Source organism: Notamacropus eugenii, chromosome X (genome assembly GCF_028372415.1).
Source record: "Notamacropus eugenii isolate mMacEug1 chromosome X, mMacEug1.pri_v2, whole genome shotgun sequence".
Lineage (NCBI taxonomy): Eukaryota > Metazoa > Chordata > Mammalia > Diprotodontia > Macropodidae > Notamacropus > Notamacropus eugenii.
Window position 1 is genome coordinate 32,970,499 of NC_092879.1, and position 72,089 is coordinate 33,042,587.

General features: G+C 38.1%; 2 pseudogenes; one reads left to right on the forward strand and one right to left on the reverse strand.

The window, feature by feature from the left end:
- Positions 1–15,288: 15,288 nt before the first annotated feature.
- Positions 15,289–16,471, reverse strand: LOC140515229 (signal recognition particle 19 kDa protein pseudogene; annotated as a pseudogene).
- Positions 16,472–40,069: 23,598 nt separating this feature from the next.
- Positions 40,070–40,933, forward strand: LOC140515595 (14-3-3 protein zeta/delta pseudogene; annotated as a pseudogene).
- The last annotated feature ends 31,156 nt before the right edge of the window (positions 40,934–72,089 follow it).

Genomic DNA, 72,089 nt, shown 5'->3' on the forward strand with positions numbered 1-72,089 from the left:
TTGAATGTACAGACCCTTGTCAGTAAGGTGATGCCTCTGCTTTTTAGTCTGCCATCCAGATTTGTATAGCTTTCCTTCCAAGGAGCAAATGTGTTTTAATTCCATGGCTGTAGTCACTGTCTGCAGGGATCTTTGGAGCTCAAGAATATAAAATCTGACACTGCTTCTACCACTTCTCCATTAGACAGGAAGTGATAGGACCAGTTGACAAGGACTTTTGTTTTTATTTTAACTTTCCAGCCAGCTTTTACACTCTCTTCTTTTACCCTCATTAAGAGGTTTCTTAATTCCTCTTCACTTTCTGCCATTAGCATGGTATCATCTACGTATCTGAGATTGCTGATATTTCTGCTTAATTTCAGCTTTTGATTCATTCAGCTTTGAGGTGGAGAGGGCTTAGGGGCAAAGTTAATGAATTTAGTTTTGGACATACTGAGTTTAAAATATCTACTAAATATTCAGGTCAAGGACACAGTTGGAAATGTCATTCTGGAGGTCAGCAGACAAGTTAGGGCGAGAATGGTAGATCTGAGAATCATCAACATCGAGATAATTAAATCCAATGTAACCCGAGAAATTAAATCTATTCTAAGTTCTTTGTGAGTAAAGACTGTTTTCATTTGTTTTATTTGTCTTCCCCACAACTAGAATAGTTCAAGGTGCATAGAGTTTAATAAATACTTGCTTATTAGTTGAACTACGCACATACATCAGTTTTATGGAAAAAGAAAAGATAATAAAAAGATAGTTTATTGAACTAAAACGTCACATAAAAAGCTTTCTACCTTGAAAAAAAGGTTAATCCTCCAAATGATAAATAACTGCTTGTTATAATTAATATTGAATTTTTTTGGATGAAGTTTGCTATAATACTTAAGTGAAGGATTCTACTTAGAGTCACAGAGCTCCAAAAATTGTAAAGAGAAATGAGGTGACTTTTCCCAGGTCACATAAATCATTGAATTACCAGGCATTCAGGTTTCATAACCAGGTAATATTGTGTTTAGTGTATAATGAAATCATAATTAAAAGCTTGATAAGTTATCTCACTAAGTAAAGTCATCCAAAAGACATTCAGGGATGAAAATGGAAATAGTGCTACAAACAGAATGCAAGAAAAAAATAAAGAGACAGTATGTTATAAAGCATAGATAGATGAACTTTGAGCCCAGAGAAGCCTAAGTTGGCATTCTGACTCAGATGCTTACCAGGTATGTGACCTTGCACATGTCACTTAAATTTTCTCTGCCTCAGTTTCCTTATACATAAAATCAGAGAGCTGGACTTGATTATCGTTATGGTCTCTTTCTGCTATAGGTGTCTGCTGCTATGATTTGGCAAAAGCAATTCAATATTTTTTTCATAAAAGATATTGTAACTACAACACATGAACCATAATATCACAGTACCTGAGAAGCTCATAGAGGGCATAGAAATGGCAGTAACAGGAACAAAGACTAGATACTAGCTTGGACCAAAAGGTGGCCAAGAGAAATCAATAACTGCTGACCTATATATCTACTCATCCATCTATACAAAATTTTACAATTCAACTATACACTAACTGAAGGCATCCTCACTGAGGTTATGAGTAGGAAACAAATAAATGATTTTTAGCAGTGGGCCACATTTTTAACCATCTCACAACTGACCAAAAGGTATAGAGAATATAAAATCCCATCATACTTATTGTTTGTTGAATACAAAAACACACAGACACATTTGGTTTGGCAAGACAAAACACCACCCTACAGGCTCAGTTACTGCAAGATTTCTCCCAATATCATTAAGTATTCCTTGGAAAATATAGCCACAGAAAAAACTCTATTCAATATTTTATTATAATGAACAATATTACATAACAATATTATATACTACATTAACTTATCAATAACACATAAGTATATTATATAAACAATTATTTTTATTATAAATATAAACAATTTATTTATTTTTTTTGGGGGGGTATAATCGGACCTTTCTTTTTTTTTTTAACTTTTAACATTTATTTTCACAAAATTTTGGGTTACAAATTTTCTCCCCTTTTCTCCCCTCTCCCCCCCAAACCCAAGCATTCTAATTGCCCCTGTGACCAATCTGCTCTCTCCTCTATCCTCCCTCCCTACCCTTGTCTCCGTCTTCTCGTTTGTCCTGTAGGGCCAGATAGCTTTCTTGACCCCTTAACCTGTATTTCTTATTTCCCAGTGGTAAGAACATTACATTTGATCCTAACACTTTGAGTTCCAACTTCTTTAGCTCCCTCCCTCTCCACCCCTTCCCCTTGGAAGACAAGCAATTCAATATAGGCCAAATCTGTGTAGTTTTGCAAATGATTTCCATACTAGTTGTGTCATATGGGACTAACTATATTTCCCTCCATCCTATCCTGTCCCCCATTACTTCTATTCTCTTATGATCCTTTCCCTCCCCATGAGTGTCGACCTCGGATTGCATTCTCCTCCCCATGCCCTCCCCTCCATCCTCCCCCCCACCCCGCTTGTGCCCCTGTCCCCCACTCTCCTGTATTATGAGATAGGTTTTCCTATCAAAATGAGTGTGCATTTTATTCTTTCCTTTAGTGGAATGTGATGAGATAGACCTCATGTTTTTCTCTTGCCTCCCCTCTTTATCCCTCCACTAATAAGTCTTTTGCTTGCCTCTTTTATGAGAGATAATTTGCCCCATTCAACTTCTCCCTTTCTCCTCCCAATATTTCTCTCTCACTGCTTGATTTCATTTTTTTTTAAGATATGATCCCATCCTCTTCAATTCACTCTGTGCACTCTGTCTCTATGTATGTGTGTGTGTGTGCATGTGTGTGTGTGTGTGTACTCCCACCCAGTACTCAGATACTGAAATGTTTCAAGAGTTACAAATATTGTCTTTCCATGTAGGAATGTAAACAGTTCAACTTTAGTAAGTCCCTTATGACTTCTCTTTGCTGTTCACCTTTTCATGGTTCTCTTCATTCTTGTGTTAGAAAGTCAAATTTTCTTTTCAGCTCTGGTCTTTTCATCAAGAAAATTTGAAAATCCTCTGTTTCATTGAAAGACCATTTTTTCTCCTGAAGTATTATACTCAGTTTTGCTGGGTAGGTGATTCTTGGTTTTAGTCCTAGTTCCTTTGACTTCTGGAATATCCTATTCCATGCCCTTCGATCCCTTAATGTAGAGGCTGCTAGATCTTGTGTTATCCTGATTGTATTTCCACAATACTTGAATTGTTTCTTTCTAGCTGCTTGCAATATTTTGTCTTTCACCTGGGAATTCTGGAATTTGGCCACAATGTTCCTAGGAGTTTCTCTTTTTGGATCTCTTTCATGAGGTGTTCTGCGGATTCCTTGAATATTTATTTTGCCCTCTGGTTCTAGAATCTCAGGGCAGTTTTCCTTGATAATTTCATGGAAGATGATGTCTAAGCTCTTCTTTTGATCATGGTTTTCAGGTAGTCCCAGAATTTTTACATTGTCTCTCCTGATTCTATTTTCCAGGTCAGTTGTTTTTCCAATAACATATTTCACATTATCTTCCATTTTTCGAATCTTCTCGCTATGTTCTGTGATATCTGTCTTTCTCATAAAGTCCTTAGCATCCATCTGTGCCATTCCAGTTTTGAAAGATCTATTTTCTTCAGTGAGCTTTTGAATCTCCTTTTCCATTTGGCTAATTCTGTTTTTGAAAACATTCTTCTCCTCATTGGCCTTTTGAACCTCTTTTGCCAATTGAGTTAGGCTAGTTTTCAAGGTGTTAATTTCTTCAACATTTTTTTGGTTCTCCTTTAGCAGGGAGCTGATCTGCTTTTCATGCTTCTCTTTCATCCCTCTCATTTCTCTTCCCAGTTTTTCCTCCACCTCTCTAACTTGATTTTCAAAATTCTTTTTGAGCTCTTCCATGGCCTGAGCCCATTGGGTGGGCTGGGACACAGAATCCTTGATTTCTGTGTCTTTGCCTGATGGTAAGCATTGTTCTTCCTCCTCAGAAAAGAAGGGAGGAAGTGTCTTTTCTCTGAGAAAGTAGCCATCAATAGTTTTATTTCTTTTCCCTTTTCTGGGCATTCTCCCCAGCCAGTGGCTTGACCTCTGAATATTCTCCTCACACCCACCTTGCCTCCTGGTCCTCCCAGCCAGCGTTTGGGGACTGAGATTCAAATGCTGCTTCCAGCCTTAGGGCTTTTGGCGGGGGCAGGGCTGCTATTCAGTGTGAGAATTAAGTTCAGATGCTCAGGTAGGGGCAGGGCTGCCTCTCAGGCTCAGTTCCCTCAGGGGGTTTATGCACAGACCTTCCACAATGGATCCAGGCTCCCGCCCGCTTGGGGAGCCCCTGTCTGCAGCCGCCTCTCAGCTTCTATCTCCCGGGGGAGCCCAAGCCATGGGGGTACTCCACTCCCCTCTTGACCCGCCAAAGAGACTCTCTCACCGACCCTCATCACCTGTGGGTGGAGGGGCTTGTGCCGCAGCTGGAGATCCCATCTCTGAAGCCTGCTTGGATCTGTACCTCTCGGAGTCGCGGCCGCCGCAGGTCTGGGCTGGGTTCCGCGTCTGCAGCGCCATGGACCTTTTGCGAGAGGTTTGCAGGTCCCTCTGTGGGTGGAGGGACCCGTGTGGCCGCTGGAGATCCTGTCCCCGTAGCCCGCTCGGATCTTTTCCTCACGGTGTCCCGGCCACTGCAGGGCTGCCCTCTGCTCCCAGTCCTGGCGCCCAGTCCGCAGCGCGCGAAGGACCCCCCGCGAGAGGTATGCCGGTCTCTCCGGAACAGAAATCTCCCTCGTTCCAATATTCCGTGGCCTCTGGGTGCAGAATTCACCGTGAGTTGTTCCCCTCTAGCCGTTGTGTGGGTTGTGGGTTCGGAGCTATGTGTATGTGCGTCTTTCTACTCCGCCATCTTGGCTCCTGAACAATTTATTATAATAAACCATGATCAAGGTTAAAAAAAGGAGGTGTTTACCCACTAAAAAGTATTAGCTATTGAGATGCAGTACAGAGTTTTGGAATTCCTGTGTTTGGTGAGGTCCCACATATGCTCCTCCTTGTAAGGTGACATTGTGATGATTACATCAAACCCTAAAACACTGAATTAACTACTAGAAGACTTTTGGAATCACTAATAGAAGTTTGGCATTTCTATTCATACAGGAAAGTTGAGTGGATGAAGGATATCTATTACCCAGATTTCAACCTGAATCTGAATGGACACCCTATAGGGCTTGTCCAATAGTATTTCAGTCTGGGATAGATAATACAGATGGACAGTTATCTCGGCTCCAAGTTTCAAAAGAAAAGTAAAATAGGATACATTGCTTTTGGGAAACTGAAAAACACTTTCCCTGATCTCAGATGTACTATAAGAGCAATATCTTATCTTTTGAGCTAATAGATTTTATTGTTTTTATTTTTATTTTGCCTTTCTCTATACATCCCTCTCTCCTTACTTAGAGATGCAGCTCTTAAAACTTTTAAATGCTATAATGATGGCAGTGAGATCTGGAATACGAGTGTCTTCTGTGACAGAAGAAAGATAAAATGACTGAGGAAACAAAGGTTTGATCTTCCAATCATGTCCCTTTATTAAGCAATGCATGACACGTGCCTGTAAAAAGGGATCAGTCCTCCTCAGCTTAGGCCTGGACCCTGAATACATTAAAAACAATCAGATAATTAAAATGAAACAATAAGACATAAGATAATCTGATTCCTAATTGATTGAAAGATTAGGGATTTTCCAAGTTGGGAGAGGGAGAGTGAACAGTTACAATTCCCTGAATTCATAAAAAAAAAGTGTCCTACTTTCCAAGTACCTGTAAACAATCATGGGAACGTGGAAACAATAACTGGTTGATCACCATAGGCCAGTTTTCAAGTGAAGCATATAGGTTGCTTAAAATGTATAAATGTGAGAAAACTTCTTGCATCAATCTTTGAATCTAACTGGGTTTCTGGTCACCATAACATAGGCCCTTACTTAAGGGTCTCTAAACAACAGGGAGAGGTGATCCAGTTTTCCAGTCACACAGAACTAGGTTCAAACAATGTTACAACAACCTTACAAGGTTTCTTCCCAGTTCCTACTAAAGAATAAAGTTTTCTCACAAGATATAATTGAATAGAAAGGGAACTAATCTAGCTCCAGAACTGAGTCACAAGATGCAGTGTGTGGTTCATTCCAATCCCACTATTAACCACTTGCTGTCCTAGTCCCATCCATTCCCTCAATTTAAATATAATTATTTGCAGTATTAATAACATCATTATAAATTATTATATTCATTTTTAAATTATATTATGAAATAATATTTTAAAAGGACAACATAAAGACTCATAGTAAGTATGAACAAACTGCATTATAATTGATGAGGAACTCTGAGGAGCAGTAAGGCTATAGAATGTCATCAATGAATTATATGACATCAAGAGAAGGTGGCTTGATTTTGTGCCAAGAGCAAGGAATGATAGGTAACAGGTAGAGTGCCCAATGGTGTCCATGAATAGTTGGGAGAAATTGAGGAAAGTCTTCAGCATGTTAGGTGACACCCTTGTGGTAAACTTTCAGAACTTGGAGGAGAGTCCCACAGGATAAGCAGGAATGGATGGATTGTGATCTAAATCACAATGAGAATTCACAAATGAATGAGATAATATATCCATTTAAGTATTTGAATATTGAATGATAAATATAAATAATACTGACATCCTCAGTGAAAGTTATCCAGAGAAGAATGGTAAGTCATCATTTATTTCAGCTTCCTACAGGATGACACTTTTTTTATATAGACTCTCTGTTGTTTGTTGACACAGAACTATAAAAAGTGGAGAGGCGGAGGAACATGGAGAATTTAAGCAGGCCATCTGTTTGGATGAGGATGTAAATAATTGCAAACACTGGGGGTTTTAACACTCCAAGAAATGCTGGAGTTAAAATTTGTTTTCCTTTGGAAATAGTTTTCCATCCAATTCCTTTTTCCTACTTTAGTTAAGTTCATAAACTTTATATAAAAGAAATATTTCCATCAAGATTTTTAGATAAACTAACTGAAAAGAGATTTGTAGTGTGATGCTTCCCATACTTGGAATTAGAATATTTGCTCTGGACTTCAAATGATGAGTTGCCATGGAGCTAGTTAAGAAATCTAATTAAGAAAAGCTTATATGTATTTTACTTCCTCCGGATATCTCAAAAATTTTAAATTACCTGTGCTGTAGACAAAATAAATTGAAAAAGAGAGTTCACAAAATTCAAATCAGGCAAATTTGATGATTGTTAGCTTCTATACTTAAAAAAAAGTGCAAGAAGAGATTAGATTAGTGAATAAAATGAAGTTTTAGATATCTATTAATTTGCTTAGTATGATGGTAAAAGTGTTATATTTGAGGTCATAAGTGATGGGTTCAGGTCCCTTACTCTACTATTAGCTATGTAAGTATGGGCAAGTCACTTCATCTCTCTAGGCCTCAGTTTCCTTACCTGTAAAATGATGAGGATGGACAAGATGACTCCTAAGATCTTTCCAGCTCTAAGTCTATGAGCCTTTATCTTATTATCATTAAGATTTAAGTCTAAGCCAATTTTCACAAGTACCTGAGAAATGAACATTTGTTAAAGTGTTACTTGTACTTGTGTTATCAATCGTTGTATATGATTCAGTGGATTTTCCTGCTACCTTTTGTTGATGTTTCTTGAGACACCTAGGTGGTACAAGTGGTTAGAATGTTAGACCTTGAAACAGAAAGCTGTGAATTCAAACCCAACCTCAGACACTTACTAGCTACATGACCCTGGGCAAGTCACTTAACTTCTGTCTGTCTCAGTTTTCTCAGCTATAAAATAAGGATAATAACAGCACCTCCCTCTCAGCATTGTGAGATCATATGTGATAATATTTATAAAGCAGTTAATAAATATGTGTCCCTGCCCCCTCTTCTCTCACTACTGTCTCCAATAGCTCTTAAATGGATCTATTCTCAGGCTTCCCAATTGTTCCACAAGAACTGATCATTATTTTATCACTGATTAGCCAATTGATCCTAGGTGACAACCTCATCTCCCTTCTACTTTAGTGTTAGCTTCTTTTAATGCTTTCTTTGTAGGTAGCTGATGTGATTCATGGAATATATTGCACCAAATAAAGATTTTTGATGATCTGTATAAATTTTAACTATAAATGTACTTCCTCTATACAGTTTTCCTCAAATTGTACTCAAAGAAGTATAAAGTAGAGCTTCTTCTTGTCTCCTAATAACCTGTCATTATTTTAACTTGTTTATAATTTCCGTATCTATGTCCTAAAACAAATAATGGGTGTTCTAAGGTGTCATATTTTTTCTTATTTTTCCCCAAAGTATTTTCTTTAAGCTACTTATGTTTTTTTTTTAATAACAAAGAGATAAGAAACTTAACAATGACAAGACAAGTTCATTGAGCTTACCTCCATTTTGCAGATGTGAAAACCAAGACCCTGATAGGTTAAGTATGCTACTTAGTATCTAAGGCAACATTTGAATCTTTCTGACTCTAAAGTTCAACACTCTATCCACTACACTTTTCTCTGAAGGTAACATCTCAATGCTTTTGACATGCTGTATATGTATTCAATTTTTGGTTTTCCAGAAACCAGATTTCTTTCATAAGAACTAGAATTATTTAAATGCTTACAATGATTCCTCCTTATTTTTACCTTGTTCATATGCTCTAAAAATTCATAATTTTAATTTTATTCTCTAGATTTCTGCCATAAGAAATACCGTGAAAAAACCTCTAGACAAATTATCTTGTTTTTAATGAAACTTTGATAGTCACCTTTGTGAATAAAGGCAGCAATTTCTCAGTAGAAAAGGGATGTGCAGGTCAAATTTCAACAGTATGATGATCGGAATAACAAAATAGACTGCCCCTAGAACATGATTATATGCTTTAAGAGTTTTATTTTGTTTAGCATTTTGAAGTAGAGATAGTATTGACATGAAAATTAGCTATTTACAAGACTCTATTCTATTCTCCCCCAACCACCACTTCAGTACACTGAAAATATTCTGCACTAGACATTACAAACTCAAGTCCTCCAGGCAAAAGAAGTTATGATCACATATATTTGTAGGGCACTCTAGAGTTTCCAATGGACTGTACATATGTCATCACTTTTGATTCTTACAGCAAACCCATAATGTTATTCCCATTTTCCAGGCAAAGAAAATTTTATGCAGTGGGATTAAGTGATTTGCCTATGGTCACACAGTTGGTAAATATCAAAAGCAGGATTCAAATGAGTCTTATTGATACCACCTCCTGAGCACTCCATGTCATCTCATCATACAAATGCTACATAAAATGAAGGGGTTTTAGAGGAGAGAGAAATGGCATCCAGTTGTGAGGAAATGGTAAAACGTCATGACAGAAGTTGCATTGGACCAAGAATATTTAAGGAAAAACAAATGCACTATGTAGAGATGGTTGAAGAAGATTATACATTTAAAAAATAAAGATAACAATTTTCATAGTATTTTATTCAATAATAGATACATCTTTCTTTTTAGAAGAAAGCTAAGATTATTGGGATTCCTTTGCAGAGTCATAAATGGGAATATTTTATAAAGAAAATGTTTATATTAGTTTAAAGTGTCATAGTCTAAAAAAATATGTGTTTATAAAAAAAGGACAGGCTTATAGAATTGTAAAAGTAAGAGGACTTACATTTAACTGTCAGTTATTGTGAATCTGGGGTGGTTATTATGCTTGTATCTTAACAGACAGACTCTTTATGCAACTTTGTCTTTTCAAAATAGTGTAGAGCAAAGAATATTTCATTTTAAAAGTTAACAACCTGAAAGTTAGACCCAGTTTTGCAACTTATTAGCTCTATGGTCTTAAGCGAGTTACTTAATCAAAAGTGGGGAAAAAAATCTTGATTGGATGTTGCAGAGCCCTATTTAGAGGATCAATGTTGAATACATAAAAATTAATATTTGTATGACTATTTAATGTTTACAAAGCACTTTATATGTGCTGTATCATTTGATACTCCCAACAAACTGATAAATTTAAAATCTATCCTCTTAGTCAAAAATATGCCAGTATTCTGAATAATTTCAGTAAGTTGAAGTGACCAGTAGAGTAGAGGGGAGTAGAAGGAGGCCATCCCTAGTATTTATATTTATAGAACTTGCCCACCAGTGAATGGACAGATATTTTTCCACTCAACATTCCTGACTGTAAGAGTTACACTGCCTACAATCCCACCTGCACAGGTCTTTATACCATCAGTTCTACTAGTGAGTACTCTAGTACTTAGCCTTACTCAAGTAAGCATATTGAGAGAACCAAGTACTAGACCAAGCAGATAGAACAAGAAAACTATGATTGATAATATTTGTACCTGAAGACTCTGTGACTACAGTATTAGTGTCTAAGGGATGGACATTTTATGACTCAGCTATGGTAACTCAGATTTGACCTTATATCAACATATTTCCAACTCTTTTAGCAGTTTTTAGCAGTTTAGCAGTCTTCCCCATGTTTGAAGAAAATAAGAATACTAATTTAGGAAATACTGATATTAAATTACCCTGATGTCTTAAAATCCATGGTGCTAGCTCATTCTTGGATTTAGAGAATCCAGGTATTGAAAAAACCCACAAACCTTATTAATATGCCAAAATATTGGCCAAGAGAATATTTTTAATATCTTTGCTCATTTTTTTTCACACCTTTGATACCTTTTGCTCTCTTGGACACTTTATATATTGGTCTTTCAGTAGCCTCCCATTTTTTTCACCTCAAGAATGTATCACTCCTATTTGATGCCAATAAAAGCAATCTGAACTTGCTCTTTTAATCTACGTGTAAAAGACAAATAAATAATTCTGTTCATTTTTTTCTTCACAAGCAAACTCTATATACTTTTGTGTGTTCATTGTTGTTACTTTTTAACTTCTTAACTGAGTCTCCACCTATTACTCAATTACTTGGACATTATATTAAAAAGAATGCGTTATTATTTAATTGGAAAGTCTATTTCAGAATAATCTATGGAGTAATACACATGGAGTTGATATTTATTTTCATAGGGGTATTGCTAGGCAACAGTTACATAGTTGTAAGGAACATGGAAAAAAAGGAGAAAGAAATTCATACAAGAGAAGAAAATCTGTTGATACATGAACTACAATGATGGGGAAAAATGGCATCTGGGATAGTAAATGTGTTTATGAGAAGAATTTGGCAAGGGATTCAATTCTACAGTATTAGTAATGACATGAAACCTACTGTGAAACATCAATGATCTTCCCAAGGTTTAATAATAAAAACATATTTTAGTTTATATATAAATAAATTTGAGACCTTGAAAATTCAAAATAAGGTTTCTATTTTTCTCTTGAAACAAGTAACCCTATACAAAATTGCAACATTATGATAATTTCTTATTTCATGTTGAGGTTATTTAAAAAAATTTTTTTAATTGAAATAACCCAACTGTGACTTATTCAGGTTACTGAAAATGCAAAATGGGTAAAGGACAGAAGGTTATAGACTATAATTACATATAGAAGTTTAATCAACACAAATCAATTGCCATAAGAAACTGTCTTCTGCTTCTTCATATCCCCAGAATTTAACACAATGCCTGGCACAGAGTAGGTGCTTTATGCTAGTTGACTACCAAAAGAACCTAGAAAGCACTTTAGTTAGCAAACATAATTCTCCTGGTGAGAAAATTTTATCCATTGATCCAGATAGGTAATTGCTATGATGTCCTAGAGCTGTTTGGAGCACTAAAAGGTTAGAGTGTCGGTTCTACATATCATAGATCACAGATGCGGGACTTAAACCCAGGTCTTCCTGATTGGCCAGCTCTCTAACCACTTTGCCACAGTTGCCTCTATGAAAATAAAAACACACATAGAAGCGCATATATATATATATATTTGTGTGTGTGTTTGTGTGTGTGTGTGTGTGTGTATGCTTGTGAATATTTGGACTGTGCTAAAATGATATGAGTAGAATGGAAAGCCTGAGTCATTATTAGGGACACAACGGAACTTTGTAATTTTTATATAGGTTGGTCTTTATATGGTTACTTTTTTCTAGGAAGTACCACTGCATTTGAATGTTTTTGATAAAAAGAACTAACCCTGAACAATTTCAAATTTTTTGAGTCAAATACTTGATCCTTAATGATGACAGATCTAAGAGTACAAGACATAGTCATAAAGTTTTTAAAAAACATTTTTATTAGTATCTTTTGTTTTTAATATCATCTTCATTTCTAAATGTATTCTTCCTCTCAGAGTCATCCCTTGTTTAAAAAAAGTTCAGGAAAACTAATCAACACATCTACCACATTCACAGTTTCTATGTATTTTAAACTAATTGACTTGCTTTATTTAAAACTGAAAGACATTTAGCAAACTACCATAATATGGAAAGGTCATTTTTCACCAAAGAAACATCCACCCTGATCAGTTTCAATTCAGCTTAAATATATATTGGGGTCTAATATTACTGATTAGAGAAAATACAGAAAATCTCCAAGTAACCTTAATCTATCCAACTGGAATCTTTAATTAATTGGAATCAATTCACTTTATAGGTAGGAAGGGGGTGTGGAATGAAGTGTGGGATGATAAGATAAACTCTTATGAGATATTTAATTTTAAAATCTCAGTATAGAGTTGATATCTGCCACCTTCTGGATTTGACTGTACTATGGTACAATGATCACTGATATTCAGAAAAGTGAATTGTATAACATCATGTAACTATGTTCAAGTAGAAAAACATAATACAGTTTTTAAAAAGATGTTCTAAAACAATCAAAAAGATTTTTTTTCCTGGTTTATCTTGAATTAGTTGTAAAATTCAATTAATCAGATATTCGAATCTCCCCACCCTGGTTTCCTAAACACTGCAGTTAATCTTACCACTCTACCCTTTACTATTAAATAATCAAATTCTACAAAAGCATATAACCAAGAAGTTAACTCATGGTCTTTAGGATCATAATATATGGGAGAAGATAACCAAGAACTATGCATAAAGTCAATCATGAAAACTTTAGTCACTTGCATATTTACTACTGCTTATGGTTCAAGTTCTTTGAAATGAGAAAGTACTCAGTACTGAAAATTCTACTTGGCACTAGTTATGCTCAAAAACTGACCCTTACTAAATATCATTAACTTTTCTATAAGTCAAAGGATGAAATGTATTAAATATACTTGGAGCCTAATTTATAGCATTCTCAGCTTGGTGATGAATGGAAGAAGGAAACAAATACAGGTTGTCTGAAATAATTATCTAGCACAAATGTTTAACTCCAAGACAAGAATTTATACCAAAAAACTTGTTAATTCAATCAAGGATTATTTACAGTAAGAACTCTAAAGACTCTTATGTAAAGCCCTGTCTTTACAGAAAGTAACTTCAGTTAAGCCCTCTGTGCTTCAACTGTACTTTATGCATATCATAACTAATAATATTTAGAGGAAAAAAATCTAAGACCATATATTTAGAATTGGAAGGAACCTTAGAATCCATTTTTTGTAGATAACAAAACCAAGATCTTGGGAGGTGAGAAGAGCAAGGATTTGAACTCAGGCCCTCTGACTGCAATCCTGTTCCTTCTTCACTGTACCACTCTGCCTCTATTGGGTTAAGTGAAAATCAGCATATGGACACAGAAAACCCAAGAAGAATTTTAATGAGAAAAATTTCTTTGATCTACTAAGTAGGTTTTGGGAAAAGAAATGGAAAGCAAGTAAGTGAGAACCTAAGAACCATCTATTTTCTTTCTCTTTCTGCAACAGACATTTATTTTGTACCCGAAAGGACAAGAGAATGCTGAAATTTTTGATTAGGGAAGAACAAGAAGACTCAATTGTAGCTACTTCACTGCTGGGAATGGGTAAGTTTTCTGCCTCAGTTCTAGAAACTTTCACCAAAAAAAGAAAACAAACGAGTTTTGGGTTTGCGGCACTGAACACTACATTCACCAAAACAAACTGTGTTAAGTCAGAAGGAGACTCTATTAAATCAGCTCTGACATTTTAAACTACTAACTAAATGATTATATAGAGTGGTTGATTTTTAAAAATACTACATACAAAGAATAGATTATAAACATTTCTAGCAATGGTTCTCAAATTTTTTCCATTGGAGGCTCCAAGTTATCCCTCTACCGAAACAAGGCAAGAAAAAAATCCCAAGTGATGTCTCTCAGAGCATGTAGATGTAATACAGGTGGAAGTGGCTAACTTGACACGTCCATTTAACTTGTTGAAGCAATTTCTACATTATTACAAAGGGAAGCATTAAGTTATGCAATTTTGGTCTCTATGAAACCCAGAATTCTCTTCAAGTGGAATTTGTAAGAAATTCTGATTTATTGTTACTTTAGAAGCACAAGCAACATAGTATTATGAAAAGAATACTGTAGCTGCCATCAGAGGACCTGGTTTCAGAACCCATCTCTATGCTACTCCCTTAGTAGCTTGATCCATTCCTAAGTCCACAGTTAGATTCTTTGGCTCTCAGTTTCATCAGTAAAATGAAGCTGAACTTGTTAATATCTAAATACTAACCACTGAGTCACCTGAAATAGTCTAACTCAAAACGGTAAAACACAAGTGGGGTCAAATCTCGAATGAGTTGGTGCAATTTGCCTCAATTCACAGAAAACCAATCAAGACAAAGTTTACATTTTTCCTTTTTGTTATAGACCTAGAACATAATAGTATACATTATAACTCAATTCTTTTGTAGCAACAGAATAAGAGAAAGCTATCTACACAAATCCCAGCTATGTTATAAAACCATCTTTTATTTGCTTTGACTTTCACTGGCTTTTCTTTCATTGTCCATTTTCCTATACTACTCAACTAATCTCTATAGAATTTAAATAATCCCTTCATAAAAGAAAGCTTCAAAAATCAATTTCAAATCCTTTATTTCATGAACTTAAACATTAACAAAAGTTGAGCAGACTGTAAGCTAAATATTGACGAATCTGTTTAATTTGAACAGAATATACTCAGAAAGTATAACTTTTCTTCTAACCTAAGACACTTATAATGTAAGAAACAGCACAGGAGAACAAATGACTTAAAAGTTGTGTAGTTCACTGGGTAATAACTTTTAAATTTATAAAGATACATACATATTTCTTCAACAATTCAGTTCTGGTCTGCAGAGGACTTCTGCTGGCTTTGTGCTATATAAACACTAACTTTCCAATGCCATTTTTTTTTTATTTCATGAATTCAAGTTGGTTGTGCCAGGCCTAGAGGCCTGAGGGCTACCCGAGTCTTACCTTACCTATCACAGGTCTTCGGCTGGCCAAACCGGATAAACGTATGAGAGAAGAGACTTTCCAGAGTTGAACAAGGGTTAGGCTTTATTCAGGGTCCTGGTTACATGTGCAGGGGGAACTCTTCCTGGGGAGCGAGGAATCTCCCCAGGAGGCAAAGATCTTACAGTAAGAGAATGAAAGCAGAAGTGGAAGTGGGGAGAGAGGGGGGAGGGAAGAGCGAAGAGAGGAAAAGGGGCCTTCTGTCCTGTAAGGGCCCCTCAGCGCTAAGAGAGCCTTCGGGCTTTCCTGACCCTACTTAAGCTCTCCTGCCGTATCGTTTGCACCTCAATACCGTGCCTGTTAGATAACAATAAGTGTGCCCAGATCCAGGTCAGTCTCGAGGGCGGGGATGCTCTCTCCCATCACGTTCTCACGGGAAGAGGCGGAAATACATGAGATCTCACTCCTCAATTCCCTGCTGTTTCCTGGGGGGCCTCATGAGAACTCTAAGGTTTAGAAGCTCTCACTTTTACCCGCCCGAGACTGTCCACATGGAACTGAGCTTACACCCCCAACAGGTTGACTGTTCTGTTGAAAGTTGGGAGGCACAAACATACATATTCCAGTTACATGAAAGTAACAAGTCATACAACTTCTTCAGTTTCCTTTCTCATCATTCATTTCAGGAGCAAATCATCAATGTTTATTCTTATCTTTTGTAGGATTGACACACATTCAGCAATCAGGTATCACTGGATCATTTCTTTCCTTTTCCTTTTTTACCTCCCTCTCCTTGTTGAAGACTTTGGTCACCACCTCCTGTTTTTTGCATCCTTGCTTTTAGTTTGGGTATCATTTCAGCTGCATACAACATTACTGACTTACGTGACAGGAACTGTACAAGGCACAGGCTGCCATCTTCCTGTTTTAGCTGAACTCGTACTCTGCCCCTATATTGTAAATCATGATTCCATTCTCTGGAGTACATTTTATTTTTCTCAATGTGCACATTAAATCCACCTACCAGGCATGCATCTTGGATCTCTGTAGCTGTAAGATTCTCAACAGCTTTGTCAATGGGGATCCATCTTCCCTCAGCAATGGTCGTCTTATTATTCAGATATGCTGGATAAATGCAAATGAATCTGTCCTTGTCCACTGGAGACTGATCCATGCATGCCATCTTCCAAGGCACTCACAATCCTCGAGTCCAGGTGGTGAGAAAATCACAGTTACACAGAGCCGACGGTGAGTTCTCAATTCAGTTATTTTAAATTTTGATGAGATTCCCAACTATAAAGTTATAAATACAAGCAGTGACAGCCAGAAAAACAAACTTGGGAAAAATAGGAGAGTTCTTCGCCTACTTTAATTAGTTGATACAGTAGTAAACAATCACTCCGGAAAATATATTTGTGAAATGTTGAAAAATAATATTTTATCACTTCCTGTGAATGGCTTCCACTGTTTCAAATTTTAGACTGAATAAAGAGGAATCTGACACCAAGGATCTATATTTTAGCTAAGAAGAATAAATTCTTATATTAACAGTTTTTCCAATAAAAAATGTAGTTATGATGTGAGAAACTTTGGCACATAAGAAGACGACATGATTATCTGCTGATGAGAAAAGAGAGTCTTCTCATCATGTGATGAACCAAACTACTGATTCATCAAACTAATACTTTATAGACATAAACTGAGGGCAATGGTTTCCAATTGATCTACTAACCCATACGTTGTTTTCTTGTGCCTTACTCAGGAAATATTTCACTGGCATTCTTAGCTACTTCATTTCTTGTTTGCCAAATAATTGACATTAAGTTTCTTAGAACTTTGGAGGTGTTTGTAGTTGCTTATCATTGTCTCAATGAACCAAAAGTGCTTACTCACGTAGGATAGGAACCACCTCCTTCCTTTTAGGGAAATCAGGCAATCACTAATACACGACAAAGTTTCATTCATTGTACTCCACTTGCTTCACTTTTGCCTACAAGCTATGAGTCAAATTAAAATGTAACTGGATTGTTTTGGGGTATTTTATGTCATTGATCTCCCTTAGGGTGACAAATATCAAGTTCTCCAGAATTTGTATGTCATATTCCAGACACTTAAAAACTTGCCATTTCCAAATTACTCAGTTTTATATCAAAGTGCATTTTAGTGAAATATTATATAATCAATATACAATTTCTTTTGTCTAGACCCAATATGAAGAATCTCTGGAAATTTGAGTCTTTTCAGGGAATGACCAAGGACATAGGCTTTGCAAATGGGCCATTTTAAATCTTCCATGTTTCTTCTCATCCCAGCCAATTACTTGAGTTTTGAGCTTTGTTAAGTACTTTAAGTACTTGTTCTGTACTGCTTTAGCAGTAGCCTCCTTTTCAGCAGTGGCTGCAGCAGTGCTGGGGCCAAGGCTAGGGTAGGGTTTGGGGCTGGAGTTGGACCATGATCCCCTCTCAGCTAGGTGAGAGAGCCTTCCCACTGACCTTTGAAGCTTCCATTAGCATTTGTGGGTTGAGAAGTCAGGAATCCACAGGAGACACCAGTGATTCAGTCCCCTAAGGCCTGCCCCTACTTAGTCTATGCCAATATGGCCCAACCAAACTGCACTCTGCTCCCACCCTGGTGCAATAGACCATTCCTGTCAACCTTCCAGATTGTCTTGGACTGGAAATTTGTTTCAGTCTGTCAATTTGTGTCTTCTGCTGCTATAGACTTTGTTTAGAGTCATTTTTACAGGTCTTTTGAGGGGTTTGGGGGGGAGATTTGTAGCAGGTCTCTGCTTCTACTCCACCATCTTGGCTCTGCCCCACCTCTTGATTTCCAAACAACAAAGATTTACTGTGTGCATTTTAAACTGGCTTTGGTTTATCTAGGCCCCTTAGGGCTAAGGTGTACTTCAATAAAAATTAATCCATTCAGGCCAAGGTCAGGATCCTAGAAATGGCCAAAGATCTGGGAAAGGGATATGCAAATGGTACCAAAGGTACAGCACAGACCAGGATGATAATATGCAACAATGACATATAGGATTCACATAACTTAATTAACATTTTATTAGTAGTTTATGGAATAATTGTACTCTTGAATTTTTTCAACACTCACTGGACTGACATAACGTTTGGATCCCTCATACTGAAGTGGTAAGAGGGCATGTTTTAACATTGGATTTTCATAACCTACTTATAAATCAGCATGTTGAATTTATAGTAGATTAAATGTGTGGGTCTTGGCAGAAATATAGAAATCACTCAAGAAATCTATAACTAAGAAGACATTGTTTTCAGGTTCAGAGTGGAATTAAATGATTTATGGGGAACCCAGCTACAATAGCTTAGATTTGAATTCCCTAACAATGAATCTGGAGGTAATATTTCTTCCTTCTACTTTCATTTCTACATGTTATGACCATATCAATACAGCAATTCCACAGCATAAAGTACAATATTCTTTTTTTCTTCTGTTTTTTGGGAGGAATAAGATATTCTTCAGGTTGAAGTTTATATAATTTCTTTATATTTCAAAGGATTTGTAAATTTGACCCCAGAACATGTTGGGCAAATACAGTGGGTTTTTTCTTTTTGTACTACATTATGTTTTTCAGTTGCAACTCTTTGTCTTATAAATCTCATATTTATGGCTCTTTGAAATGACTCAAGAACATTTTATATTAAAAAATAACAATTGTATGTATTTATTTCATTTGAGAATCCACATTCTTCATGTCAGGACAGAGAGAGAGAGAGAGAGAGAGAGAGAGAGAGAGAGAGAGAGAGAGAGAGAGAGAGAGAGAGAGAGAGAGAGAGAGAAAGAGAACCAACTGTGGGGTATGAACAAGAAGCTCCTAGAGAATTTCATTGTTTATTAATTTTATCTCCTTGTGGAGTGACTTTATCTTCTTGTCTGCTTTTACCATCTTTGACCCAAGTTACTGAATATGCTTTTATTAGTTTTCGTCACATACATTAACCTTCAAGGTTTAAGTGGTTCATTGCACTAAATATAATAACAGTTACAGTAGCACAAAGTCCTGTGCAGAGAAGTATGAACTTTATTTGGTAAATAGTAGAGAAATGTCATTGAAAAGCTTTTATTAGTTGCATGAAACCAAAATGTACATACATAGAATCTAAAATAAATCTGACAATTTAAATTGTCTAAAGCAGGAATGTCAAATTGGACTTTGGTGCTGGGTGTGACTAGAACCAGATCAAAACGTAAGGGAAATATTTAACAAAATACAAGAAAATGTAATGCAACATACTATTTACATACAGCACAACACAATGCAATGTTAATTTTGAATTTTCTAAGCCAAAATAAAGATCTCCTTCAATTTGAGTTTGACATCACTAGAAGTATGGGACTGGAGAAGGAAGAAAGATGATGAGAAAACTAGTTAGGCTACTGAAATAGTCCAAAGGGATGATAATAAGAGTTAAGCATAGGTAGTGAGAAAGGAGAGGAGGAAATGGATGAAATAGATTATTGTTCATCTTTCATTCTAGAAGAAGATCAATGCCATCATGAGAATAAATTGGAGTGAGACAGAGTTGCTCAAAATCTCCAGCTTCATTCTCTCCTCCAGAGTCCTAGAAGTCCAGTGACAAGATAAAAGTCAGGACACAGAAGATGGCTGGTGATGCAGGGAATGACCTAGGCCTTTCTAAATTAATATCTTTCTCAGGCCTCAATTTCCCTGGTGCAGCCCACTCAAAGACTAAGGGCTAGGTGAGAATTGAAACAAAAGATGATCTAGCTTACCATCACAAAAATATCAGTCTGGGAGAGAAAGACCCTGAAAATTTCTGGCCAGAACATAAAACAATTGTTAGTTTACATTCATTCTAAGCCATCAAATCTAAACAATGAACCATGGAAGCTTGGGCTGGGGACTATAATTGGACATTCAATGAAAACCAGAGTGATTTGGGTTTAAAGGTGTAGCCAAAGTAGCTCTATGTGAAATACAATCGGCTGGTCCAAAGAATCATTAGACTCCTTTAAAACCATTTTTCAAAGCTTATTTTTTCAGAGCAATATATTTCAACAAATCATAAAAGAGAACTACATAGGACAAAAAGTAAATTGTCCCAGCTTTTAGAAAAAAAGTCTAGCCTCCATACCCCAAAATATCTTATAAAATATAAACAACCAAAAATTACATTCCCATGGATAGAGAATCTTCATGTAAAGATATTGCCTCAAGTGGAGAGATAGATCACATGAGGCCAAAGCTATAGTTTTGAGGGAAGCAGAACAGATAGCCTTATCTTCTCCTACCCTTTTCTAGAAGAGACTTGCATTCCCTCTGTTTCTGGGGTGTTGGGAATGCCAAAATGTAAAAAGTAATGGGCGAGGTCGGCCTCAAAAGAATTCTACCACTCAAGACTTCTTTCCGTCAGAGTAGCGATATATTATTACAACACTGGTTAGGTGGGCAACATTCTTAGTAAATCTGAAGTATTGTATCACCAATAAGAGTGGGAAGAGTTCCTAGTGAGTCTGCAATTTAATGGGGGTAAGATTGTTACTTGTATACAAGAAAAAACTGTGAGAAGATCGGGATGGGATTAAGGCTTGGTAAATAATCTGGAGTGGCCCAGGTGTAGACAGTCAAAGGAATTAAGTAGCCTGGGCTGGGTCAGAGAGCCACAAACGAAAGGACAGTTAAAAGGATTTTATCCTTTTATCTTTTCTAGGTTTGCTGGGCTGAACTAGATGGTCCTTTTAGGGGTTCAAGTCCCATGACCCCATCACTTCCAGGTGCTTTTTTTTCAGAGCTATTTCTGGGGGTCTGCAAGTCCTCATTTCTTCCAAGGTGGCATAATATGAAGGGGAAGAGTGTGCAGCTACTTTTCTGGTCTGTCTTCTGGTCAGTGAGGGACTACAAATGCTCTTCTCTGCCTTAGAACCATGACCAGGGCGCCTGTATACCACCCATAAAATGTGGATAATAATAGTACATACCTCCCAGAATCAACTGAATCAGTAGGGGCAACTGAACTGACTGTGGCTTTTGGAGGTGTTCTTGAAGACACCCAAGGCAGGAGAAACCATCACCACTGGGATAAGTTACCTAAAAGAGATGGTGATGAAGTAGGACCGACAAACCACTCCAATATCTTTGCCAAGAAACCCCATGTGGGGTCACAAAGAGGCAGACATGACTGAAACAACTGAACCACAAGAGCGACAACAAAGAATTGATAATACTTGCAAACTGATTAGATGTAGAAGGTGATACAAAAGGAAGAGACAGGGAAAAGCATGATTCACAGTTTACCACACTTTAATACACTTTTGTTGAGGAGAGAAATGGGAGAGCTGGTTCAAATGTGAATGAATTCATTTTGACCTTTTTTGTAGGCATTGGGAGTTTTATTGATGTGAATGCAGTGGGTCTGAGATTTAGCAAGGAGCTAAACAAAGGCGCTGATATTGGCAAAGAACGAGACTTATACAGGCAAAAACTACACAGCCTGTAGGATGATGATGCAATTTTTAGAATTTCTAATGGAGGTTGAAGGACAGGATGAGGAAGATGGATGACACAAGATAAGGGAGACTGGGGAAAGAAACACTGACCCAGGATGGGAGAGACAAGGAATTTTGTGGTCCAGGATAAGATAAGGTATGTAGACTTTAGGGTACCTTCAGATTAGAAAATAAACCACGGGCTTCACAAAGTCAGTCCTTAAGATTATTGTTAACTCTTAGGGCACTATTTGTATACACATCACTTTCATAAACACCTAACCAATAAATAGATTGTTAGGTCTTAAGAAATATTTCCTACTTCAGTCCCTTTCACTAACATATCATCCAGTGCAATTCCACTAGACATGTTAGTGAGCTAACCTCAAAGCCAGGAAGACCTAGATTGAATTCCACTTTTAACAGCCTGTGTGATGTTGAACAAGTCACATAATCTCAGGATTCTAGCTAACTCTCAAATAAAAGGCACCAAAGATTCAAATTTGCATACAAGAAGGGATTTCCTCACCTGAGAGTTTCTTGTGCTAATAAAATCACAGGACCAGTTCTTATCTTTGCCAGATAATAGTATGCATTCATGATCATAGTTTAACTAGTTAATACAAAATAAGTCTTTCTTTCTTTTTTCTTTCTTTCTGCCTTTCTTTCTTTCTCTCTTTCTCTGTCTCCCTCCCTTCCTTCCTTTTCTTTCTTTCTTTCTTCCTTCCTTTCTTTCTTTCTTTCTTTCTTTCTTTCTTTCTTTCTTTCTTTCTTTCTTTCTTTCTTTCTTTCTTTCTTTTCTTTCTTTCTCTTTCTCTCTCTCTTCCTTCCTTCCTTTCTTTCTTTTTTCTTTCTTTCTTTCTTTCTTTCTTTCTTTCTTTCTTTCTTTCTTTCTTTCTTTCTTTCTTTCTTCTTTCTCTCTTCCTTCCTTCCTTCCTTCCTTCCTTCCTTCCTTCCTTCCTTCCTTCCTTCCTTCCTTCCTTCCTTCCTCTCTTTCCTTCTTTCCTTCTCTTTTTCTCTCTTTCTTTCCTAAAATTTTATACCCTCTGTACTCTGAAGCCCATAGATTGAACAACAATTGGTCCCTGCACAAGCTCCACTCAATGACTGTTTTTTGAATCCTCCTGGCTTAGAGTTAATGTCAGTAGTAACTGTTTCTCTTTGAAACAATTACCCTAAGGGTCCTGAGATGCCCCCTTTGATTTGTTTATTTATTTGTTGGTTTATTTTCTATTTAAAGGATCCATCCCCTGATTACTTCTTAAGGAGGCCTGTTCACTCAATAAACATTGCCTCACTTTAAGTGAGTACCTGTAGAGGCCTTAGCCTAAAAGACCAAGGTTTCCCATTGCATCCTGGGTCATCTCTAGTCATCCTGATGAATATCTGGTCACTGGATCCAGATGACGCAGGAAGAGAAAGTGAGGCTGGTGACCTTGCACAGCCAACCCTCACTCAAAACAAAGTCAACTGCAAGTCATATCATCATTTCTCTGATGTCAAGGTCCTCCTTGAAAATGAAGGATGAACACAACAAAATAAGTCACAAATCATGTCTTGTATCTTGGGTAAGTTCCTTTTGTCTCTTGGATTTCATAATAGTAAAATTAAGATTCCTTAGATTCCCCAATAGTAAAATCAAAGAAGCTAGACTAGGTGATGTCTAAGATTTCTTCCAGGTTTACCATTTTTGACTGTTTCCAAGATGGAAATGATACTCCTATAGGTAAAACATAGTTTGTTTAAATTTATTTCAAATCACTGTTGTTAGTTCCTCCCCATGCCTCTACACTTAAAGAAACTTCCTGCTTAAAAACAAAAGGAAAATAGACACCAGACATATTTGTGATTCATAAAGGTGGATTTTTACCACCTTGACTGTCATGTTTATTATATTTATAGCAGTTCATCTTTATATACAATAAACATTCTTAGTGAGATTGGTTAGATATTAGCATATTATATTTCCCTTGAATTTTCATAACGTGTCTGTGATTCTAATTAATATAAAAGATAAAGGATTTTTTTCTCCCCTCACCATGACCAAGTATGAAAACCAGGTTTAAAGTTATTACATGTGTCTTCATAGATGATTCAACAATCACAACTAACTTGTGAATATGTGAAGAAGTGCTTAAAGTGATTTAGAAATGCAAGGTCAGTTAAGCTCTTTTTATCATTTGATCTATGACTGAATGAGCTATAAATGATATGCTGCTAAGGTTTCACTTCGTGGTGCTCACATTATATGAGTTTAGATACAAAGGAACAAATCAGGGTCTCTGAATGGCAAATTATTAGGATCCTCATGAGGTTAGTGAGAACTTGGAATTAGAAATTAAGGTGTTATAGCAGAATGTAGCTTTGTCTCTTTGGTGTAGATCACTAAGAGATACCTGTGGAGTAACCTAATGAGTGCTGGTCTGAGGGTCAGGAAATCTACATTTGAATCTTGGCTCAGACATTTAAAATTAAGTTACCCTTGGAAACATCTCTTCAGTTATTTGTAAAATCAGGATAGTAGGATCACAATTGCGGTACTACATGATGGAACAAAAGCTAGATTTGGCATTAGAGGCCAGGGCTTGCATAGTTACAGTACTTGGATGACCTTGACCAAATCATTATAACTCACTGGCACTCATTTCCTTCATCTCCAAGATAATGGTGTTGATCCAGTTGTTTTGTAAGACTATTTCCAGCTACAAATTCAATGATTCTATTTATTGTACTACCCATACTGAGTACAGAGTTGTGATGGAGAAAAGTGTTTCTTAAATCTTTTATAAATGTAAGTTATTTATTATTTTCATTTTCTTTCTCATTTCAGGTCCAAGACCATTTTAGACAGAATGATTAAACACTGAAGACCTTTCTTCTCTGTCCCTTAGAATACGCATATATAAGATTTTAGCCTCTGGTCCTACCTTCATATGAAAAAGGGCTGAGGCAGATACTGAAATCTAGGATAACCATCTGATTAAAGCTCCAAAGCAAAGACAATGCTCTCTTCTTTTAAAAAGCTGGTATTAATTTAATATTATGTAAACTATCATGGAATCCATCAGTGATGATAAGGTAAGAAAATCTACTTCCCCAATAAAACCCTATTTCTTTTAAAATTATTAGGAACTTAACTGTCATGCTTGGTTTCTTGAAACGTTTTAATTCCTTCTCATACCAGTGACAAGTTGAGATGTTCCTGTATATTTGTTCATTTTACATGTTCTGTCAAACCAATCAAGTCACTGGTTGAGTCAAGCAAATAACAATAAGTGCATTTTAACAAGCATATTGGGTGGCTCAATTTACAACTTCCCTATGAAAAAATTCAACACTAGGAATGTATTAAGAATGATCATGACTTCAAAGTCAAGGCTTCTACATTGAAAACCTCCAAAAAATATGCAATGGTCTAAGGCCATGGAAGAGCTCCTAAAGGATGTTCAAAATCAAGTAAGAGAGGTGAAAGAAAAATTGGGAAGAGAAATGACAGTGATGTAAGAAAGTCATGAAAAATGAGTTAACAGCTTGTTAAAAGAGATGACAAAAAGTATTAAAGAAAATAACATCTTTAAAAATCGACTAACCTAAATAAGGAAGTTCAAAAGCTCACTGAAGAAAATAGTTCTTTAAAAATTAGAATGGAGCAGATGAAAGCTAATGACATTATGAGAAACCAAGAAATTACAAAACAAAACCAAAAGAATGAAAAAACAGAAGACAATGTGAAGTATCTCATTGAATAAACCACTGAACTGGAAAATAGATTGAGGAGAGACAATTTAAAAATTGTGGGACTACCTGAATGCCATGATCAAAAAAAGAAGCTAGACATCATCTTTCATGAAATTATCAAGGAAAACTGCCCTGATATTCTGGAACCAGAGGGTAAAATGGAAATGAAAAGAACTCAGCGATCACCTTCTGAGAGAGATCCCAAAAGGGAAACTCCTAGGAATATTGTAGCCAAATTCCAAAGTTCCCAAAGCAAGGAGAAAATATTACAAACAGCCAGAAAGAAACAATTCAAGTATTGTGGAAATGCAATCAGGACAGGACAGGATTTATCAGTTTCTACGCTAAGTAATCAAAGTGTTTGTAACATGATAGCCCAGAGACAAAAGGAGATAGGATAAAAACCAAGAATCACCTACCAAGCAAAATTGACTACAATGCTTCATAGGAAAAAATGGGATTTCAATGAAATAGAGGACTTCCAAGCATTCTTGTTGAAGAGACCAGAGCTGAATAGAAAATTTAACTTTCAAATACAAGAATCAAGAGAAACATGAAAAAGTAAAAAGGAAAGAGAAGCCTTGAGGAAGGCATTAAAGTTGAACTGCTTATATTCCTGCATGGAAAGATGTTATTTGTAACTCTTGAGACCTTTTTCAGTATTAGAGTAATTAGAGGGAATGTGTGTGTGTGTGTGTGTGTGTGTGTGTGTGTGTGTGTGTGTAGATGGGCATGGGTATGTATGTGCATATTATATATGTGTATGTATATGTACACATGTGTATGTGTGTATGTATGTATATATATGTGTGTATGTGTGCACACGCACACACACACACACACACACACACACACACACATAGACAGAGGGCACAGGGTGAGCTGAATATGAAGGGAGAATACCTAAAAAAATAAAATCTACTGTTGAATGGAATGTACTAGGAGTAAGAGAAAGGGAGAGGTAGAATGTAGCAAATCATCTCACATAAAAGAGGGAAGAAAGAGCTTTTACACTGGAGGGGAAGTGGAGGGGGGAGATGAAAGGAAATAACTGAGCCTTACTCTCATGGGATTTGGCTTAAAGAGGGAATGACACACACTCCATTGGATATGGAGATCTATTTTACCCTGAAGGAAGGCAAGGGGAAAGGGGATAGGAGAGAGAAGATAATAGAAGGAACTGCATATTGGGGAAAGGGATAATCAGAAGCAAACACTATTGGGGGAGGACAGGTCAAGGGAGAGAATGGAATAAATGAAGAGCAGGATAGGACAGAGGGAAATGTGGTTTGTCTTTTACAACATAACTATTATGGAAGTGCTTTGCATTGTTACACATGTATGAACTATATTGAATTACTTGTTTTCTCAATAAAGGTGAGTGGGAAGGAGGGAGAGAATATGGAACTCAAAGCTTTAAGAATGAATGATAAAAATTATTTTAGCATGCAACTGGAAATTAAGCTATACAGGCAATGGAGTATAGAAATCTATTTTGACCTACAGGAAAATAGAGGGGAAGGGGGATGGAAGAAGGGTAGGTAACAGAAGGGAGGACAGACTGAAGGAAGGGGTGAATGGGGTTCATGCTGTCCTGTGGTGGGGATGGGGAGAGATGAGGAGGAAATTTTCAATTTGAATTCTTGTGGAAGCAAATGTTGAGAACTGAAAAATAAATTATATATTAAAAAATGAAAAAATTAAAAAGAAAGATCATGTCTAAGATTAATGTAAAATTCATATATTTATTAAAAGCCTAAAGTCAATCATGTGCAGTGTATCAAGATAAAACAAGACAAAACTATTGCAAATATCTAAGTGTTGTACCAAACAGTTCTCTACAAAAATTCCTTAAGGAAATAGAAATAAATCTTCACTTTCAAAAAGTTTACTTAGATGTTGTTGATCAAAGAAACCTAGACACCAGACAGAATAATCTGCTTCTCAGTGAAATTGGTTTGTGGCATGATATATAAAGTAGGGCAAAGTAAAGCATATATTGAGAAGTACAAATACTGATATGCTTGAGTTGAAATGTAAAGGAAAGTTTTAATATCAGCAAATTGAAGACAATTATGGAAACGTCATTGAATGATTATTAGAAACAAAAGTGAATTAACGTACAAAACACAATTATCTTATCATTTTTTATCAATATTTATATTTTAAAAAATGTGTGAAGTTTGCTACATCTGTGGTGGAAAATACGAAGGGAATTCCTTGCACCATTGATATTAGAAATTATTCAATACCTAAATCCTAGGAACTTATCTGAAGCATATATGAATGAGACTGATTTGTCCAGAGTTGTGAAGCAAGTAAGTATCAGCGGTATTATTTGAATTCAGGTCTTCCTGACTTCTAGCAGTACACTGTAATAGACTGTCAGAGAGTGTGTATAGAGGACCAACTTTGAAAGAAGACCTAGGTTGAAGATCTTACTCTGAAACATATTAAGTGTGTGAAAAGTCACACCCATGTTTCCTAAGCAACTTCCTGAAATTATATATTATTTCTGATTTACTAGATCTACACTTGGTGTACACAAAGAGTTGTGAGCGTTGATGAAACCATAAATCTATCCCTAACAGATGTTATGAAATAACATTTGAAATAAATAAAATGAATGAAATAAATGAAATAAAAACACTTGACTCAACTAATTTTATTTTTCAATTCTATAAACATGAGTGTTTAAATGGGGATGCCTAAGTACTTGGATTAGACTGGATCAATCAATTAATAAGCTTTTATTAAACTCTAAGTCTGTTTCAACCACAAGCCTGCCCTATGCCTTCAAAGAATTCTTTGGGGGGGGGGGGCAGAAGAGGAACATTACATGCAAATATAGGTAAATACAAAATAGAGACCAAGGAAATGGAAAGTGACTTCTTGGCAGTGGAGGATGGAAGACACTACCGGTTAGTGGGGGAAAGAAAGAAATCAGATAGGAGGTGGCAGGTTTGCTGAGGTTTGAAGGAGGCTAAAGAATTCAAGAGGTGGAAAGGAGGAGACCTTGAATTCCAGCCATGGGTAGCAGCTTATAAAAAGGCACCTACATAGTGGATATGTTATCTGGGGAACAGCCAGCAGGCCACTTTCACTATCTGTAGAGTATGTGAAGGTGTGTAGTATGTGTTGAAAGGTAGAATAGAGCTAGAGATTTAAGGGCCTTCGATGTAAAAAGAAGTTTTTCTCTGAAATTACATATAATAGGGAACTATGAAGCTTATGGGACAATGGAGTGACATGGTCAGATCTCTGCTTCAGAATATTACAGGAAAAGCTGGGCAGAGTAAAGATTGTCAGGAGGGGAAACTGAAGACAGGTAGAACACTTAAAAGAATATTATAACATTCTACTTTATAGGAGAGAGGGTCCTAAACTAAGATACTGTCTATGTGAGTGGAGAGAAGAGGACAGGCATGATATTCCAAGATGGAGGAGTTGATTGCTATACTTTCTAGCGTTTTAAATGGGAATGAGCATTGTATTTTATCAAAAGCTTTTTCTGCATCTATCAAGATAATGATAATTTCTTTCTGACCAGTTGCCACTCCCCTTGCTGTTTCCAGCAAGAGCTCCAGGAATTGTTGCCACTGTGGCCTACAAGACCCAAAGCTGGTGTTGCCACCATGTGCACTCCTGGCCAACCCCCATTCCATTGCCACAACCCTCTCTTTCTGACCTTAGAAAAGTTGTTTTTAAGGTCAGAAAGCTTTAAAATGCCTCACGCCAACCTCTTGCTATTTGCGCCACTCCAAAATTTGATCTGAGATGTTATTTTCAAGTTCTTTGGAGGAGAATGTTAGGAGATTTGAACTTTAGTACTTCCTTAATGGAGCCTTTCTTAAAATGATATGCAGTGTCTATCTAAAACCTTCAGCAAGCATTATACTTAATGGGGATAAACTAGAAGCTTTGCCAGTAAGATCAGGGGTGAAATAAGGATGCCCATTATCATCACTATTATTCAATACTATACTAGAAATGCTAGATATAGCAATGAAACAAGAAAAAGAAATTGAAAGAAGAAAAACAGACAAGAGACTAAATGTAACTAAACAGTGTACCTTTACCCTTTATTTAGTCCTATTCTTCCCTTCCAACTCTGGAGATTCTTCTTAGACAATGAGAAAAAGGAGTACTTTTTCCTTTCCTTATCTATTCTCATTGTTGTTCAGTTGTTTTCACTTCTGTATGATTCTTCATGACCCCATTTGGGGTTTTCTTGGCAAAGATACTGGAGTGGCTTGCCATTTCCTTCTCCAGCTGATTTTACAGATGAGGACACTGAGGCAAAGAGGGTCAATGACTTTCCCAGGGTCATACATTTAATAAGTGTCTGAGGCCAGATTTGAAGTCAGGAAAATGAGTCTTTCTGACTGCAAGTCCAGTGTTCTGTGTTCTTTGGTGTCACCTAGCTGTCTTATGCTTATTTGTCCTAAAAACTTGCAGACCTTTCTTCTTAGTCATGTTTCCAGTGCATAGTAGCTAATGGGTTTTTCCTAGTAAAAACAAAAGCAAATTACAAAAAATTCTAATATGATGTATTTGCCTTCCTCTCATAAGATAGCATGGAATTTTCTGTGGGAGCCTCTAGACCTTGGAAATCTACAAACTAGAAATTAATGCTTGATTTACTGTTTTGTTGATTGTGTAGAGTTATGAAAGTGTTAATGAATCAGATTAAACTTAAAAATTTGTGTCTAACCTTTGTTTAAAATTTACCAGTACATCTCAGGGTGGAGGCATCTCCAAAATGAACTGGCTTGGGGGCAAGTGGAAAAGACATATGAAGAGTTAGGAAAAGGGGGAAGTAGAGGGAAATCAATAGGATTATAATAATAGTATAAATTGAGAATTAAATGTTACCATTAGTGATTATAAATCCGGATTTGATTGGGTTGAAATTTGCCTGGAAAACAAATCAGAATGTGGTCTAAGTGTGTTCTCCTATTAAGATAATGGTGGCAAATCAGAACTTAATGTAAAAATACATTTCCTACCATGAAATTGCTGGGAATGGGAAATGCATGGATCGCAGAAACCTGGGTTAAAATGCAGTCTGAGAGATCTTTTAGCCATGTGACTTCACTTCTGCTTAAAAGGGGGGAAAGAAAATAAAATCACCCACCTCCCAGGGCTGTTTTGAGGATCACTTGATTGTAAAGTGCTTAAAACAATGCCAGATATATGGGAAGCACTATATAAATGTTAACTATTGTTACTGTTAACATTTCTTTACTTGTACTGGATAACCTTATATTGGATTTTAGAGACGTCAAAGGTGATAGGATGACTGATTTTCTATGTACCAGAATTTGGAAATGCATTCACCTGAATTGAGATTACCTGATTGAGAATAGATGTTATTTCATATTTCAAATGCACAATATTGCTTATGTTATTATGTTTCTAAATTTTCTTATATTGTGAAATTGGGTAAATTATTGTATCAGATGTGCTGTTAGAAAGGCAACTTCTCTTGTAATCTGGATATCGTTAGATTATGAACTGAACTGTTAAAAGAAGGTGGAAAAATATTTGAAAACTATTATGTTATTTTATGAATCCAGCTTACTCCATGTTGTAATATTCTGAAGTACTGTAATTAAAAAAACTAAAAACTTCCAGATTTGCCTATAGCTAAGAAGTTTCACCTAAAATTATTTGACTCTCACTTATGAAAATTATAGGATTATTAATTAAACTATTAGAGGTTATTGTCCTAATGTTAAAAACCTATCAAAGAGTTTACATGAGTATATTTTAAAAGGAAAAGTTGAGGATTGATTTCTATGTATAAAGAAAAGACCTTGTAAAATCTCCTTACTTGTAAACTTACAAGAATTCTTGGGACTATCTGATAGTCATAAACTCATCAACACTGTGCAAGAGCTTGCTGTGTTGAGGAAGTCCTACTGAGATAATGCGATACTTCTTGCTCAAAATGGGGGTGGAAATTTTCTTCTTTTTTTCTGTTCATTAATTAATTTATTTTTAGTTTTCAACATTCATTTCCACAAGATTTCGAGTTCCAAAATTTCTCCCCATCTCTCCCCTCCCCCAAACCTACGATGGCATGTGGAAATTCTCAAACTTGTTTATAACGCAGAGTGGGTTTCATCTAAGTTTATTTGCCTGTCACTTGTGGAGAGCTCTTACTTGTCATTATTCTTCTTAGGACTCCGTATGAGCAAAAATATTCTCTGAAGCACTCCTATGAAGAGGAACGTTTTTTTAAATTAAATTTTATTTTTTTGTTATCAGCAAAAATCTCACTTCTCTCCTTTCTACCTGCCAACAACTGAGAATGAAAAGAAAACAAAATTCCAGTTACAAACATGAAGTCAAGCAAAACAAACAACATCAGTGTCCAAGTCCAAAAGAAAAAACAAAACAAAACAAAACAATTATACTATGTATGTTTATGCTCATGAGTGGATACAAACATACATGAGCCATTAGTCCTCCTGAAGTATGGTTAATCCCTTTGTTCATCAGAGTTCTAAGTCTTCCAAAGTTGTTTGTTTTTACAATATTGTTGTCATGGCATAATGGTTCCATGTATGGGTGGTGTGGTGATGGCTGATCTGTATTTCTACATGTTGTTAGGCTAAAATTAGCACGAGTAGCAGAGATACATATTCATATTTTGTTACACCTCCGCTTCAGAGACTACATTGAGTACACAATCATCTGCTAACAAAAAATCATGCATCAACAGTCCTTCCACTTTGATCTTGGCTTGTAGCCCTCTGTAATTGAAGAATTTGCCATCAATGCCATAGTTAACTTTGATGGCATGTTCGTCCTCATTTGACAACATGGCTGAAAACATCATACTAAAAAGCATGGGAGTAAATGCACAGCCTTGTTTCATTGATTACAGCAAATAGAGAATTTTTGAATGCTGTGGATAAGTTCATTTACTTTGCTAGCATATTTTCCAGGGATGTGCACATTGATAATGAGTTTGATGCACACATTGCCAGAGATAGCTCAGTTTTTGGGAGACTCTAAAGGAAAGTGTGGGAGAGAAGAGGTATTAGACTGGCTACCAAACTGAAGGTCTACAGAGCCATTGTACTGACCTCCTTGTTATATACCTATGAAACCTGGACAATCTACCAGTGCCATGCTAGGAAACTGAATCGCTTCAATTTGAATCGTTTTAGGCTGATTCTGAAGATAACCTGGCAGGAAAAGGTACCAGACACCATGGTTCTTTCTTGAACTAAACTGCCAAGCAAACTCTACTGCAGAGAGCGCAACTACAGTGGGCTGGCCACGGTGTTCAAATGCTAAAAGTGCACTTGCCTAAAAGACTATTTTTAAAAATTATTTTAGACTCAAATGCCAGAACACAAATACAGAATAGAAAAAAGATTAAAAAAACATATCATGAATTCAAATATTAGAACTTAACTATAAAGTTAAAAAGAAAAAAAAAGCATGTCATATGCATAGCAAAACATGAGAGCATTCACATTATGTAACAATAAAATTTCATTTCAAGAAAACCTGTATGATAAATAATATTTGTTGTGTTGAAAATTGTCCATCTTTACTTACCTGTGATTTCTTTTGTTCTCTGCTGTTCACATTTTTACTTTGTTCTTTTTTCCCCTCCCCCTACCCCCCAGAAGGCTACAATGAAGTTTAGATATATTTCTCTATAGCTATAGGTATATACATATACATATACAGACATATATTACCAGAAACCTATTCTACACCTCATCTTTTGTTTTTATGTTTGTGCATATCTCCTATTTCTTATCCCTCTTGCCTCCTCTACTTAACTTCTACCCACTACCTTGTCCTCTTATTACTTGCCTACCCCCCTCCAAGGATCCCTCTCCTATCCTCCCATTCTCATAAATCTAAACACACTTTTGCACACCCTTTTACCGAATCCCTCACTTTCCCCTCTAAAGATCCCTCCCTTGTCCTCTCCCCCTCCTTATGCTTCTACTGTTTTACTTTCTTTGAATTTAGAAGACTTTTATATTCTTTTAAATTGATATTTACTGTTTTCTCTTAGACCTATTTCCGATCAAAGTAGGTTACCATAGCTACCAGCCCTCCTCCCCCATCTAAATTCCTCTGTATCAATTCTTCCTCTTGCACCTCATTTGTATAAAATAATTCCTCTTTGTAGCTATTCCTAAATGGTTTTACTTTTGAAATTAATATCATAGTCAGGTTTACCCCAGTCTTTGTTATGAGCTACCCAATTATTGATAAGAGCCTTAGACATACATTCTACATATGTGAAAGGTAAACAGTCTGGCTTTACAAATCTCTTAAAATCAGTTTTTGGCATATTCCTTATATTTCTCTTGGTTCCTCTATGTCGAATCTTATACTAAGTTCAGGATTTTTGTTAATGAAGTTTTGAAAGTCTGAGAGCTTATCAAACGTCCATTTTCTTTTTCATTCAGAATAATACTTAAGTTTGCAGGGTACGAAATTTTTGTCTGGGAGCCTCAGTTCTTTCACTCTTTGTACATTGTGTTCCAAGACCTGCAGTCTTTTAATGTCTCTGCTGTTGGGTCTTGTATAATTCTAATTGTTGCTCCATCATTTTTAACTTTTTTCAGTCTTGATGCTTTTAATATTTTATTCTTGAGGTGGAGGTTTCAGAATTTGATTATGATACTCCTATGAGTTTTCCTCATAAAATCTCTTTTAAGTGATCGAGGATTTTTTTTTTTATTTCTAAGTCCCCCCTCCTCCCTGTTGTTGTTCTAATGCTTCAGGAAAATTTTCTTTAATGATTTCTTGGATTATTGTATCAAGATTCCTTTTATCATAACTTTCAGTTAGTCCAAATATTTTTATATTTTGCTTCTTGATTTGTTCTCCAAATCTGTTGTTTTTCTTATAAGATGTTTTACTTTCTCTTCTATATTTTCATTGTTCAAGTTTTACTTAATTATTACTTGATCTCTTATAATTTCACTGACTTCACCTTGCCCAATTCTAATTCTCTTCCTTCCTTCTTTCCTTCCTTCCTTCCTTCCTTCCTTCCTTCCTTCCTTCCTTCCTTCCTTCCTTCCTTCCTTCCTTCCTTCCTTCCTTCCTTCCTTCCTTCCTTCCTTCTTTCCTTCCTTCCTTCCTTTCTTCATTCCTTCCTTTTTAGTTTTCAACACTCATTTCCACAAGATTTTGAGTTCCAATTTTTCTCCCCATCTCTCCCCTCCCCCAAATGCAAGATACTGTGCATTCTGATTATCCTTTCCCCCAATCTGCCATCCCTTCTATCACACCTCTCCCTTCCATTATCACCATCTTCTCTCTTTTCTTGTAGGGCAAGATAGATTTCTATAACTCATTACAGGTATTTCTTATTTCCCAGCTGCATGCAAAAACAATTCTCCACATTCGTTCCTAAAACTTTGAGTTCCAAATTCTCTCCCTTCCTCCCTCCCCCACACATCCCCACTGAGAAGGTAAACAATTCAATATATGCTATACATGTGTAGTTATGCAAAAGACTTCTATAATAGTCATGTTGCGAAAGACTAACTATATTTCCCTCCATTCTATCCTGCCCTCATTTATTCTGTTGTCTCTTTTGACCTTTTCCTTCCCTGAAAGTGTTTACTTCTAATTACTCCCTCCTCCTATTTGCCATCCCTTCTATTATCCCCCCACACCCCACTTATCCCATTCTCCCCTACTTTTCTGTAGTGTAAGACAGATTTTCATAGCAAATTGAGAGTGCATGTTATTCCCTCCTTAAGCCAAATGTGATGAGAGTATGCTTCACTTTTTCCCTCTCCCCTCCCCCCTTTTCTTCTCCATTGAGAAGCTTTTTCTTGCCTCTATTATGAGAGATAATTTGAGCCATTCCATTTGTCCCTTTCTCCTTCCAATATATTCCTCTCTCTTTCCTTAATTTTATATTTTTGATACCATTCCTTCCTATTCAACTCACCCTGTGCCCTCTGTCTATATATATGCATATAATCCCTCCATCTACCCAAATACTGAGAAAGCTTCAAGAGTTACAAATATTATCTTTCTATGTAGGAATGTAATCAGTTCAACTTTAGTGAGCCCTTTATGATTTCTCTTTCCTGTTTACTTTTTCATGCTTCTCTTGATTCTTGTGTTTGAAAGTCACATTTTCTATTCAGCTCTTGTCTTTTCATCAAGAATGCTCTAAAGTTCTCTATTTCAATGAATGACCATTTTTTTCCCCTGAAGTACTCAGTTTTGCTGAGTAGGTGATTCTTGGTTTTAATTTCTTTTCTTTTTTTTTTAGGTTTTCCTCCGTCTCTGTCATTTGATTTTTAAAGTCTTTTTTAAGATCTTCTATAAATTGTTTTTGGACAGGTCATTGTTGGGACTGGAAGCTCAAATCCGTGTGGACAGTCTCGGGCGGGTAAAAGTGGGACTTCTAAATCTTAGAGTCTTACGAGGCCCTCCATGAACAGCGGGAGTTCGAGAAGGTCAGACCGAGCTAGCTCGGCTAGCTCGGGTATCTCCGCCTCTCCCCCGGAGATACCTGATGGGTGGAGTCTCCCTGCCCTCAAGGTCGTCCGGGATTGGAGCACACCTAGTTACCTAACAGCATGGTATTGAGATGCAAACTGTGTGGCTGAAGATTAAGTAGGATTGAGGAAGCCTAAAAGCTCTCTTAGCACGTGTGGAGCCAAAGAGAAAAGTAGGGCTCCGCTTCTTTTCTTTCCTCTCTCCCCTCCCCCTCTCTCCCCGCTTGTACTTCTACTTCCAATCCCTTAAGCTTAGCCTCCTTAGGAAATCTCCCCCTCTTCGTCCTAAGAAAGAAGACCCCCTGCATTTGTAACCGAAACCCTGTAATAAAGCTCAACCCCTGTTTGACTCTGGAACGTCCTTTCTCTCATACGTGCATCCGGCGTGGCCAGCCAAAGACCTCGGGAGGTGAGGTAAGGAAGACTCGGGTAGCCCAATACAGGCCTCTAGGCTTGGCAGGTCATCACTTGACATTACTCTTTGAGTGTTTGTTTACTTCAATATCCTCCTCTGAAGATGAACCTTGGTCATCGCTATTTTCATAATAGCTTTCTATTTGATTCTTTCTCCTTTGCCTATGCCTTTTTTGTGATAATAGCTTAATTTTTGTAATCATCTCTAGGCCTGGACTATGGGAAATGGTGCCTCTTACCCCAGATCTTCAGTTCTTCCTTCTAGCTTGGAACCAAAGCCAAACCTGAAGCCTCCTGTAAGTGGCTGCAATGAGAGGCTTTCTACCCCACTGCTTCTGCACTCACTGGGCATGTGGTGGTTCCTTCTCCCCTCTACAACTCTTCGCAGCACAGCTGGGTCTGGCATTCCTTATCAGCATAGATTCCCTCAATCTTCCTAGGCTCAAAAATCCAACGCCCCCCTCTATCCTGGGGGTAAAAGTTCTTGTGACTCGTTCCCAGTCTCTCAAACCAACTAACCAGAGGGCTTGCTGCTTGTTGTTAAAATTGACCTTAGCCTGGAAGTGTTTACTCTTCACAGGGACCAAACCTGTTCTTAGGATTTTTCTTCTGATTTTCTTGAATTGTCCAAGGAAGACCCCTATTGTACTCCTTATTTATCTCTACCCATACTTTTTTCTCCCTGAGGTGCTATTTTAACTCTTTTGTGGAGGAAAATCTTTGAGAGGTTGGAATTTTCTGACCTATTCCAACATCTTCTCAGAATTCTCTCCCCTAAAAGACTACTTTATGGAAAACTCACATGGGGCAAATGTTCAAATAGTGGTCAGAAGAAGCAAAATAAGAACACTCTCAAGGTCTGTCTTAAGAACTTTGGAATTGGGAGGGACAGTGGAGGCAAAATGGCAGAGTAGAAGCAGAGACTTGCTAGAGCTCTCCCCCAACACCTGCCAAATACCTGTAAAAATGACTCTAAACAAATTCTGGAGCTCCAGAACCCACAGATTGACAAATCTCCAGCCCAAGTTAGTCTGGAAGGTTGATGGGAAGCACCTATCACACTGCCCTGGGAGCAGAGTGCAGTCCAGTGTGGACCTGCCAGCATGGACAGGACCTGAACAGGCCTGGGGGTGGGGCTGAACCTCTAGCTTCTATGGTGATTTCCAGACTTCATAACCCCAAAATGCTGATGACAAATTGGAAGGTCAGTGGAAAAAATGTTTGGGAATTATGTGAGAGAGTAGAGTGGCCTTGCCCCAGCACCAGGGCAATGGAGTGGGTAGAAGAGCCCATGGCAGCCTGCAACTGCAACAGGGGCAGAGGCTGTTTCCAGAGTTCTAGGCTCACAAATTGTGGGGTGGATCTAGAAGTGGCATTACAACTCCCACCCCCACTGGAAGCAGAGAAATATTTTGACAAAGAGCTAAAATGTGAAGTAAATGGCTGAGGAAATGAACAAAAACTGGAAAAAATACTCAGGCTATAGAATCTTACTTTGGTGACAAGGAAGACCAAAACATACAAACAGAAGAAGACAACAAAGTCAAAGCTCCTAGATCCAAAGCCTTCAAGAAAAATATGAATTGGTCTCAGGCTATGGAAGAGCTGAAAAAGGATTTTGAAAATCAAGTAAGAGAAGTAGAGCAAAAATTGGGAAGAAAAATGAGAGTGATGCAAGAAAATCATGGAGAACAAGCCTACTGCTTGCTAAAGGAGATCCAAAAATGCTGAAGAAAATAACAGTTTTAAAATTAGACTAATCCAATAGCAAAAGAGATCCAAAAAGCCAATTAGGAGAAGAATGCCTTAAAAACCAGAATGAGACAGAGGGAAAAGTAGGTCCAAAAGCTCACTGAAGAAAAGAATTCCTTACAGATTAGAATGGAGAAGATGGAACCCAATGACTTTCTGAAAAATCGAGAAATTATGAAATAAAGCCAAAGGAATGAAAAAATAGCCAACAATGTGAAATATCTCATGGCAAAACAACTCACCTGAAACAGATTCAGAAGAGGCAATTTAAAAATTATTGTACTACCTGAAAGGTATGATCAAAAAGAAAGCCTAGTCATCATCTTTCAAGAAATTATCAAGGAAAACTACCCTGATATTCTAGAACCAGAGGGTAAAATAAATATCGAAAGAATCCACTTATCACCTCCTGAAAGAGATGCCAAAAGGAAAACTCCTAAGTATATTATAGCCAAATTCCAGAGTTTCCAGGTCAAGGAGAAAATATTGCAAGCAGTCAGAAAAAAAACCAAAACAATTCAAGTACTGTGGAAACACAATCAGGATAACACAAGATCTAGCAGCTTCTACATTAAGAGATCAGAGTGCCTGGAAAATGATATTCCAGAGGTCAAAGGAGGCAGGATTAAAACCAAGAATCACCTATCCAGCAAAACTCAATATGATACTTCAGGGGAAAAATAGTCATTCAATGAAACAGAGAACTTTGTAGCATTCTTGATGAAAAGACCAGAGCTGAATAGAAAATTTGGCTTTCAAGCACAAGAATCAAGAGAAGCATGAAAAGATAGACAGGAAAGAGAAATCATAAGAGATTTACTAAAGTTGAGTTGTTTACATTACTACATGAAAGATAATATTTGTAATTCTTGAGACTTTTGTCAGTATTAGAGTGGCTGGAGAGGGAACAGGGTGAGTTGAATATGAAGGAATGATATCTAAAAAATTAAATTAAGGAGTGAGAGAGAAATATATTGGGACAAGGAGAAAGGGAGAAATAGAATGGGGTAACATTTCTCACATAAAAGACGCAAGGAAAAGCTTTTATAGTTGAGGGGAAGAGGGGAGGTGTGAGGGAAAGAGTGAACCTTACTCTCATTGGATTTGGCTTAAGGAGGGAATAACATGCACACTTAATTTGGTATGAAAATCTGTCTTACACTACCAGAAAGTAGAGTGAAGGGAATAAAGGGGTGGTGGGGGCAAATGGGAACAGGAGGCAATTGGAAGTAAATACTTTTGAGGAGGGATAGGGTCAAAAGGGAGGATAGAATAAATGGGGGGCAGGATAGGATGGAGGGAAATATAGTTAGTCTTTGACATCATGGTTTTTATGGAAGTGTTTTGCATGACTACACATGTATAATCTATATTGAATTGCTTGCCTTCTCTGTGGGGATGAGTGGGGAGGGAAGAAGGAAGAGAAGACAAAACTCAAATTTTAAAAACTAATGTTAAAAATTGTTTTTGCATGCAACTGGGAAATAAGACATACAGTCAATGAGGTATAGAAATCTATCTTGCCCTACAAGAAAATGGCAGGGAAGTGGATGAGAAAAGGGGGAGGTGTGATGGAAGGGAGGGTAGATTGGGAAAAGGAATAATCAGAATGCACAGTCTATTGGGGTGGATGGAGGGGAGAGAAGGGGAGAAAGTTTGGAACTCACAATCTTGTGCAAGTGAATGTTGAAAACTAAAAATAAATAATTAAAAAAAAAACCTTTCAGATTGATTGTGTAACATCGGAAACACTGGACAGTCTCAGCCCCACCACTGTCACTACCACTGTCCAGAGACCTCAGAACCCCACATGCATCCATCTGCCATTGCCGCCACTCATTCAAGGCACAGAATATTCAGTCACGGATAAAAATGAGCTGGTGTAGAAGGCCAAATTGGCTGAGAGATATGATACCATGGCAGCCTGCATGAAGTCTGTAACTGAGCAAGGAGCTGAATTATCCAATGAGGGGAGGAATGTTGTCTCTGTTGCTTACAAAAATGTCATAGGGACCCGAAAGTCATCTTGGAGGGTTGTTTCAAGTATTGCGCAAAAGATGGAAGGTGCTGAGAAAAAAGCAGCAGATGGCCCAAGAATACAGAGAGAAAACTGAGACTGAACTAAGAGATATCTGCAATGATGTACTGTCTCTGATGGAAAAGTTCTTGATTTCCAATGCTTCACGAGCAGAAAGCAAAGTTTTCTATTTGAAAATGGAAGGAGACTACTACCGTTATTTGGCTGAGGTTGTTGCTGGTGATGACAAGAAAAGACTAGTGGATCAATCACAACAAGCCTATCAAGAAGCATTTGAAATCAGGAAAAAAGGAGATGCAACCAACGCATCCTATAAGATTGAGTCTGGCTTTGAACTTCTCTGTGTTTCGTTATGAGATCCTGGACTCTCCAGAGAAAGCCTGCTCCCTTGCAAAGACAGCTTTTGATGAAGCCATTTGCTGAACTTGACACATTAAGTGAATGACCATACAAAGACAGCACTCTAATAATGCAGTTATGGAGAGACAACTTGACATCGTGGACATTCGACACCCAAGAAGATGAAGTTGAAGCAGGAGAAGGAGGGGAGAATTTACCAGCCTTCCAACTTTTGTCTGCTTCATTCTAAAATTTACACAGTAGAGCATTTGTCATCCATGCTGTCCCACAAATAGTTTTTGTTTACTATTTATGACAGCGTTATGTTACTTCTATTTGGATTTCTATATTTCCCATGTGGTTTTTATGTTTAATATTAGGGGAGTAGAGCCTGTTAACTTTTGAGGGGTTATCTGTTTTCATTTGAGGTGGCCAATATGGGGATATGGAATTTTTATACAAGTTTTACATGTTTGATATAGTACTTTAGTACATTGTGATTTCACAAGGCCAGTGTTAAAAGTTTCCGTGTCTAAGCAAAGAAAACTGCCTACATATTGGTCTGTCATGGTGGGGGTATAAGGGTGTAATTGATTCCAGCCACAGGTGTAGTTATTGTGGGTATTTGAGGGTTGGAGCACTCACGGCTGTGGTAGAAACAGATGTCCCATAGATATTACATGTCATTCCATGCGTATCTGTGGAATACACAATCTCAACATGTACATCTTTATGACTGCAGTTGCAAAAGTGTTCCTTAACACAAAGTTTTAATCCAGTCAATTTACTCTGGAGAAGGGCAGAAAGGGTTCACATCCCATTATTTGTAAAGTTACCTGCTGTTCGCTTTCATTATTTTTGCTACACTTATTTTATTAGTATTTAAATGGTTTAGGCAACCTAAGAACAAATGTACAAGTAAGGATGCAGTAAAAATGAATGCTTGATATTCATAAAGTCACTGTATATCAAGCACAGTAGTAAAACAAAAAACCCATGTATTCAACTTTTTTAAGGCTTTTTGCTTTTGTGATTTTCTTGATGCTTGCCTAACATGCATGTGCTGTAAAAATAGTTAACAGTGAAATAACTTGAAATGACGACTAGCTTTGTTTAATGTCTTATGAAATTTTCATGAACAATCCAAGCATAATTGTTAAGAACAAGTTGATGTAAGTGGAATAAAAGTTTTATGAGTGGACTTTAAAAAAAAACATGGGAAACACTGGCACTGCACCGCTCAGCATGGCTTGCCCACATAAGAGAAGGGGCTGTGCTCTATGAGCAAAGAATTGAGAAAGCTCAAAAGAAACGCAGGATGCGCAAATTTAGAGAATCCACCCCAAATGTTCACAAGAACTATTTGTGCCCAACCTGTGGTAAAGCATTCTGACCTTGTATTGATCTGATCAGCCACAGTTGGACAAATTATAATTTGACTCTGACGTGGTGATGTCATTTTCACCCTCGTCAAGAATGAAGGACAATAATCAACCAATCGTGATATAAATTGTTCTCTTGATTCTTTTCATTTCACTCTGAATTTGCTCATTCGAATATTCCCAGATTCATTTGAAACAATCCCCTTTGTCATTTCTTGTAGCACAATACTCTTCTAATCACATTTATATACCATGACTTGTTCAGTCATTCCCCAAGTTGATGGGCATTCCCTCAGATTCCCACTATTTCCCATCTAAAAAAAATCTACATTCTCTGGGTGTGTTTTGCCTAGGAATCATCCCTTCCTTAATCTACCCTTCCTATCATTTCCAGCTTATGTTTTTCCCCTTTCCCTCTTCCTTGTTGTGTAAAATTTGTTTCTGTGCCCGCTAGTGTGTTTTTCTATTTTTCTCTCCTTTAACCAATTCAAATCAGAGTGAGGTTCAAATGTCAACCACTCCCACCACCCTCTCCTCCTCCTCTATATAAGTTTCTATTTGCATACACTGATTATGTGAGGTAATTTCCCTACCTTTCCTGTCCTTTCCTCATCACTCAGTGTGTTCCTCTTTCATGATCCTCTAAGATCATCAAGATATAATAGACACACTCTTGGACCCCCTGTCTAATTAGACCGGGATTATTACGGGGTTCAGAGGGACCATATGTATCATTTGCCCTTATTAAATTGTTAGCAGTTTATCCTTGTTTACTCCCTCATAAATGACTGTGTATGTTGTTTACCTTTTTATGTTTCTCTTAACTCCTCTTTCATGTTTCTACACAGCTCTAGTCTTTTCTGGAGGAATCCTTGGAATTCTTGTATTTCATTAAAGGTCTGTTTTTCCTCCACAGGACTGTACTCAATTTTGCTGGTCAATTTATTCTTAGCTATTAGCCTTTGCCCTCTGGAATACTATATTCTAACATTTCTTCTTCTTCATAGTCGTGGCTAATGTGTGATGATGATTATTGCTCTTTCATATTTAATTTTCTCTCTAGCTGCTTGAAATATATTTCTTTGTTCTGGACCCTCTGGATTTTGGCTTTGTTCTTCTGGGAAATTTTCATTTGTGAGTTTTTTTTCTTTTTTAATGTTATTATTTATTTTTAAAAATATTTCCCAATTACATGCAAAAATTATAATTCATTTTGAAAAATTGAATTATTCACTCTCTCCTTCCTTCCCAACTCCCTCCCATCCCTTGAGAAGGCAAGCAATATGATGTTGATTGTATATGTGAAGTCATGTAAAACATATTTCCATATCATCCATGTCACAAAAAAGTAAGAAAAATAAAGAAAGGGAAAAAAATATATTAAATTTGTATTCAGAATCCATCAGTTCTCTCTCTGGAGGTGCATAGCATTTTTCATTATGAGTCTTTCAGAATTGTGTTGGATATTTTGTCTTGATTAGATATCTATATCTTTAACAGCTTATTATTATTAAAAAATGCTATTACTATGTACAATATTCTCCAGGTTCAACTAAATTCACTCTGCATTAGTTCATATAAGTCTTCCCAGTTTTTTTCTGAAACTGTCTTTCTTGTAATTTCTTACAGCACAATAAGTATTCGATCACAGTCATATGAGCCATTCACCAGCTGACGGGCATCCCCTCAATTTCTCATCCTTTGCCACCACAAAAAGACCTGCAAAAAATATTTTCGTATGAATAGGTCTTTTCCCTTTCTTCAGTCTCTTTGGGATACAGACTTAGTGCTGTTATTGCTGGGTCAAAGGATATATACAGTTTATAACCCTTTGACCATAGTTTCAAATTGTTCTCCCGAATGGTTAGGCCAGTTCACAGCTCCACCAAGAGTGCATGGGTATCTCAATTCTTCTACATCCCCTCCAGCATTTATCATTTTCCTCTTCTGTCATGTTAGCCAGTCTGATAGGTGTGAAGTAGTAGTTCCTCAGAGTTGTTTTAATCAATAGTGATTTAAAACATTTGTTCATGTGATTATTGATAGCCTTGATTTCTTCCTCTGGAAACTGCCTGTTCATATTTTTTAACCATTTACCCACTGGGGAATAGTTTGCATTATTATAAATTTGGCTTATTCTCCTATATGTGTAAGAAATGCGGCCTTTATCAAAAAAAATTGCTTTAATTTTTCTCCAGTTTCTGTCTACTTTTGGCTCTGTTAGTTTTGCTTGTGGAAAAACTTTTTAATTTCTTGTAATCAAAATGAACGCTATTACTTCCCATAATCCTCTCTATATTTATTTTGATCATAAACTTTTTCCTTATACATAGATCTGACCAGCAGTACATTTTATTCATGCTCCTCTTAAATATGATATTATCCTTTGTAACTAAATCATTTCTGTATGTTCGGTTTCTTTTGGTATGCAGTGTGAGGTGTTTGTCTATCCCTAGTTTCAGCCAAACTGCTTTCCAGTTTTCCCAGCAATATTTGTCAAATCATGATTTCTTTTCCCAAAAGCATGTGCCTTTGGATTTACCAAACACTAGATTACTATGGTAATTTACTACTGTGTACTGTGTATTTAATTTATTTCAGTGATATACCACTCTTTTTCTTAGCCAGTACTAGACTGTTTTCATGATTACTACCTTGTAATATGGTTTGAAATCTGTTCCTGCTAGGCCATAAATATTCTTTTATAGTTTTTAAAAATTGATTCCTTGACCTTTTGTTCTTTCAGATGAATTTTGCTGTTGCTTTTTCAGGCTCCATAGTGTCTTGGCAGTTTAATTGGTTTGGCACTGAATAAGTAAACTAATTTAGGTAGAATTGTCAGTTTTTTTATTGGCTTGGTCTACCCATGAGCAATTAATCTTTCTACAATTGTTTAGATCTAACTTTATTTATGTGAAGAGTGCTTGTGTTCATATAGTTCCTGGATTTGTTTTGACAGCCAGATTCCCAAGAGGTTAAATGACTTGCCCAGGATCACACAGCTAAGTTAGTAAGTACTTAAGGCTAGATTTGAGCCGAAGTCTTCCTGATTCTGGACCCAACACTCTATCCACCACAACTCCTACTGGTCTACAGGATTTCCAGTTTGACATGTAAAACAGGTAGTTGTAAATATGAGACTAGAGGTCAACAGAGATGTTAGGTCTGGATAGGTAGAAATGAAAATCCTTACACAGAGAGGATAATTGAATCCATGGGAGCAGATGAGTACTAAGTGAAATAATGTAGAGGGAGAAGCAAAGAAGACAGAGCCCTGTGAGACAACAATCTTACTGCACAGAAACTGCTCTCTCCAAGGTTACTAATGATCTCCTAGTTGCCAAATCCAACTGTCTTTCCTCGGTTCTCATTCTCCTCAGCCTCTCACTTTCTCCTCAGTCTTCTCTCTAGGCTTTCAGAACACTGAGCTCTCCTGGTTCTCCTCCCCCTGTCTGACCACTTCTCCTCTGCCTCCTTGGCTGGATCCTCCTCCAGATCACATAAGTGTCCCCCAAGGCTCTGTCCTGGACCCCCTCCTCTTCTCCTTCTTCACCACTTCACTTGGTGATCTCCTCAGTGCTAATGGACTGATTTGCCTTCTCTATATTGGGCAGAATCTATCTCTGCTGCTTATTGAAAGGAGGAAAGGAGAGGGGAGGAGGGACTCTATGTGGTAAACTCTTCTCAGCAGGAGGGAATCCTGATATGGACCCCTGGCAGGAACTTGTAGGCCAATTCCTGCATCACTACTGAGACTGTGGAGGCTGATTGGGATGGACTGCTTAAGGAAATGCATTAAGGATTACTCTCTTTTTTCTTTCGTTTTGTCTGGATTGTCCCTTAGGTATATTCTCTCTATTTTGTCACTAATGAGGGGATGGGAGCAACATGATGACAAAGTGTCTTCAGGAGAAAAAGATCCCATTATGGTTTTTAGGCAGGAACCCTGCCCTTCAGACTTAGGAGTACCTGATGAAAAAGAATTCAGTGCCATGAAGGTGATGTCAGCTGGTCTCTATCACTGATTGCCATGGTGACCAACCTGTTTCCAAGGAAACCTCCAATCTTTCTGGCACTGGTGATGGCTCCTTATCAGGCCTATATTCTATGACTCCTCAGCCAGGAGAAGAGGTGGGTTTCTTCCCAGCTTTGTCTGAACAGCCAGGTGGGTACAGACCTAAGTCCCTAGATGTTAATAAACAATAGGAGATATGCACACATGTCCATGCACAGAGAGAGACAGAGAGACAGAGACAGACACAGATAGTCAGGCAGAGAGATATTAATAGAGAAGCTGACTGCAGAATAGGATATACAAGAAACTATGTAAACTATCTGGGGTAACAAGATGAATCAGGAGAAGGAACAAACCAGCCATCCATCATGGCAGTCACAGGCTCATTGATCACCTCCCAGACAGTTTGCCGGTAAATCTGTCCTTAGCCCAAATGCATGACTCAATTCTTGAATTTCCTAAGAAAGTTTCTGAACAGTAAAGAATGCTACGCAGATCAAAAGGGCTTCAATGTTCACAAAGCAATTTTCACATGCCACATGGGGACCAAGGGACAAGATCCACAAGACAGTTACATAGAGACAGTTTAGAAGAAGGAACCCCAAGTAGGTACCTGAGAAACTTTAATTCCCTGAAGAACACAGTGAATAAAAATGGATAAATAAATATGATGACCATGAATCCAAGAATAAAAGTCTAAAATAGATAGGAAAAGTAAGTAATAAAGAAAACAAGGGCACATAATCCTTTTTAGAAAATGTGTAGAAAATGAAATTTTAGAACCTCATGAATAAAACTGTTGAAGGGAAAGAAAGGAAGATGAATTCTCCTTGATTACATACCTGAGAGGAATAAAAGAGGGGACAAATTAAATGACCAGACAAAAGGAAGAAAAAAGAAGGAACTAATAAACAAACCCCCCCAAACTAGGGAAAGGATAAACAAATTGGGGAAAAGGGAAGGGGGATACTGAGGGAAAGAAAGCTGGTATGAACAGGCTTGCTTTTAAAAAAATTAAATAACTAAAGAGCCATAGTTCTGTGTTTAGAGACTAAGAGAGAAAAATCCTAATTTTGGGCGGCAGGGGTCATAATACTAGAAACAAATGGAGGTCAACATAAATGCAACTCTCATAATGTTAAATATAAATGGATTAAAGTTACCATTTTAAAAAGTGACATTGGATAAAAAACCAAAGTCCCACAATCTGTTGCTTAAAACAAACATTAAAAAAAAAAGATGTACTCAGGGACAGGTAGGTTGTGCACTTCATAGAGCACAGGTCCTGGAGTCAGGAGGGCCTGAATTCAAATCCAGCCTTAAACACTAACTAGCTCTGTGACCCTGAGCAAGTCACCTAATCCTGATCACTTCAAAAAGCCAAACAAAAAAAAAATTGTACTCAGAATAAAAATGAGGGACTGCTCAAATATTTACCATGTATCAAATGAATCCACAAAAGCAGTAGTTACAATCCTGCCACACGAGAAAGACAAAGCAAATAATCAAAACATGAAAGTGATAAACAAAGAAACCTACATGAAGCTGAAAGGAAACAGAGCTCACAGACCAATGTCAACACTAAACTTCTATGTTCTACTGCCTTAACATCTAAAGTCATAAAGGAAATATTTACTAAACTACAAGAATACAAATATAGTAACAACAATGGCAGGAAACTTCTATTTCCTCTCAGCTTTGGATAAGTATAACAGAAAAATAAACAAAAGGGAAAATATAAAATGAATAATGTTCTGGAGAAATTAGTGCTAAAGGACTTAGGGTGTCTTTGAAATGAGACAGCTGAAAAAATCCTATATCTCCGCATGACATGAAATTTTTACAAAATTGTACCATGTATGAAGACTCAGAGATATTGCAAACAAGGGTAAAAATGCAGAAATAGTAAATGAATTCTTTATAAACTATTAAAACACTAAAAGTAATAATCAATTCATTGATCAAAAAAGGGACAAACTCAAATGGTGACAAATAATAAATTCCTAAATAACAAGTGTGCCAAAGAATGCTGTCACAGAAACTATCTGTGTGAAAGAAAATGACAATGATGAAATGACCTACCAATATTTCTGGGATGCAGATAGAGTAGTCCTCAGTGGAAAATCATATGCCTACAAACATATACTAACAAAATTGAAAAAGAGAGGACTAATAAACTGAATATTTCTTGGAAAAACTAGAAAACCAACAAATAAACAATCCTAAAAATAGCATAAAGGAGAAGCCATTAAAAACTAGAAGAGAAATAGATAAACTAAAAGGCTAAAAAAATTAAAAAAAAAACCAAAAAACCTTGTTGAAATGATGAATAAAACTAAGTGCTAGTTCTTTTGAAAAGACCACTAAAATCGAACAAAATCTTTAGGGAATCTTATTAATAATAGACCAGAAAATGAAATCAACAACACTGCAAATGAACAAGGTAAAAATCACAACAAAACCAGCAGAAAGCAAAAAAGATAAACAGAACTTATTGTAAGGTTATAAACTAACAAAACTGAAAATATGAAAGAAACTGTATTTCTTCAAAAATACAAAATATCAAAATAACAGAAGCTTAAACAGGATCTTGAAAAACTTGATCTCAGAAAAGGAAATAGATTCATCTATTTAAAAAATCAACCATGAAAATTTCCTTGTCATGACAGATTCACAAGAAAATACTATTATTAAACTTTTAAAGAACAGTTACGACTCATACTTCACAAAAAATCATAAACTAAGAAAGAAAACACCCTTAACAGGCTTGTTTTATGACATATAGTTCTAATACCTAAACCAGGAAAGGATAAAACACAGAAGGAAAACAACAGACCAATATCACTAATGTATATTGATTCAAATATTTGAAATAAAATTCTGTCAAAATACAGCAATTCTTCTAGGAGATCATTCATCATACCCAACTGGGATTGATATCAGGGATGTAAAGATGATTCAACATTAGGAAAATAATCAACAAAATTAATCACATTAAATCCAAGACATCCAAAACCGCACGACCATCTCAACAGATGCAGAAAAAGCCGATAACAAAATGCAGCACTCTTTAATAATAGGTCTTGCAACCTATAAGCAGATAAGTTGTTTTATTTTACTATAATGAAAAGTATTTAAATCAGAAAGCAATCATCATACGCAATGGGTATATAGTAGAACCCAGTAACAGTGACATTAAAGCAAGGATGCTTTCTCTTCCCAATACTATTAAAGTTCTAGAAACACTAATAATAGAAATAAGACAAGAGAAAAAAAAGATCAAAGGCATAATAAAGATATATAAAAAGGAGATCAAAATCCACCTGTTTGTTGATGACATGAAAGTTTACTTGGGAAAGCCTTAGGAACCAGCAGAGATACTAACTGAAACAATAACTTCAGAAAAGTTTCAGACTACAAAATAAACTCAAATGTCATTTCCATTTCCATATAATAATAACCAGATCAGAGGCGATAAGAGAAAAGGAAATCCCTTTCCAGATAACTACAAAATGCATAAAGTATCTGGCTATCAAAGTTCACAAAAGACTTGTATAGATTCAATTACAAAACAGCTTAAAAAGAAAGAAAGAATAAACTCATCTAGAAGATTATTCATTGCTCATGGACAGGTTATATACTGAATCCTGTGAAATGGTCTCATATTTCCATTGGGCTAGAACCAATTACCATATTTTACAACAGAATTATACCTTCAAATAGTGTGAACTTGAATATCTGCAACCACTTCAGGAGATTCATTACTCACACTAATCTGGACCTATTTGTACCATCAAAGTTAATTTATTCTTTTAATGCTATAACAGTCAATTTATCACAGGCATAAAGAGTGACAAAATAACAACAAAATTCATTCAGAAAAAGAGAAGATCAAGAATATAAAGAAAAATGGTGGAAAATGAAGGGAAGAGGGGAAGTAATACTTCTAGACCTCAATATTATGAAATTGAAGTCATCAAAACCATTTGGTGAAAAATAGAAAGGCAGATTCAGAAACTAGGGAACTCAGGTGTGCGAAAATTTATAAATATCTGTGTGTATACATAAATACAACGCATTTTGTATATGGGAATACAATCTATAACACCAAAAGGTATTCTCCAATAAATAAGTAGTCAAAGGATATGTTCAAAGGTTCTGAAAAGAAGAGTTGTAAATTATTAACAATTCCAATAATACTCCAAATCACTAATAAGAAGATAAATACACATCAAACTCACTCTGAGGTTTTACCTCAAACCCTGCAAAATAGCAAAGATGACAAAAAATGGCAATAGTCAATGTTGGCAGCTTGTGGAATTTAGGCAAATTATAGCGTTGTTGGATCTATGAATCAGTAACGTCACTTTGGAAAGCAATGTAGAATAATGCAAATAAAGTGACTAAAAGAACCATACCATTTAACCAGGAGATTCCTTTATAAGACTAATACCTCAAGGAGATGGGACAGCTAGGTGGTGCGGTGGATAGAGCACCAGTGCAGGAGCCAGGAGGACCTGAGTTCAAATCTCAGACACTTGACACTCACTAGCTGTGTGACCTTGGGCAAGTCACTTAACCCCAATTGCCTCATCCTGGGTCATCTCCAGTCATCCTGATGAATATCTGGTCACTGGATTCAGATGGCTTTGGAGGAGAAGTGAGGCTGGTGACCTGCACAGCCCTCCCTCACTCAAAAGTCAAGTGCAAGTCATGTCATTATTTCTCTGATGGCATGGTCTTCTTTGGCAAGGAAGGATGAACACACACCTCAAGGAGATACTTGAGAAGAAAGGTGTAATATACACCAAAATCTTTATAGTCATATTTTTTGTGATAGCAAAGTGTTGGGAACAAAGTAAATGTCCATCAGTTGTGGAATAGCAAAACATATTGTGGTACATGCATATAATGAAATATTACTGTGATATAAGAAATGATATATGTGATGAACACAAAGAACTATGGAAAGATTTACATGAATTGATACAGAGTGAAGTCAAAAGAGCAAAGCAAACAATATACACAAAGGCTGCAACAATATAAATGGAAAGAAACACACACACACACACACACAAGTAAATCGAAAGCAAATGTTACAATATTAAAAAGAACAAGCATGGCTTGAATGAAGAACACAAGAAAACAATACTTCCCCACTCCATTGTAGTCACAAGAAGCAGGCAAATGTTGCACATCGCAGGTATTTTCAGACTTCAGTATGAAAGCAGTTAAGCTGATTGCTTTCAGGGAGATGGTTATTTTTTTGTCTTCTAAAAGTAATAGTTTTTTATGCTCTCTGGTAAAAGTGAAGAGGATACTATGGAAAATGATGGCGATCTTAAAGATAGCAATTAAAAACTTAAGTGAGATATGAATGACTGAAGGCCAGTGACTCTGACTGTTGACATCACTTTTTGATCAACTAAGTAGAAAGAAAACCTCTCTCTGAGGCTTGACTGGCAGACCATGACAAGCAATTCAGAGGCAAGAGAGACTTACTAGGCTGAATAAATTTGCTGTGTCCTCATTCTTTCATTTCGTTCCCTATCATAGCTAAGTAACTATACTTTATGAAATGTAGAATGACCAATAGATGCCTCGTTTTTTTTTTTCCCATATTAAGCCTGTGTTACCAAAGGACAGGTCTGAGTCAGGCCTAGCTTGGAACACCTTGCTTTATTTGTCTCCCTTCTCTAATCTGTCTCTTCCACAGCTTCCAAAGTGATTTTCCTTACATGCATATCTGACCATATCACTTCCCCTACTCAATAAACTTCAGTGGCTCTCATTGTCTGTGAGTTAGAATCAAAGTTCCTTTGTTTGGCATTAAATGGTCAAACCCATCATTTTGGCATTGAATGGTCAAAGTACATCACAATCAGGCCCAAATCTATCTCTTTTCAGCCTTATGATATGTTCTTCGTGCTCTCTATAATCCAGCCATACTGTCTTTGCTGTTCCTCACACATGATGTTGTGTCTCCTGTCTTTTTGACTTTGCACAGGCCATCCCTCCTGCTGGGAATGCTCTCCCTTCTCTCCTCTGTCTCTGAGAATCACTAGCTTCCTTGAAGACAGAGCTCAAATTCCAATGTCTACATAGAGTTTTTCAGAATTCCCACTCCCTAGATGCCAGTGCCTTTCCCCTCAAATTATCTTATATTTATATATCCATTTTGTATGTATGTTGTATGTACTTATATATAACCTGCAGTCTTTCCCAAAAGAATGTAATCTCCTTGAAGATTTAGATTGTTTCATTTGATCCCTGGTATTCTCAGTGCATAACAGAATGCCTGCCTCCTGTCTAATGCCCAATAAGTGACTGATTCATTCAAATATATGAAAGTCTTTTGCATGGAAGAACAATTATAAGTGTTCTGCTTATCTTCAACAGGAAAATTAGTAGCAATAAATAGGTAGATTTTTATGTCAATTTGAGTAAGATATTTTTAATCATTAGAATTGTCTGAAATTGGAATGTATTGATTTATGAGTAGGTGAATTGCTTATCACTTTGGGCATTCAGGAAAATGCTGCACGACCAATTACTTGTGATATCATAGAGAGAATTGGTATAAATGATGGAGAATTTGAGGTCTTATGTGGAACTCTGAGCCCCACAGTTCAGGAAAATCATTTATAACTGTGAAGAGGCATATTCTGTTTCAAAATGCAGAATGATTTCCTCCCTCTTGGAGCTGTCCCAAAGTAGAAGGATCTGTCCTGGGAGGTGGTGGGCTTCCTGTCATTGGCAGTCTTCAAACTGAAGCCATTTGGTCACTTATTAGATGTTGTAGAGCAGATTGTCATTTAGGTTGGAACAGTGGCCTTGAAATTCCTTTCCAGCTCTGAGAATGTGTGGTTCTGGGGTGGGGGGAGGAGGGGAACACAAAAACATTGGCCTTAACAGTTCACTAAACTGCAATACATAATATAGCCACTAGATGTCAACAAACACCATGCTACTTTTGTAAATGGTACTTAATTAGTCAAAAAGCATTTACTAAACCTCTAGCCTGATCCAGTCCCAGATGCTGGTGATATACAGACAAAAATGAAACAGCCCCTGTCCTCAAGGAGATTACATCCTAGTGGTGGATGCAGCAGGCACATGTACAAGAATTTACAAAATATAGACAGGCAAGATAAAGTGAGAGCTCACCTCTCAGAAAATGACTTTGAGTAGGCAGCCCTGGTTGACTGGGAGGATCCAGATATTCTTTACAGGGAAGGTTTGAAGAGGATGAATTTGGGAAAAAAGATGGTGTGTTGTGTTTTGAACAGGTTGAGATGGAGTTTCCATAAGTCAACAAGTTTAAAATGGCTTCCAACCAGTCTTTTCTCTAGTGATTGGCTTTTCTCCCTTCCTTTTCTAAGAAAGTGTAGGGTTAGAGTTAGGAAATGGTGTGTGTATGTGTGTGTATGTAGATATAGATAGTTAGATATAGATGTATACATAAATAAAACCTCACGTAAGAAGTGTCACTGAGGGAATTAGAGATTCTCAGAGGTAGAGGTGAGTGTGGACAGCACACCAGATATGGGGGCACTGCCTTTGCAAAGGCTCATACATGGGAAATATTGCTGTCTGTCAGGTTTTACATTTTATGCAAAACAAAGTCAATGTAGTAGAATTATAGGAGTATATGAAGGGAAATAATATCAGAGAGGCTAGAAGGGAGATTGGAACCAGGATATGAATAGCTTTAAATGACAAAGGAGTTTGTATTTGATCCTCCATGTATCAGGTAGCAACTGAAGATTAATGAGAAGAAAATGGACACATTCAGACCAGGGCTCTACGTATAACCCTTTCTTAGCTGAGAGGATGAAAGACTGGAGAGTGGAGAGACTAGATGCAGGGAGACCCACTAGGAGGCTACTCCATTATCCCAGGTGAAAGGTGATGAGGTTGTGTGAGTGGAGAGAATGCCAGAGATATTGGGTAGGTGGTAATAACAGGGCTTGGCAACTGATTGAATGTTGGGGCTGAGGGAGAGTGAGGAGCATGGGAGAAGGAGACAGAAAGAAATACCAGCAAGTAAGACAGGACTGTCCTTGCCCTCAAAGAGCTCCCTTTCTGGGGTGGGGGGCAAGAGAATACACATAAAGAGAATCTGGAAAGGGGATGGAGCAGCAGCAGAGGTCAGAGCTGAAAGCTGAGACATGTGGGGGGCAGGGCTTGGTTCTGGGCAAGATGAAGTGAGAGCTCACCTCTCAGAAAAGGACTTTGAGTATGCAGCCCTGGGTGCCTGGGAGGATCCAGGTATTCTTTACAGGGAAGGGTTGAAGAGGATGAGTTTGGGAAAAAAGATGGTGTGTTGTGTTTTGAACAGGTTGAGATGGAGTTTCCATAAGTCAACAAGTTTAAAATGGCTTCCAACCAATCTTTTCTCTAGTGATTGGCTTTTCTCCCTTCCTTTTCTAAGAAAGTGTAGGGTTAGAGTTAGATTTAGCATTGGAGGCATTTAGGATTAGACACAAGGAGACTGTGTTAGATCCTGTGTGTTAAATGACAACTGACTGACCCAAAAAACATTTGTTAAACTCCTCTTATGTGCCAGGCCCTACACTAAATACTGGGGATATTGAGGCAAAAATGAAAAAGCCTTTAACCTTAAGGAGCACACATCCTATTGCTTAAGATAATATGGATGTATACATGGCTATATACAAATGATTGAAAAATGCAAGCTAACTGTGTGGGGGCACCTCTCTCTGACGTTTGAGGAGACAAGGAAAGATCACATGTAGGAGATTACATATGAACTGACTTTTGAAGAAAATGAGGAATTCTGCTAAGCTGTGGTGAGTCTGCAATGCATCCCAGGGATGGGGCGCAACCTGGGCAAAGGCACATATGTGGCAAATGATGTGTTATATGTGACTCGTTTGTCCTTTCGTACAGAAGTGAAGGCTATACCAGATCTCAAATTGTGTTATAAAGCAGCAATCATCAATACTACTTGGTACTGGCTAAGAAATAGAGGAGTAGATCAGTGGAATAGGTTAGTGTACACAAGACACTAGTCAATGATTGTAGCAGTCTACTATTTGATAAACCCAAGGAACTCAGTTCCTGGGATAAGAACTCACTGTTTGACAAAAACTGCTGGGAAAACTAGATAATAGTGTGACTGAAACTGGGCATAGACCAATGCCTAACACAGTACACCAGAATAAAGTCCAAATGGGTGCATGATCTAGGTATAAAGGCTGATATCATGAACAAATTAGAGGAGCAAGGGATAGTTTATTTGTCAGATTTATGGAGAATGGAGGAATTTATGACCAAACAAGAGATAGAGAACAATATGAATTGTAAAATGGATAATTTTGATTACAATAAATTGAAAAGTTTTTGCACAAACAAAGCCAATACAACCAAGATTAGGAAATAAGCAGAAAACTAGGAAAAAATTTTTACAACTAGTGTCTCTGATAAAAGCTTCATTTCTAAAACATATAGAGAACTGAATCAAATTTACAAGAACACAAGTCATTCCCCAATTGATAAATGATCAAAGGTTATAAACAGGCAGTTTTCAGAGAAAGAAATTAAAGCTATCTATAGTCATATGAAATAATTTTCTAAATCACTATTGATTAGAGAGATGTAAGTCAAAACAACTCTGAGGTACCACATCACACCTTTCATATTGGCTAACATGACAAACAGGAAGATGATAAATGTTGAAGAAGATGTGAGAGTGTTGGAACACTAATTCATTGTTGGTGGAGCTGTGAGCTGATCTAACCATTCTGGAGAGCAATTTGGAGCTATGCTTAAAGGGCTATAAAAATGTGCCTACCCTTTGACCCAGCAATATCACTTCTAGGGCTATATCTCAAAGAGATTATAAAAATGAAAAAGGTCCTACGTGTGCAAAAATATTTACAGCAGCTCTTTTTGTGGTGGCCAAGAACTGGAAATCGACGGAATGCCTGAACAAGCAGCCTTCAGAAAAACCTGGAAAGATTTATATGAACTAATGCTGAGTGAAATGAGCAGAACCAGGAGAACATTATACAGAGTAACAGCCACAGAGTTCAAGAACTGTTTCTGATAGACTTAGCCCTTCACAGCAATGTAAGGACCTAAAACATTCCCAAAGGACTCTTGATGCAAAATGCCATCTACTCTTGTGTTATATTTTGTTTTGTTTTGGTTTTTGTCATGGTTTCTCCTATTCTTTTTAATTCTTCTGTACAACATGAGTAATGTGAAAATATGTTTAATAGCAATGTATGTGCAGAACCCATATCAGATTGCATACTGTCTTGGGGAGAGAGAAGGAGAAAATTTAAAACTTATGGAAGTGATTGTTGAAAATTGAAAACAAAAAATAAATAAATAAAAAATTGTATGGCGTGAGAAGAAGAAGAAAAAGAAGAGGAAGAAGTGAAAGAGTGGTTCTTCATTGCATGACCAGGCTAAGCACGTGTGTGGGGTGGTGGTTGTGACTCAGTCCAGTCCCTTGATAGTACAGGAACCAAATGAGGCATCTATAAGTCATAGAAAATTTAAGAGAGAATAGTTACTTAGCCATAATAGATGAATGAAATGAAAGAATGATAAGCATTGAGGAACACAGCAAATTTATTTAGCTTAGTAAACCTCTTTTGCCTCTGAATACTCATCATGGTCTGAGAGGCAAGCCTCAGCATCCTTCTCCTTAGTTGACCAGAAATGTCAACAGCCAAAGTCTGTCACTCTCTGAGGCAGACAGAATTCTATAACAGTTTTTAATATCTTTTTAAAATGTATTTATTTATTCAAAATAACTTTTAAATTGATACCTTTGGATATCACTATAATTTCCCAAAGTATGCCCTTTCCCTCTCCAAGAGCCATCCCATATATCAAATATTATTTTTAAACAAAAAATTAAAAAATCAGCTTAACTGATCTCAGACTAAAATTTGAAAACGTGCAACATTTATCCACTTCCCATATTTACAAAGGTGTTGGTTTGGGAATGTGTTCTTATACCTTTTCATTCAAATCATGATTGTTCTTTTGAATGTTGTAACACTCACTTTTGACTTGCCTTTTTGCGTTTTTTCCCTCTACATTTTCATAGCCTTTGTGTATAATGTTTTCTGGCCTCTTTTTATTTAATTTGACACCAGTTCATGTAAATATCGCCATGCTTCTTTGTATTCATCACACACAATTTCTTATATCAAAGTAATCTTCCAGTACATTCATATGCCATAATTCGTTTTGCCATTTCCTGGTTAATGGGTGTCTACTTTGTTTCCAATTCTTTGTGATTACAAAAGTGCTTCTATAAGACTTTGGTATACATGCAGGCTTTCTTCTTATCAATTATCTACTTGAAGTAACCTAACTCCACCTCTGTTTTAGTCTTGCAAAAGAAATTTCAGGGGGGGCAGAGCCAAGATGGCGGAGTAGAAAGACGCACACACACATAGCTCTGAACCCACAACCCACAGAACGGCTACAGGGGAGTAACTCACGGCGAATTCTGCACCCAGAGGCCACGGAACATTGGAGCGAGGGAGATTTCTGTTCCGGAGAGACCTGCAAACCTCTCGCGGGGGGTCCTTCGCGCTGCGGACTGGGCGCCGGGACTGGGAGCTGAGGGCAGCCCTGCAGCGGCCGCGGTACTGAGAGGAAAAGATCCGAGCAGGCTTCGGGGAGGGGATCTCCAGCGGCCACACAGGTCCCCCCACCCACAGAGGGACCTGCAAACCTCTCGCAAAAGGTCCGTCGCGCTGCAGATGCGGAGCCCAGCCTAGCCCAGACCTGCTGTGGCCACAGCACCAAGAGAAACAGACCCGAGTAGGCTTCAGGGACGGGATCTCCAGCGGCCGCACAAGTCCCTCTGCCCGCAGGTGACGGGGGTCGGTGAGAGAGTCTCTTTGGCGGGTCGAGAGGGGAGTGGGGTGCCCCCATGATTTGGGCCCCCCTGGGAGGTAGAAGCTGAGAGGCGGCTGCAGACAGGGGCTCTCCAAGGGAGCAGGACCCTGGATCCATTGTGGAAGGTCTGTGCATAAACCCCCTGAGGGAACTGAGCCTGAGAGGCGGCCCTGCCCCGACCTGACCACCTGAACTTAATTCTCACACTGAATAGCAGCCCTGCCCCCGCCAAAAGCCCTAAGGCTGGAAGCAGCATTTGAATCTCAGACCCCAAACACTGGCTGGGAGGACCAGGAGGCGAGGTGGGTGTGAGAAGAATATTCAGAGGTCAAGTCACTGGCTGGGGAGAATGCCCAGAAAAGGGAAAAGAAATAAGACTATTGAAGGCTACTTTCTTGGAGAACAGGCATTTCCTCCCTTCCTTTCTGATGAGGAAGAACAATGTTTACCATCAGGCAAAGACACAGAAATCAAGGCTTCTGTGTCCCAGCCCACCCAATGGGCTCAGGCCATGGAAGAGCTCAAAAGGAATTTTGAAAATCAAGTTAGAGAGGTGGAGGAAAAACTGGGAAGAGAAATGAGAGAGATGAAAGAAAAGCATGAAAAGCAGATCAGCTCCCTGCTAAAGGAGAACCAAAAAAATGGTGAAGAAATTAACACTTTGAAAACTAGCCTAACTCAATTGGCAAAAGAGGTTCAAAAAGCCAATGAGGAGAAGAATGCTTTCAAAAGCAGAATTAGCCAAATGGAAAAGGAGATTCAAAAGCTCACTGAAGAAAATAGTTCTTTCAAAACTAGAATGGCACAGATGGAGGCTAAGGACTTTGCGAGAAAGTATGATATCACAGAACAAAGAGAGAAAAATGGAAAAATGGAAGATAATGTGAAATATCTCATTGGAAAAACAACTGACCTGGAAAATAGATCCAGGAGAGACAATCTAAAAATTTTGGGACTACCTGAAAACCATGATCAAAAGAAGAGCCTAGACATCATCTTCCATGAAATTATCAAGGAAAACTGCCCTGAGATTCTAGAACCAGAGGGCAAAATAAATATTCAAGGAATCCGCAGAACACCTCATGAAAGAGATCCAAAAAGAGAAACTCCTAGGAACATTGTGGCCAAATTCCAGAGTTCCCAGGTGAAGGAAAAAATATTGCAAGCAGCTAGAAAGAAACAATTCAAGTATTGTGGAAATACAATCAGGATAACACAAGATCTAGCAGCCTCTACATTAAGGGATCAAAGGGCATGGAATAGGATATTCCAGAAGTCAAAGGAACTAGGACTAAAACCAAGAATCACCTACCCAGCAAAACTGAGTATAATACTTCAGGAGAAAAAATGGTCTTTCAATGAAATAGAGCATTTTCAAATTTTCTTGATGAAAAGACCAGAGCTGAAAAGAAAATTTGACTTCCAAACACAAGAATGAAGAGAAGCATGAAAAGGTGAACAGCAAAGAGAAGTCATAAGGGACTTACTAAAGTTGAACTGTTTACATTCCTACATGGAAAGACAATATTTGTAACTCTTGAAACATTTCAGTATCTGGGAACTGGGTGGGAGTGCACACATACACATGCACACACGCACACATACATAGAGACAGAGTGCACAGAGTGAATTGAAGAGGATGGGATCATATCTTAAAAAAAATGAAATCAAGCAGTGAGAGAGAAATATATTGGGAGGAGAAAGGGAGAAATGGAATGGGGCAAATTATCTCTCATAAAAGAGGCAAGCAAAAGACTCATTAGTGGAGGGATAAAGAGGGGAGGTGAGAGAAAAACATGAAGTCTACTCTCATCACATTCCACTAAAGGAAAGAATAAAATGCACACTCATTTTGGTAGGAAAACCTATCTTACAATACAGGAAAGTGGGGGACAAGGGGATAAGCAGGGTGGGGGGGATGATAGAAGGGAGGGCATGGGGAGGAGAGTGCAATTCGAGGTCAACACTCATGGGGAGGGATAGGATCAAAATAGAATAGAAGTAATGGGGGACAGGATAGGATGGAGGGAAATATAGTTAGTCCTATACAACACAACTATTATGGAAGTCATTTGCAAAACTACATAGATTTGGCCTGTATTGAATTGCTTGCCTTCCAAAGGGAAGGGGTGGAGAGGGAGGGAGGTAAAGAAGTTGGAACTCAAAGTGTTAGGATCAGCTGTCGAGTAATGTTCTTGCCACTAGGAAATAAAAAATACAGGTAAAGGGGTATAGAAAGCTATCTGGCCCTACAGGACAAAAGAGAAGATGGAGACAAGGGCAGAGAGGGATGATAGAAGAAAGAGTAGATTGGTCACAGGGGCAATTAGAATGCTTGGGTTTGGGGGGGGAGGGGATAAAAGGGGAGAAAATTTGTAACCCAAAATTTTGTGAAAATGAATGTTAAAAATTAAATAAATAAATAAATAGATAGATAAATAAATAAATAGATAGATAAATAAATAAATGAATGAATGAATGAATGAATGAATAAATAAATAAATAAATAAAAGACATTTCAAAGGGCAAGGGCATTTAAGCCATTTTATTTTTATAATTTCAAATTGCTTCTCAAAATGGTTGTATGAATTCTCAGCTCTAACAAGAATACTACAGAATGGCTAAATTCCACATCTTGGCCAATATTGACTATTGTCATTTTTTGTTATGCTTGCATATTTGCAGGGTTAGGTGAAACTTCAAGGTTGTTTTGGTTTGCAATTCTCTTATTATTAGTGGAGTATTGTTTCTTATAGTTATTAATAATTTACAGTTCTTTCGAGAACTCTTTGTTCATGTTCTTTGAGTACTTAACTATTGGAGATTAGCTTTTGATTTTATATATGAACATAGGTATATACTTCTATATATTTATATTCATAAGAATACATATATATTCATTAATTGTAAGCTTAGATATCAAATCCTTATCAGAGAAATTTAATGCAGTTTTCCCCAATTGAACTGAATCCCTTTTTATCCTAGGTTCATTAATTTTGTCTATACATAAACTTTTCAGTTTCATTTAATCAAAGATATCTATTTTATATTTTGGAATTACCTCTATCACTGGTTTGGTTAATAATACATCTCCTATCCATAGTTGAGTGAGATAAATAGTCTCCACCTCTCTCTCTCTCTCTCTCTCTCTCTCTCTCTCTCTCTCTCTCTCTCTCTCTCTCTCTCCCCCCACTCCCCAACACAATGTGATGTATAATATTTTGGTCAGGCACATATTTAGAACATATTATGAAATGTAGTATAAGTGTTGAATTGCCAGATTGCCCAGAAATCTTTAGTTAAATAAGGAGTCCTTTCTTAAGTAATTTAAATTGTCTGGTTTCTTGAACACTGGCTTATTGAATCTCACAGTTTCTGACTTTCTCTTTTCTAGTCTGTTCCATTGATTTACCTCTCTATTTTTTTCTGTTTATTTCTTTTTTGAACATTTCTTTTAACTTTGAGTTCCAAATTATCCCCCTCCTTCCTACCCTTCCTCAATTCATTGAAAAGGCAAACAACATGATATCCATTATACATGTGAAGTCATGCAAAACGTATTTCTATACTAGGCATGTTGCAAAAAAAGGAAAGAAAAATAAAGAAAATTCAAAACAATATATATGCTTCAATTGGCACTTAGAGCTCATCAGTTGTATCTCTGGAGGTGGATAGCGTTTGTCATCATGAATTCTTTGGAACTATCTTAGATCATTCTGTTGATTAGAGTAACTGAGGCTTTCCTAGTTACATCATTACAATATTACTGTTGCTGGGCACAATGTTCTCCTGGTTCTGCTCACTTCACTTTGGAACAGTTCATGTATATCTTCCTATGTTTTTCTTCACTCTTTTCATCATTTCTTATATGACAATAGTATTCCATCACAATTCCGAATTCAGGGGGATCTTTTCAATTTCCAATTTTTTATCACCACAAAACAACAGCTATATATAATTTTGTATATAGAAGTCACTTTCCTTTTTCTTTAATCTCTTTGGGATACATACCTAGGAAGGTTAGTGCTAGATTAAAGGGTATATACAGTTTTAAACCCTTTTGGGCATCATTCCAAATTGTTCTCCAGAATGGTTGGACCAATTCACAACTTCAACCATGCATTCCATACTCCTTGCGAAACATGGACAGTCTACCAGTGCTATGCCAGAAAATTGAATTGCTTCAGTTTGAACTGTCTTAGGAAGATTCTGAAGATCACCTTGCAGGATAAGGTACCAGTCACCAAGGTCCTTGTTCGAGGTGAACTGCCAAGCATTCAAACTATGCTTCAGAGAGCACAACTCCAATGGGTTGGCCCCATTGTTTGAATGCAAAATGTGTGCTTGCCAAAAAGACTATTTTATGGCAAACTTACATGGGGCAGGCCATCACATGATGGTAAGAAGAAGCAATACAAGGATACTCTCAAGGTCTCTCTCAAGAACTTTGGATTTGATTGTGCAACATGGGAGACACTGGCACAGGTCCACTCAGCATGGTGTGCTCACATCAGAAAAGGTGCTGTGTTCTATGAGCAAAGTAGAACTGAAACAGTACAAAGGAAATGTAGGATGCACCAATTGGAGTAACCATCCTAAATGTTCATATGGGCTATCCATGCCCAATATGTGGTAGAGCATTCTGAGTTCATATTGGTATGATCAGCCACAGTCAGACACACTGAAACTTGAATTTATCATGGTGATGTCATTTTGGTCCTTTTCGAGAACAAAAGGCAACAGCCAACCAACCGTATCTCACTCAAAGTGAGAATGTGATAATACCTGAGCCTGAAAAAGCCAGGGTCTCACATTGCATCCTGGGTCATCTCCAGTTGTCTTGATGAATATCAAGTCAGTGGACACAGATGGCCCAGGAGAAGAAAATGAGGTTGGTGACCTTGCACAGCCCTCCCTCACTCAAATCAAAGTCAAATGCAAGTCATGTCATCATTTTAATGTCCTTTGAGAATGAAGGACAAACACAATAACAAAATCCAATTCACTTGCAAATCAAGACATCACCTTTCTCATTGGTGCTCTTTTAGTAGGAAAGATGAACAATAACAAGAATGGTGAATGGCCCTCTGGAAAGGTCAAAGTTTTTTGATGCTACTAGCCAAGTACAGCTTAGGAGATTATGAGCAAGGTGAGGAGTCATATCCACTGGGGATAGAGTTATATGCCCACTGGGAAGAATGCAGGGTGGTGGCCCAGAGGAACAGTGTAAAGTGGCTTCCAGGCAGAAATGGGGGGGGGCGGTTTACAAAGGGTTTGCATAAATATGAACTATTGTGGTAGCTCTCCAATGACTTGTGGGATGATAAGGACAAAGAACAAGAGAGGCATCTCAAAAGATCAACCAGGGATTACTACCCAGAATGAAGAAGATGAAATCAAAGCTGTGTTTCATCAGGAAATTTCAGCAGCCAGTTTTAACCCAGAGTAGGATATGGTTAAGTCTTAAGTCTTGTGTACCAGGAACCAGACCTGGGATAGTGGCTCCAGACTAGTCTTGCTTTGGGATCCACTTCCTGATCCCACAATCCCAGCTCTCTTGCCCATAAGCTTTACCATACTGAGATTCACCTCAACCCATTCGATCTCAAAGGGCTAGGGCAATGTCCATTGGATATATCTCAGGGCATATTGGACCAATGTGGATATGATGACACTTAGGATGAGCAATAGGTAGCTGATTGTAGAAGAACTGCCTTTTCCCAAAAGTTCAGTTTGAAGGAGGAGAACACATCCCTTAGCTCTCTGTTAGACTTTATTGAGCAGGTGGCCCATTTTGCAAATCATCTCCATCTATGCCTAACTACTGGTGTCCCTTCCTCCTCCCCCCCCCCCCCCAAACAACAGAAAGTGCTGGTTAGGCCACAGACATCTCCATCACCAAGCAACAGATAATTCAGGAAAATGCAGTGTTCTAAAATGAGTGAGGTGCAGTGAAGATTCCTTTCTTGGTCACCTGTGGTCTTATTTGTTCCATTGACTATAAGTGCTATGGTGGCTGATAAGTTGTAGATCATGCATTCTGCCTCATAGTCCCCTTTCGGTGTCTCTCCTTGCCCTATATCTTCTATCCACCCCCGTCTCCCTCTTGCCCCTCTCCTTCTAAGCCCTATTTAGGCCCTAATGCATTTGGAGGAAAGCTCCAACCCCCGACACCCCTAGGCCCCAGAGGCTCTGCTGGAGAGTTGTGAGGGAGGACTGTCTCTCCAGCTGTTTCACTCTCTCTGCTTTATGGAGTTCCTCCTAAACCTCTTCCGGCTCTCCTGCCCCCTCCCATCTCCCTGCTCTTCCTCCTCCACTCCCTTCACCTACTTTGCCCTCCCTCAACTCCCCCAAGACCGACCCTTACCCGCAACTCCCCATACCCTTCCTCCCCACAATCCCTTCTCAGTTCCCACCCACTCCTCCCCATGATATCCAGATCCCCAGGCCCAGGAAGCTCCGCCCCTGGAACAGGAGGGGGAGGAGGAGGAAAAGAAAAAAGGGAGGGGGAATGAGTGAGACTTCAGTTCCTCTATGCTGGATCCAGTTCCACAGTCTCCCACCTCCCAGCAGCTTAGGTCAGATCTGGTGATTGAGAACCTGCCCTCCCTAGAAATGCCTGTAGCTACAGGTCAGCTGTCCCGTGGATCCTCCCTGAGGTCACGGGAGTGGGGGGGGGAGTGAGGGGGGGTCTGGTTCCAGAGCCTCCTGACTTCAGCAGGGCCAGGGCCCTCATCAGTCTGGCTTCTTTCTCCTCAGTCTGGGCTGAGCTGAGTGAAGGAAGGCTATGGCCTAGGACTAAGGCCCTGAGGGCCATCATCCCTCCCCACATCATTGTGTCTGACTCCACAAGGGCCCCGCCTCCCTCCCTCTGCTCAGGCTGTCCCATGCCTGACAGATGGAGGTAAGTCCCGCCTCCCAGTGCGACAACACAGACACCTTCCTCTCCGAGTACTCCCGGTCTAGGGAGGGACCAGTTCTGGAAAGCGACCCAGTTTGCATCTTGAGGTATAAGGCCTACACCTTACCTGCCCCACACAAGATTTCCAATGTCTGTGTGTGACTGTGAGGTAAAGCAAGGCCTGGACCAAACCCCCTACCCCCACCTGCTGCTCGGGCTCCATCCTCTTCCTCCTCCCCTCTCCCCACACCCCAAAGTGGTGTGCATCAGGGAGGTGGATTACACTTAGAAAGTGGAGTCTTGTTCATCCCCCCTCCCTCCCTCCCTTCCAATACACCCTCTAGGCAGAGGCCAGTCCTGCCCTTCAGACTAAGGAGTCCCTGCTGAGGAAGAATTCAGGGTCCAGGAAGGTGACGTCAGCCGGTCTCCATTGCTGGTTGCCATGGTGACCAGGCTGTTTCTAAGGAAACTCTGAATCCTGCTGGCCCTCCTGCTAGCTCCTTTTCAGACCTGAATCATGTGACTTCTCAGCCAGGAGAAGACGTGGCTTCTCCCCTGCTTTGAAAAGCCAGGAGGGCACAGTCCTAACTCCCCTGGGTGCCACCAAACAACAGGACACATGCACACATATCCATGTATGTCCAGGCAGAGAGACAGAGACAGAGACAGAGAGAGGGACTGACAGGCAGAGGCAGAGAGATGAAGAGAGAAGCTGACTGCAGAACAGGAGCTCTGCAGAGCAGCTGTGGGGACAAGATGGAGCCAGGAGAAGGAGATAACCTGCCATCCATCATGCCAGTCCACTGTTCACTGGACTCCTCCCAGCCAGTTTGTCAGCAAATTGGTCCTTAGCCCAAAAGCTCAATTCTTGAATTTCCCAGGAAAGTTTCTGAATGTAAAGAAATGCTATGAAGGTCACAAGGGCTTCAAATATGGCAAAGCTCTTGCATGCCACATAGGGACCAAGGGGCAAGATCCGCAAGGAAATAACATAGACACAGTTTAGAAGGAATCAAAAATTGGTACCTGAGAAATTTTTAATTCCATGAGGAAAACAGAGAATAAATTTTTTAAAAAAAATCTACTGTCAGATGCCTTTCTTGCCAGAATAGTGGTGGATCTAAAAGACAGAATGAGCCATATATTTTTGAATATGGTCGATATGAGAATTTGTTTTGCATGACTATGCCAGTTAGTAAGCCCCAAGTCAGGAAAGCACCCTTCGGGCTATGGAAATTCTAGGATCACCTTAGCATCTTCCCTACAACCCCCTCCACAATCAGGAGGCTAAACCCTTAGGCTTCAGCAAGGAGTTGACAAGAAGACCCTAAGAAGGAAGATACCCTGGCCTTCCTCAATGTTGACCAAACTGCTATCAGAGAGGTGGCATGAGGCAGAGGGGTGCCATCTTTGCTCTACCATTGAAGACAAGGCCTAGGCCATCTGATCTGGGGGAACTAAGGCATTTACCATGCAGAAGGGGAGAAAAGTGTACTCAGACTGGCACAGCTTTTTCTTCCTGAGGACAGGAAGCACAGACAACAGAGAGAACTCTCTGGGTTCAGGATCAAGCCAGAAGGGGCAAACTCCTGGACTACATGCCCAGACCTGCCCTAGCTGATGGGAGTAGCACCATCTAGAAAAGCCTAGAGGACCACCTGATTCAGGATGGTGCCTCTTCTTCACAAACTTCTCTCATTGTATGTCTGTGTGATGTATAAGTAAGCCCTCAACTGTCCTGGCCCATGTAAATCTACTACAGAAAACTCAGCATGGGCTCCTTTAGAGCACACTCTCAGAAGGGTGTTGAGGGTGATGAGGCCTTGTTCCAGGACTTCATCAGGTCTCTGCTTCAACTTCTCCTACAACCACCCCAGTTTACCCACCCCTCACTGCTTCTAGGCAAACAGTCATCATCCTTCTCCTTACAGCAGTAATGGGAGGAGTTCTTAGGTCTCTACCTCACTGTCCCCTCTTTCCTTTCTCATGGTTCAGGACTGATCTCAGTGTGAACTGCATCTTCTGGGTCTGAGACCACAGATAGATTCCTGGCTGGGATGTCCGTCGTCACACCCATCAGGAGAGATCCCTTCACCTCCACTGGCTGCATTAGTTACCCTGAGGCTTTCATGACATGGTTCCTGAAAAGCAAGAGCTCTGTGTGTAGAGGCTGAATGCCCTGGCTCCTTCCCCTTCAGGTTTATTATGCCAGTATTCCCCCTTTGGCAGGAAGGTCAATAATATCCAACAGGAAAGGGTGGACTTGATGCACTCTCCCTGGAAGTCTTTGACCCTCCTGATCACCCTCTTCTCCTTTAGGTCTTTAGGCTTTCTGGCCAGCATACTCTCCTGGTTCTCCTACCTGTCTGGTCATCTGAATGCTCCTTCTCAGTCTGTTTTGTTGGATCCTCATCTAGATCATGGTAGGTGTACCACAAGGTACTCTGCAGGGTCCTCTTCTCTTCTTTAATTGGTGATTTCATCAGCTTGCATAGATTTAATTAGCATCTCTGTGGATGATTTATGCTTCCCTAACCTCTCTGCTGAACTCCAGTCTTCTATCTCCAACCGTCTTTCCAAAATCTTGAACTGGATTCCAGTATCTATCTTAAACCCAACATGTCCTAAAGAGAGCTCATTACTTCTCCCTGAAACCCTGCTTTTCCTCTTGCCTTCCCTGTGACTGTGTGTACCAGTAAGCACCCCGACATACACAGGAGGACCTGCTATCACAGGTTCTTTGATCTGCCTTTCTGAAAGGAAAGGCAACTTTTGATGGTCCAACAATTAGTTTAATTGAGCACATATATCATTCACTTAGTTCAGGGTAAAAAGTCAGCACCCTGAACTTCAGAGAAAATACAGAGAAATCAAAATCAACAGACTGACAAAATCCAACGGTCTAACATACACCACAGATACTGTCTGACCATACATACACAGTTACCAGAGAGGGAAGCACCAACATCTGTGTTTTCAAAGGGGGGTTGCTCCTTCGCAGCGTCCCAGAATCTTGTCCGGCCAAGCAAAACACTTCTAGTCTATAAACCCCAAAGCAAAACCTCACCCTCAGAGTATTTACACATATTTTTACGTGTATCCATGTGCGTATGCATATACATATATTTGTTTTGACAGTCATTATAATCTCTCCTCCCACTTCCCCTACCCCTTTTGAACAGCAACAAATAAATATGAAACTCTCATAACAAATATATACTGTACAGCAGAACACATTCCTACGTTGTCCATGTCCAAAATATATGTCTTGTTCTGCATTTTAAATTCATCCATCCCTGGCAAGAGGTAATTGGCATGCTTCATCTTTTATCTTCTGGATGCAGCATTGATCAGAACTTTCAAATCTGTCAATGTCGTTTTTCTCTGAAATGTTATAAATTGTTTTCCAAGTTTAGCTCACTTCACTCTACATTTTATTTATAGGTTTTCCTACCTCCCTATGCAATTATCATGATAGATGAGATTCTGATCCTTAGCATAAACTGTGTCTGGTTTCCACTTTTGTCTCAAATGAAATTTGAGCTAGGGCATCATTTCTTTTGCACTATGCAGGCTTACCCTGGTCCAAGGCAAGTGGCACCAGAGAAAATTCTTCATATATATACATATATGTGTGTGTATATATATTCAAAGTATTGCTTATTAAAAATTCATTTTATTTTAATTATTTATTTTGTCTCCAACCCTCTTCCCCACTCTACTCCACCTCATCATTGAATAAAGAAAATCTTCAAAAAAATTTTTATACAATAATATTAAAAAGAAAAACAACTTTGAAAAACTTGAGAACTCTGATTAATGCAATAATTGACCATGATTGCAGAGGACTGAAAATGAAGCCTATGCTACCCACATCTTGCCAGAGAGGTGACAGACCCAAGATGAGAGAGATGTGTTTTTCCACATGGACAATACAGGAATTTGATATGTTTGACTATTTATGCATTTTTTATAGCCAGAGGGCATTACAACCCTTGAGAATCAGTGCCTCATTAGAAACTTGACAAAAGGTGTGGGCCTTCCTACAAATGTTCCTTAATCAAACTCCCTTTAATGGGCAGGCCCTTTAATGGGTGGGGAAGATCTTTAATCACACTAAAATAATAAACAATACAAATACACATACAGATTCTAGTTAAAGAAACTCTTGTTTCTGTACTTTATTCCTAGTAAATTCTTTTGACTGATAAATGCAAGGTTCAACCAGAGGCACTTGATTATACTAAAACAAAAACAGCAAAACATCCTATGTTGCTTGCCATCACACTGTGGAAGGTAACCTCATCCTCTCAGTCCTCACACTTGCACCCCATGAGTTGTCCATGACTCCTTACTATTTCTCACACATCACTCCCCCATCCAATCTGTTGCCAAGGCCTGTAAATTTTGCCTTTGTAACATCTCTCACATATGCTTCCTTCTCTTCTCTAATATGGCCATTACTCATCACCTCACCCTTGGCTTACTGCTCACCCTGCTCTGGGTCTGCCTGTCTCTTCCTGCTCCAACCCATCCTCCATTCCAGTCACCAAGTAGTTTTTCTAATGTGTAGGTGGGACCATGTCATCCTCCTTACTCAAGAAATTTCAGTGTCTCCCTGTCACCTTCAAGATTAAATACAAAATGCTGTTTGACATTCAAAACCCTTCCTAACCTAACCCCACCTTGCTTTCTTTCCAGTCTTCTTATAGCTCATTCCATGCTGATCCTGTTTTGATCCACTGATCTTGCTCTCATTGCTGTTCCAGGAACAAGACACTCCATCTCTCATCTCTGGGCATTTTCTCTGGCTGTCCACCCTGCCTGGAATGCTCTCCCTCCTGGCTTCCCTGGCTTCCTTCAATTCCCAGGTAATATCCTCCCTTCTACAGGAAGCCTTTCCCAATCCCTCTTTTTTTGTATTTAAATTTATTTATTTAAGTTTTCAACATTCATTTCCACAAAATTTTGGGTTCCAAATTTTCTCCCCATTTCTCCCCTCCCCCACCCCAAAACGCCAAGCATTCTAATTACCTCCATCATCAATCTGCCCTCCCTTCTACCATCCTTCCCTTCCCTTATCCCCATCTTCTCTTTTGTCCTGTAGGGCATGATAACTTTCTATACCCCATTACCTGTATTTCTTATTTCCTAGTTGCAAGAACAATACTCAACAGTTATTCTAAAACTTTGAGTTCTAACTTCTCTTCATCCCTCCCTCCCCACCTATCCCCATTGGGAAGGCAAGCAATTCAATATAGGCTATATCTGTGTAGTTTTGCAAATGACTTCCATAATGGCCATGTTGTGTAAGACTAACTATATTTCCCTCCATCCTATCCTGCCCCCCATTTCTTCTGTTCTCTCTTTTGATCCTATCCCTCCCCAAGAGTGTTGACTTCTAATTGCTCCCTCCTCCCACTGCTGTCTCTTCCATCACCCCCCACCTTGCTTATGCCCTTCTCCCCCACTTTCCTGTATTATAAGATAGGTTTTCATACCAAAATGAGTGTGCATTTTATTCCTTCCTTTAGTCAAATGTGATGAGAGTAAGTTTCATGTTTTTTCTCTCACCTCCCCTCCACTGAAAAGTCTTTTATTTGCCTCTTTTATGAGAGATAATTTGGCCCATTCCATTTCTCCCTTTCTCCTCCCAATATATTTCTCACCGCTTAATTTCATTTTTTTAAGATATGATACCATCCTATTCAATTCACCCTGTGCTCTCTGTCTCTCTCACTGTGTGTGTGTATGTGTGCACGTGTGTGTGTGTGTGTGTGTGTGTGTGATCCCACCAACTACCCAGATACTGAAAAAAGTTTCAAGAGTTACAAATATTGTCTTTCCATGTAGGAATGTAAACAGTTCAACTTTAGTAAGTCCCTTATGATTTCTCTTTACTGTTTACCTTTTCATGCTTCTTTTCATTCTTGTGTTTGAAAGTCAAATTTCCTTTTCAGCTCTGATCTTCTCATCAAGAATGCTTGAAAGTCCTCGATTTCATTGAAAGACCATTTTTTCCCCTGAAGTATTATACTCAGTTTTCCCAATCCCTCTTAATTGTCATTTTGTTGTTGTTCAGTCATTTCAATTGTGTCAGACTCCAACACCATTTAGGGTTTTCTTGGCAAACATAATGGAATGGTTTGCTCTTTCCTTCTCTGGCTCATTGGACACATAAACTCATTTTATGGAACTGAGGCAAACAGGGTGAAGTGACTTGTCCAGGATCACACATGTAGTAAGACTGGATTTGAATTCCGGTCTTTCTGACTCCAGACCCAGCTCTCTATGTACTCTGCCACCTAGCTGTCTTGGCACATAGTGGGAAGGCTCTCAATACATTAATTGACTGCTTCACTGATACTGATTTATAAATGTATTCCATCTCTTTACTAGTAGGTCCTTGAGAGCAAGGGCTTTCTCATTTTTACCTTTGTATCCCCAATACTTAGCATAGGGCTTGGCACATAATAGGAGATTAATAAATGCTTTCGAATCAGTTTAATTACCATTTAAAAATATAGCCCCATCTTTTGGTGATTTCTAGTGTCCAGAATCAAAAGACTAATAAGGTTTTCTGACTGACTCATATGCTTTATATATATATCTTGTATAGTATCTGAAGTCAGGTTTGAACTTGGACCTCCCTGACTGCAGGCCCAGTGCCCTCTCTATCCGTTGCAGCACCTACTGACCAACTGGAAGTAGAGGAACCATACATATCTCAGTCATGGCTCAATTACAATGGCTATAGCAATAGCCTCACTTCCTTGTTGGATGTTGTTTATGGCACTGTTATTTATTTATGTTACTGCTCCTTAACACTGGTAAAGTTACAGCTGAGTGGTGTTCAGGTAAATGTTTAACAACTGGATCTCTGAAAAAAATCATTCATACATATATACATGTATCTATATCCATCTATACATATGTAAGTTTACTATCAGTTTTATTGCTACCAATGGTTGTAGCACACAATTTACAAATACTCTGTCATAAATTTCATATCCCCTTACAATACTTTCATTGATTTTTGAGAAACTCATATCTGAAGCCACCTTATAGTTGCAGTTCATCCATGTTTGATCAAATGGAGTTACATCGCAGTCTGCTCTTTTCCTAATAATTTTATTGTCACTAAATCTACTATATGATCTACTGTTAAATTATTTCTGACCCGCATACAAATTATATTTGATAAATAGGAATCCCTTACAGTTTCAGCTATATTGATAGTAATGGTATTAACAATCTTTTTAGACTTTAGTATACTAGCTGAGTTTGGAAAATTGATGGATTTTCCTTTATTATGTACAAAAAATCCTCATTATCAAAAAATCAATTTTATATC